Genomic DNA, 72089 nt, shown 5'->3' with positions numbered 1-72089 from the left:
ACCTTAACATGATCCATAGAACTCGAAGTTAGAGTAGAATTTTGAGTAGTATCAAGAGACACATGAATTCTACCAAGAGAAATTTATGAGATATAAGGGAGTGACTCTAAATAATTAGAATCAACAATAGCATCATAAAGATACACAATTAGATGCCTAGAAAGAGTATTCTTTCACCATTTTGAAGAAGATCACCTATGAGAGCTAATGAGACAAGAAGAGACAAGTGCTTAGTAGAAAACAAATTCCTACAATTAAAATGAATACCTTCATAAAAAATAATTTGAGTCCAAGAATGGTCATCAACTTCTTGTAGCACAACCTTTCTAGGAAAAGTCTTCAATAAATCAACTTCCACAAAAGAATGAGCATAAGATGTGTGAGTGAAATTATGGAACCACTTGTATTATTTTTAAGTCATGTATTTTTTGGAATCCAAGAACAATGAGAGGGGTATCGGGGGGGTGAATCGATGTTCTATCGGTATGATCAATTTTAACCTTATTAAAACATGCATACACCAACCGGTACATATAGAATTGAAAGAAGTAAAGTAACCAATAAGCCAGTCACATAAATGAATACCATAACAGACATAGTTATACATGGAAAACCTCAAAGAGGAAAAACCATGGTGGGATTTGTGACCCACAATAACAATCCATTGGCCATATGAAGGGATATTACAAAATATAGGGGCATGCACTTGCAGGAAGGCTTAGAGCCTAGAGCACACTGCTCAATCAAAGAAGGGGCCTCACTGACTACATATAAATCCAAACTACAATCCGGAGAAATGATTGAACTGCTAAGATAGCATCTTATATGCCAGAATATAGTTCCGGTTAAGCTCTATCTGTTCCGGTTTGAAACCCTAAAACCTTTGTTGGAATAACCCTTTACAAAATTATCCTCTCATACATAATTTATCTAATATATTTTGCATCTTCTATCCATTCATATTCACATCCCTTACATATTCTATATTACTACATTATAAAATGATCTAATCCAACTGACCTATATACCCTATACAATTTATCATGCCTTATGTCAGCTCACAAAGATAATTATAATATCAATATACATGTCGGCTAGATAACATAAATACATGAATATCAAACTCAATTGCTGATGCTAGATCCAAAAGATGTTGGACTCCAATACTGATAACCTTATTCTAAACCATGTTGGTTTGCATTGCCGGTAACCAGAGAAATTCATCCATCTCGTCGGTGTTGGTGCCGGTGCCGGTGTAGAGTCTGTGAAATGTTTGTCGGTACACAACTAAACCAAAACATAAAGCCGAAATAAGCTGCCATGTTGCCATCAATGACAACATAGTGAAACCAACCAATACAGTGTCAATTAACAACAATCTCCCCCTTTGGCATTGATGGAAACACTCATGTGAAAAATGGTCATGGTTTCGTCTGCCGGTTTCATCCTGCCTGCTCCCCCCTGAGTTGGATATCCATCAATACAAATACTCCATATCTCCATATTTCCCCCTAATGTATACAACTCCCTTTTTTTCACATCTATATCACTCCCCTTTTGACATCAATGCCATCAAAATTTCCAAAAAGTGTTAGGAACTGAAAGGGCAACTGAGGGGGCGGGGGGTGAATCAGTTGTCAATGAATTTCAACCCAATTATAACTTAATAAAACTTGATACTTTATATCGGTAAATCAAACTTATTGTTGGTTAATAGATTAATAGTTAATATCAATACCGGTAAAACTTAATGCATCAAACAGAAAGAGAAACAACATCCACAACATATAACACAAAGATTTTGACGTGGAAACCCTGTAAGTGGGAAAAACATGGTGGGAAACCTTACACACAATCAGATGATACTACTGCAGATAGTATGTGTATACAAATGGGGCGTGCACATGAAGAAAGGCCAACCGCCTAGAGCACACTACTCAAATGAGAGTCGCATTGACTATAGTAGGATGGTTAAATCCTAGAATAATGTACTGCTCAAAATAGCATCTCCAATGTTGGATTCAGTATCGGTTAAGCTTTGGTAAGAACCTTCAAACCTTTCTTGAATCTTCTCTATGGTCTGCTCATATGATCTTCAATATTCGCACATACCATGTTACAATACCATACCACAACCATATCCTATATTTCATCTCACAAATGAGATCTTACATATATACAAAACCTAAGACCAAATGTGTAGGTTGGCTCACTAAGAATATTACAATTAAAATCAATTACAAATAAGTCTTGATGTGATGCATCATGTCGGCTCAATACATTTACAACAATATTCAATCAATAAATCATCTCCATAACATGTTGTGTTGATCTAGAATAGATAACGCATACCAGTCCATAACCTAGACCAATCTGCTGGTAATAACAAATATGTTAACCCGATTAGACCAATAACCCAAACACCAAAACCAAGTATCCAAGCCATGTCTTCGACATAATCAAGTGATCTACATATGATAACAAGTCATCACCAGTGCCGGTGAGCCATATAACATGCTGGTGAACAATATACCGGTGACTGTGCATAAGTCACTGAACTTGTCGGTGAACACAATGTGTCAGTTGAATAGTAAACCAATATAACCATAGTGTGAAATCAACAATGAATATCCCAAAAATATATTACTAGAGCTTAATATATTTGAAAATATCTGGGTATGCCTTCTCCTATAGCTCTCGATAAGTATCCCAACCAGATTTGAAAGTGCCAGAAATAGATACAAGTTCATTTAGCATATGGGCAAATGACTCTTTCTCATTTAGCTCTGCACGCATGGGCTTGCCAACCAAATCTATACACTCCTTATGTACATCAAGTGAATCCAACCAGGGACTCACCAAACCTCTAAGACTTCTGGCTCTTCTTATGATTTTCTCTTTCTCTTTCTGAAGAGCAGAAATTTGAGCTTCCAATACCAAAATTTGACCATCAATGGATGTACTCAATTCATTTAATCCTTCAATAGAATTAGCTATACTCGCAATTTTCTCTTGGAATTCCTTAATCTTCTTATCTAACTTAAATGTAAGAGTATCTATGTTACAACATACTCTGTAAATATTTGTACACTGCTTCAAAGAATTATCTATCAATTTCAATTTCTCAGCCATTTCCTTTCTTTCAGACTCAATCATCTGATCAAATGTAGCTCTTTTAGCCTATGTGAACCTCTCCAGTGCTTGTCGGTTTAAAATCTGCTACAAGGATTGAAAATCCTTGGAAATGTGCTTTGTAATTATCTTAAGATTACCAGATGGCTCGCTTCATTGTCAAACTTGCAATCCGGGAATAGTCTATGCAAAACAGTGATAAACTGATCAATAATCCCTTTATCCATAGATCCCTCCTTCATTAATTTTTGTGCAGCCATCATCATGAGTTCAATAGGACTCATCTCGGTTATGTTTTTATTTACAACTTGCAAGGTGTCGATTGACAATAATGATGGACTCACTACCGGTTCCCTGCCAAATTCCTCTTTCTTATCTTCTGATGATTTATCTCTTATAGCTTCCTCGCTTGCATCGATGGCTTCACCACTTGGTGTAGTCTCAATAACTATTGGTTCCTCCCTAGGAAATATAACCTCAACCTGTACAACTATATCCAGAGGACTGCTATCCTCAACATTAGTATCCTGTACATTATCAACATTTACACTTTCTGTATTTGTCGATATCTCAACATTTGCCTGTATATTTGTATCTACTGGGGGCTTAAGTTCCACTATCTTAATGTTTTTCAAAATTGAGGGTGAAGTACCCATAATTCCCTTTCCTTTCCCTTCAACTAGGATGTCTGTAGTATCCTTCTTTGATTCTGATGAAGTAAAGAAACCTCTATTCTCTTCAAAGAACTTAACCCATGCCTTGTGGGTCTCCTTGATTATTTCATTTACCCTTCCTAGCATAAGATTGGTTATTCTATGTTTGTTGTTTAAGATTTTTCTATCTGCAATCTCAAGTGCCCTATGCTTTTCCTCTTGATCAATAGTAACACAAACATATAACAACTCTTGAATTTTAATATGCTTGTCCTCTTCCATTGCTAGCAATCTTCTAGCATCTAACATATTATACAATTCTGTTCGTATTTGGTTTTCAATTTCTATCAAAGCTTTCTTATAAATGTCCAAATATAACAAAACTTCCTCCTCTATTTCTCTTTGTTCAATATCCTCTAAATGTTCATAATAAAACTGTACATTGTTTAACATACCATCCTTAGTAATCTCATCAACTAACTCTATACAAGTTTTTGGTGGAATGATAGATACATTACCACATTCAGTTGCCAGATCAATGTCTCCCTTTTTCTTCCTTCTACTAGTACCGGATAGGGCTGAATGCATTACCTTTGGTGCTTTCTTTTGTGCCGGTAACTTGATAGTAACTTTTCTAATCAGTTACTTTTTAGCCTCTACCTTGGTTTCTTCCTCTTTTGAATACCAGGCGTGTGTCATCCTCAGATGTAGACTCTGTTGTAATAGGCTCGATGTGTACTTCTGGTTCTTTTCACTTCCTTCCTTTCTCCATGACAACACCAATCTATGCTTTGATGTCATGTGAGACTTTTTCTACAAACTTACTTGATTTTCCTTCCTGCTTCTCTCTTTTCTTCCGGTTGAACTCTGTTTCAACCTCATGTGTCTTCTGCTTTGTATTACCACAGGGATTCTCTCCTTCATCAATAGGTGCATCAATCAATATTTTTGCATAAGCATCTAAAATCTATCCATCAACTTTATAGCCCATTTCCTCAATCTAGATCTTCCGAGGTTTGACCGCTTCCATAAGTGTTTCATCTTTATTCACCATGAAGCATATGTCAGTTGAGTATTTCTCAACAATATGATTAGGAACCCTTTCTCTAGATTTCATAGCCTTCTAGAATGCCTTAAAATATCACCATACTTTGTCATCTTTTTGACTTCCCAATGTAGCAATTGACTATTTTAATTCCCTCCCTACCAGGATGTCAAGTGCCCATTGTCTTTTCCCAAAACTGGGAGTCTAATTCATGAAAAATAGCATTAAACACACAATCAAGTTTCCATACCAGAAAGTTCCTTTCTTTTCTCCTTTGATCTTACGTAGGTTTATCAATAGTTCATCTAACATCCAACCACATAGATCCAATTTCTCATTTTCTCTCATCATTTTATAAATTGCAAAAATGCCGGAGCTAGAAACATAATTTAGTCGGTTTGGCTGAGTTACCTTATACCCGATGATAATGCTACCAAATATGATGTCCATGTCAGTAATAGTGCTTATTCTCATGGATCGCCTGTCTGATGTTGCATAGGTGATTTTATTTACATAATCATTAGAAACCTTATTATCTGAACGTTGCCTAACCTATAGTAAATCGGAGAGTTCCCTGATGGATTCCTTGGTGATCTTGTATGGTCTATCCAACTAGATAAACTTTCCATGTACTTTGCTCAAAACATACCTAATGATTTCATCTTCAAATTCTGGAATGTCTAGAATGCTGGTAAACCCTAAGTCTCCAATGTACTTGTATTTTAGTTTGATCTTTCCAGAATCTCTCATTAGCTCGCTCATGTACATGCCCTTTATATTAGATGTCCCCAAATGCTCAATGTGACAGTGTATGTATACCCTAATATCTTTGACATACACAACTCCTTCCGGAATATGGGAAAATACTCCAATTGAGTCATTTAGGGTAGCCACATGAAGATATTGCTTGAAAGTCGGCCTGGGATGGTCCGTGACCTTAAAAATAGTTGTGTCTGCAAAAAATATAGGAACAAATGATGATCCTTCTTCCATGATTAAATAAAAATACCCGTGAATCACTTCCGGTGAAAATCCTTAAAGACTTCTTCCAATCACCAGTGAAATCGCTCTAGAAGATATATGATTGTACTGAATCACCCTTTATCACTTTGAATCACTCTTAATCACTTTGAATGCAAGGTGATCAAGAATGAAGTGGATTCAACCTTTTAACCTTCAAGAAAAACCCTAATCTGACATTGACATCAATGAATTCTGGTGAAAGATATCGGATCTCTGTTAAATATCTCTATGTCAGATAAGCATCTCCAATGTATGGAACATTTTACAGAACCTCTTCTCGAGGAATATGCAACATCTTCATGAATTTTTCCTACCCCTAAGGCATCTTCCTCAGTTATTGGTTGAGCTATCTACTGGCGCAGGAGCAACATCCTCTGCCGAATAAGTAACTGATGCATTCCCATCTGTAGATTGATCTTCAGTCTTCCTAACCCATCTCTGGGTATGATCTTGCTAGATTTAATTAACCTTATCTTTTCCTTTCTCATTTGATCCTCCATTGCCAACCGATGGATTTATGCTTCTACAAAATTTAGCAATATGTCCAACCTCATTACATGCATAACATGCAACATTGTTCCTTTGAATTGCTTTGCTAAACCTGGTATAATTGCTTGACTTGCACTAATTAGCCATATGTCCAAATTTTCCATATGCATAAAATCTAACATTCATTCTGCAATCTTCTATCTTATGACCATACCTATTACATTTAGAATATTTACTGGGAGCAGAATCAGGGTTCTAATTTGTTCTGTTTCTACATTGCCTATCCATGTGACCAAATTTATTGCGAACAAAACATCTACCATTAAATTTATAAGCATTAAATTTCCTTACCGATGCTTTATGGTTTTGATCTTCATTAGTAGTATTGGAACTCTATCCTTGCTCAAATCCAAGTCCATTGGAATCTCCATTCTCCCTTTGTCTCTTCAATAACTCACCTAGATGTGCTGAACTAATCTTGAATCTTTCTTTATACTCACTTGCAGTAGTTAGATCATCTCTTAGAATTATCATTTGTCTCTCAATATCTTGTTCATTACTTTGGGATTGTACTAAATTAGTTATAAACATATCATTCCCATGAACCAACCTACCACATTCTTCAAATTTGTTCTTCAAATATACAACAAGATTTTCTTCCTTTTTATTCGGGTCCTTAATCTGTTTAGAAATTCTCATGGTTATAGCTTGCATTTCATTTTTCATGACCATGTTTTCCTAACTCAGCTTATGACATTTTTCCTTAAGTGCATCTTTCTCTTCATCATCCTAATTTTGCAAAAGTTCCTTCCTTCTAGCTTGAACAGATGAAAGCCTTTCTTGTAGGACAAGAATGAATTCCTTAGCAGAATTCAATTCATCTTGTAGTTTTATGTTCTTCATCCTTTCAACATCATAATCTTTAAGTGCCATCTCAAGTTTCTTTTCCAAACCCATATCCATGGATTCCGGATTCAGGATCTCCCTTAAGTGGTTAAACTTCCTCCAAGGGACAAAGCTCTAATACCAATTGTTGGAATCCAAGAACACTGAGAGGGGGGGGGGGGGGGGGGGGGGGTGAATCAGTGTTCTACTGGTATGATCAATTTTAACCTTATTAAAACATGCATACATCAAACGGTATACTGGTATATATAGAATTGAAAGAAGTAAAGCAACCAATAAGTCAATCACATAAATGAATACCATAACACATAGAATTATATGTGGAAACCTCAAAGAGGAAAAACCACGGTGGGATTTGTGACCCACAATATCAATCCACTGGTCATATGAAGAGATATTACAAAATATAGGGGCCTGCACTTGCAGGAAGGCTTACAACCTAGAGCACACTGCTCAATCACAAAAGGAACTCACTAACTACATATAAATGTAGACTAGAATCCGAAGAAATGAGTGAGCTGCTAAGATAGCATCTTCTATGCCAAAATACAGTTTTGGTTAAGCTCTGTTTGTTCCAGTCTGAAACCCTAAAGCCTTTACAAAATTATCCTCTCATACATAATTTCTCTAATATATTTTGCATCTTCTATCCATTCATATTTGCATCCCTTACATATTCTATATTATTACATTATAAAATTATCTAATGCAACTGACCTATATACCCTCTACAATTTATCATGCCTTATGTCAGCTTACAAAGATAATTACAATATCAATATACATGTCGGCTAGATAACATAAATACATGAATATCAAAATCAATTGCCGGCTAGATCTAAAAGATGTTAGCCTCCAATACCGATAACCTTATTCTAAACCATGTCGACCTGCATTTCCGGTAACCAAAGAAGTTCATCCATCCTCCCAGTGCCGGTGTAGAGTTTGTGAAGTGCCTGCCGGTACACAACTGAACCAGAACATGAAGCCAGAATAAGCTACCATGTCGCCATCAATGAAAACATAGTGAAACCAATCAATAGAGTGTCGATTGCCAATAGAGTTCACTCAACTTCTAGTTAGACACAATCCTTTTGCCTTCTTTCTTAAATGAAGTAATAAGATCCCAAAGAGGAAACAATTGTCGAGAGAAATGTTTTAACCCCCTTTTTATACATTTTAAAGTTTTTTAAAAGTAAAACGCATTGGAAGGCCAATCAAATATTTTAGCTAGCATAATTTCTAATTAAAATTATTTTCAATAATGGATCTTCTTCCAAAATGAAAAATTTGAAGGAGCTAAAAGGTAAAATATTCACTATATTATTCAACACAACGGAGAACATTTTATAAAATTCATGACTGGACAGTTGATAGTTAGATAGTTACCAACCAACTGCAACAAATAAGTGCAATATATACTAATTACACCAACATCCCCCCACCTTATTACATTGATCTTAAAAGTATCAAATTCACTTTTCCCTAGGGAACCCCCCTTGATTACATAATATGAATACAAATTTTTAGAGGATGTTATCTTGAAGAAGCTAATTCTAAATCAAGAAGGGCTTCATAAAGTTGTCTCTTGACCCTTGGAAAGGTGTAGGTTTGAGTTGCATTTTTAAGCTCTTAGTCCCAAACTCTTGAATCACAGAGTCTTGAATTATTCAACAATGACCCCTAAGAGATATGACAAATATTTATCATTGTCTAATGACCATGAAAGAGTATAAATCTTAATCATATACTTTGAAGCTCACTCGACAAAAATCCATATTGACCTCAACACCAAATATCAAACCTATCTCCAAAATATAACCTTCACAACATATGCATTCTTCAAATCTATTGGCATCAACAAAGAAGACAAAAAAAAACAAGAAAAACTAAAACCAAAAAAGCTTCTCATGCAAAAGACATCATCTCAAATAAAGGAGATAACTTGAGATGATGAAAATCCTCCATCCTCCTATGCCATCAGCCTCCAAGATTTGAAATTTTATAGTACTACTGCACCATTGATACTAGGAGAGGAGTCATTTATAATACATTCATCATTTTTGGAATCTTAATATTCAATGCAAGCAAATTTTCCTTTGTGAGATTGTTGTTTTACTTTTCCCTTAAGCACATCAGTAGGCTAAGTTCTAGAATCCCAAGCCACATGACCCTTTTTCTTACAATAAAAACACTTGATTCTTTCTAACCTTCTATGACTTCTTGAATAAATTGATTTTTCCTAAGAATCTGATCTTTTGTAGTTGCTTTTTGAATATAGTGCTTTCTCTTGAGGATCATCTTCTGATTCTTCTTTTGATCTCTTATATTCTTCTAGAAGAGCTGAAATCATGCCTTCTAGAGTTTGTGAAGGTATTTGACTAAGTGTGAAAACAAAATTGTTGTATTTTGAAGGCAGGTTGTTTAACAATATGGCCTTAACATCATCATCATCTACAAGAGACTTAACCTTTGAAAGCTATCTAATGAGAGATACCAAATTACTTATATGGTTTGACATTGTGATCCCATCTTCCATCTTGAACCTAAACAACTGAAGTTTTAGAGAGAATTTTGCATTGACTGCTTTGGCTCCAAACAATTTATTTAAATTATCCTAGATTTCATTTGATGATTTATCTAAATCTATGCGATGCAATTCCATGTCAGAAAGAGAAAGACCAATAATATCCTTTTCTTTATCATCTCTATTATTCTAGTCTAATAGTTTGGTTGCATCTATAGGTGGTTTCTCCATTCCACTTACTACATAAATTCTTATTCATGAATTGCATTTAAATTTTCATTCTCCAAGTGTGAAAATTAAAGTTAGAATACTTGTCTAATGGAATTTTTCATTTTAACAAATTAATATCAACCTTATCACTCACTGTATTCTTGATAGAAAGAAAACATAGATCTCCTTAAAACTATAATGTCAATATGCTCTCCAAGATTCAATTTATATATATCCTCATATCAAATGCAATCCGTGCTAGAATTTTTGTATTCAAGCATCAATCATGCTTAAACTAGATGATATACCAATAAAAAATCAATAATCCAAACACTCATTGATATCATTAAATTTGAAATACTGATGAGAGTTTGAGACCTTCAACAAAAGAAGAGACACTTGACAAAGATAGTGCATGTACTTTGTTTTCACCTACTCTAGCTACTGTTGCTCCAATCTAAATACCAGTTGCACAAATCAATATTTTTAGATGGTGATTATAATAAATCTTCTCACTCTTAAAAATTATCAATAAACCTTAAAGACAAACCTTCAACAAACTTCTCCTCAAGTTGGTTTGTGCATAAAACAATATTCAACCATTGTCTTCATGTAATACCTCTACATTTTCCTTCATTGCAAAATTTTTGTCGCTTCCATCATTTAGAAATGGTTTGGAGTACTCTTTATTCAATTCCATCTCAGCATAATGCCTAAAGAAATGCAACCTTCTCACATAGCTATGTGCTATCACAAGTGCCAAATGGAATTACATTACCATTGTATTCTGCTATGATACCAAATGAAGGAGTCAAAAGGTAAAAACTTCACTATATTATTCAACACAATGGAGAATATTTTATAAAATGCATGATTGGACAGTTGATAGTTAGATAGTTATCAACCAATTGCAAAAAATAAGTGCAATGTAAAATTAATTAGGCCAACAAAATTAAGATATTTTCACTTACATATCAAGTTTTTATTTCATTTTAGAGTTTTTGGGTGAGGATTTAATCTTTCTTCTCGGATTTTTTTTATTAGAGTAAAACAAATTTTACAAGCACCTGAAACCCAGACATAAAATAATAGTCACAAGGATGAACTAGACACAAAGCCACACTGAGCCAGTTGCAATATAACAACAGAAAACTGTTGGCATTATGGATGAATTGATTATGTGTTGCATTGATGTTTTGTCATTGATTTCAACACTAGTTGTTATGGATGGTTAGCGACAGACAGGTTTTGGTTACTGATAGAAGATCTAGTGCTACTAGCAGAAGAGGCTATCTGTTGGACACTTCCGACATGTTTGGATCTATGGAATGTGATTGGTTACATGAGCATGTTTTGGTCAGTTCGTATTGACTTGATAATTGGATGCTATCATAAACTCTGGTAAACTCTTACCGACATTGGTTTAAGGCTTTACTGACAGAGATTTCACCGAAGAATCGTGATAGGATGCACAATTGGTGTTGGTGCAGCTTCTACATGGACTTCAGGATGTTGAAGACGTTCTTTGATTGTGCTTCAACTACTTGAAGACATTGCTTTGGCATGGTAGACCCAGAATAGGTGTGATACCTATCTAGGTTATGGACCGGTATCATGATAACGCGTACTCTATATGTTACTGGGATGTTTCGAGATGATCTATGGATTTATTATTGTTGTTTTGATTTTAAGCCGACATGGCATATCATTGTAATATGGATTTATGTAATGATCTTATTGTAATATCTTTTAGGTGGCCGACCTAATTGGTTTAGGTATTAGGGTTTGTATAAAATGATGTAAGATCTCATTGTAGATAATGGGGATTATGTGTCGTGGTCTTGGAATGCAATACATATGTGAAAGAGATTTGGTCAATCATAGGTGATCAAATTGGGATTAAGGAAGAGGTCAAAGGCCTCTTGTATTAAGCTTAACCGAGACTGTAATCAGGCATGGTAGATGCTATTTCTGGCAGTTCACTTTATTGGATTGTTGTCCATTTAACCTGAGGTGGTTTTAACCTCTATAGTCAGTGAGACTCTTTTTGTAATGAGCAGTATGCTCTAGGCAGTGTGCCTTCCTGCATGTGTAGGCCCTTCCTTGTATCACATACTTTCTGCAGAAGTATCATCTGAATGTGGGTAGGCTTCCCATCGTAGTTTTTCCATTTTTGGGTTTTCCACATACAAATTATGGTGTTATGTGGTATGGTTTCTTTATCCATTTAATTATTGAGTTACATTGTTTATCAGTATCTGTATCTACTGACATTTGTTTCTTCTTTACCGGTATTTGAATGTTTATGTGCTCTGGTTTAAGGTTGTATTTTGGATTAAAAGTTATAATATGTTAACAAATGATTCACCCCACCCTCTCAGTTGTTCACTGGTTATCCTAATGATTGGTATCAGGGCTTTGGTCCTCTTTTGCAAAAGCTTAACCGCTTGAGGTAGATCCTATGACAACTAACACTTTTAATCCACTGGAAACTATTTTCAGAAGAGAAATCCCTAAGCTTGATGGAACAAATTATGGCATATGAAAAATTAGAATGGAGAGCCATCTTAGATGTCTAGGCAAGGATATTTGGGAGATCACTGAGAAAGGATACACACCTTATGATCCAACATTTGGCAATCCTGCTCCTGTAGACTTGGATAAGAATATTGAAAATGATTGGAGAGCCGGAGAAGCCCTCTTGTGTGCACTTACTAATCAACAGATCATGGGATTGACTAATAAGTCATCAGCTAAGGTTGTGTGGGACAAATTGCAAACTTTGAATGAAGGTGATCCTACTGTCAAAATTGCGAAACTTGATGGTTACTGAGTAAGATATGAAAACTTGAAAATGGAAGATAATGAGAGAATTGATGTATTTATGGAAAGAGTAAATAAGATTGTTAAGGGAATTCAATATTGTGGAGGATTTCTAAGTGAAGATGAAATAGTTTCCAAAGTATTGAGAGCCCTTCCATCGGCCTAGAAGATGAAGGAAACTACAATTAATGAGTTAATAACAATGGCAAACACTTTAGTTAACAGAGACATTCTGATTGGAAAATTATCAGCTTTTTAGGTTGAAGAATTTGGATCTTCTGGAGCTGTAAAGTCTGAACCTGCTTTTCATGCATCATCATCATCATCTACAGGCAAAAGTTATTGGAAAGCCCTATATGCAAAATAATTGGAAGACATGAGGAAAGAAGATGAAAAATTTGAGCAACTTGAAGCCTTATTTACTAGAAGAGTACCTAAAGGACCATCTGGAAGTAAGTATGAAGAAAACATCTTTTAAATGTTTTTCATGTAACAAGATTGGTCATTTTTCATCTAGATGTCCTGAAAGGAATGCACGATTTGAGGAAAGAAAAGAAATATTTTAAGCCTAACTAGAACATATATAGATTCAAGAAAAGTAAACAATGCTATATAGCAGATGAGGAAGGAGTAACTGATAACTCTGGAGATGAAATGACAAAAGACTCTACTAGTGGATCCGATAATGGAAAGGAATGGGTGTTCTATGCTTTGAAGGAAGATGAACCAAAACTGGCTATCAAAAATGAAGAAAAATCCCTAGGAGCAAAAGTTGAAGATACAAATGAATGGGTAATTGATAGTGGATGCTCACATCATATGACTGGAGATAAAGGGAAATTTCTATCCTTGCAAGAATACAATGGTGGTCAAGTCAGATTTGGAGATGACAAATCATGTATGATCAAAGGTAGATGTATTATTTCTCTGGATGGTAAGTATACTACTGATAATGTCTATTATGTAGAAAGTTTAAAGAATAATCTTTTGAGTGTTGGTCAATTGGTTGATAAGGGTTTCCAAATTCAATTTAAAGATAGAAAATACAAAATCACTAACAAGACTGGTTTGGAGATTGAAACCGGTATTCAGACTAGAGGTAATATCTTTCACTTGAACACTAGTAATAAGACATGTTTGATTTCTTATATTGATGAGAGTTGGTTATGACATAAGAGGTTGTGTCATGTTAATTTTGATTGTATTGTTAAGACTAGTTCAACTAAGGCAGTTAGAGATATACCTAAGATTATGAAGCCTTATAATCTGGTATGTAAGGAATGTCAATTGGGTAAGCAAGTTAGAAGTTCTTTTAAGAGCATACATGATAAATCTAACATGATATATCTAATGATGTACTTGATTTGATTCACATTGACTTATGTGGTCCAGCAAGGACTAGAAGCTTTCAAGGTGATAGGTATTTCATGCTGATTATTGATGACTATTCGAGGATGACATGGGTGACTTTTTTAAGGGAGAAGTCTGAAGATTTTGAGAAATTCAAGATCTTTAAAGTGAAGGTTGAAATAGAAACTGGATTGAAAATCAAATGTCTAAGATTAGATCACGGAGGTGAGTTCACTTCTCATGAATTTAACACTTATTGTGAGACAAATGGAATTAGGAGACATCTATCTGCACTTAGGACTCCTCAACAGAATGAAGTAGTTGAAAGAAAGAACATAACCATTTTGGATGCAATAAGATCTATGATGATGGAATCCAAATTACCTCATATCTACTGGACATAAGCTATGAGTATGATAGTATACACATTCAACAGAGTTCACATCAACGGTGAAACCAGTAAGACCCCTTGTGGATTATGATTTGGACATACACCTACTGTTAAATATTTCATAATTTTTGTAAGTAAATGCTATATCAAAAAGATGATTCAAATGGAAAATTTCATCCTATATGTGATGAAGGGATATTTCTTGGGTATTCAATTCAAAGCAAAGCATATAGATGTTATAACAAAAGATTGCAGAAAATTGTGGAAAGTGCTAATGTGAAAGTGGATGAACAATACAAAAATTATTCTATATCATATGACAGGGAACTGACAGTGGAAATGATCATAACTGAATTGACAATGCCTCAACCGGTATAGGAAACCGAAACAGTTACACCAACACAATCATAAAATTCAACAGTGACTGATGATCAGAGCAGTGAACCTGAAGTTCAAAAGACACCAAGGTATGTAAGATTAAATCATTTTGAAGATCAAATTATTGGAGATAGGAACAAGGGAGTTATGATTAGAAGGAAACTGACAAATGAAGAGGTGTGTCTTATTTCTCAAATTGAACTGACAATTTTTATTGAAGCTTGTAAGGATAAACATTGGTTAAAGGCTATGGAAGATGAATTAGATAGATAGAGAAAAATGAGACTTGGTCTTTAGTTCCCCGGCCTAAAAATAAGAATGTTATTGGAACTAAATGGGTTTTTATGAATAAGATGAATGCGGATGGTCAAGTTGTAAGAAACAAGGCTAGATTGGTTTGTAAAGGATATTCTCAAATGGAAGGAATTGATTATGGTGAGACATTTGCACGTGTAGCTAGAATTGAAGATGTTAGACTATTTCTTGCCTATGCATCTTTTAAGAACTATAAGGTTTATCAAATGGATGTTGAATGTGCATTTTTGAATGGTGAACTTGAGGAAGAAGTTTACATTGAGAAACCTGATGGATTTTCACTGACAGATGATAAAGATATGGTTTGCAGATTGAAGAAAGCTTTATATGGATTGAAACAGGCTCCTAGAGCTTGGTATTATCTTCTGAAGCTTGGTTTTACTAAAGGCGGTGCTGATAGTAATTTATATTATAAGATCATTGATAATGATATTTAGATTATTGAAGTATTTATTGATGATATTATTTTTGGAGGAGAAGATAAATTGTGCATGGAATTTTCTAACAACATGAAGAATGAATTTGAAATGTCCATGATTGGTGCTATGAGATTTTTCCTAGGTTTGCAGATTGCTCAAACTGACAAGGGATTTTTATCTGTCAAACTCAGTATCTGAGGGAGTTGTTGAATAAGTTTGTGATGGATAGTTCCAAACTGGTAAGTACTCCTATGGTGACAAGTGAGAAATTATCTATCAAGGATACTTCTACGTTGGTAAATCCGACAAGGTATAAGTCTATGATTGGTGGTCTATTATATCTAACTCAGACTAGACCTGATATTATGAATTCAATAGGTATTGTTTCAAGATATCAAAGTAATCCTAAAGAAAATCATGAATGTGCAGTAAAGAGGATATTCCGGTATTTGCAAGGAAAAATAAAATAAGATTTATGGTATTCTAAAAATGATGATTTCACTTTATGTGCATATACTGACTTAGATTGAGCAGGAGATACTGATGACAAGAAGAACACTTCTAGTGGATCTTTCTTTCTTGGAAAGAAACTAGTTTCATGGATCAACAAAAAATGGTCATGCATTTCTTTATCTACTGCAGAAGCTGAGTATATTGCAGCAACACTAATACACTTGGACTAGATTTCTGACTGAGGTTTCCGAAGGAGAAGGTATATTGTGACCAAATTTGATTTTTTTTTTCAAAAATGCCTGAATTCATCGTAATTCCAATGACAATTTTCCATTTGGTTTCAATGAAGAAGGCATTAGCAATGAAAATTTTCTTTTTTTCAAAAAAGTGCTCGAGTTCGTCATAATTCTGATGACAACGACCATTACTTAAAAAAAGAAGAAGAGGGCAATTCATTTGTGCATTGCAATCCCGCGTAGGCATTTGTGGTGACTTCAAACCCCAACAAGATCAAACCCACATCAAAGACATTTGTGCATTGATTGCAATCCCGCACAAGAGGTAGATTATTCACCTTAATTTCATGTTGCAAAAAATATACCATTCAAGAGATTCTACAACATTTGCTTGCTTTTGTACATGCTAGTTATGCCTACATTCTTGTGGGATATTGACCGATTGTGGAAGCAACTATTGGAGTATGAGAGATTCCTTTTTTATGCAAAAGATGTTAGGAAATGAGAGATGTGGTGGTTAATTGCCCTAGTTTTTAATGCAAATTGGTCAATCTCGTATTCATATTGATTATCCAATCTCAGGCCGAATGGCTCCTAGTCAAAGGTGTGGTTCCCTGAATGCATAATACCTTGTAGGAATCCACTCCTCATAAAACCATAGAACTGTGATTGAGGAGTGAGCATTCAATTTTGTCACAACAATCCCTTCCTCCTGTATACGTGTTGATTGATCACTATTGTACGAGCTAATATATAGGGCGGTGTCTGCCTCTGGCTATTGAATTGATGGAGATCAAACCAAAGCACAAGAAAAAAATAGGAATGAATATTATTCAAGTGATTTGCAACCTTCATTTAGTGTTGTTCAGGCAAGCCTTTCTTTCTCTTTGTAGTGAAATAGTACATCTTTAAAGTCATGAACAAAATTCAACATTCATTCATCAACCACCATTTCATCAATTGGGGGCTTTTAAAGTTGTAGGAGAATAATAGGAGATCACCGACTGAAGATTGGCTTGTATCCCTCCCTTGGGGTTGGGTATGGTTTCATGTTGTTTTTATGTCTTTGCATAAGCTTCATTTTGATTCATATTCATGCTTTAGATCACTTCACATCATGAATTTGGAGCATTTACTTTGTCAATTATAAGCAATTAGGGTTTACTCTTTAGGGTTGCTCTAGACTGTTTGCTTTCATTTTAGGATCTTGCATACACATTTTCAGTATATTATCGACTATTTGTGCAAGTGGAAATCACCAACATAGGGGTTTGACTAAGCAAAACCCCATATAGCCACCCAAAAACCTATTTTGTAGATTCAGATACAGGTTTGGATCCGAGCATAGTCGAAAGTTTCAGGACTGGAGGAGTGTAGAGAGACAATTCTTGAGTGCACATTTCACTAGAAACCCCAAGGATAGGGGCATGGCACCCTAGTCCTACCTAGGGCAGGGGCGTGGCACTCTGGTCCTGCCTAGGATAGGGGTGTGGTGCCTTGGTCCTACCCTCTGATAGCAGGATTTGGCAGAACAGTGTGTTGCAGGCCTCAGAACTCACCTTGTCAGTTGTAGCTCCAGATTTGCAGAATCAAGATAGTGGCGTGGGACCTTGATCCCAAACATTTCTTCTTAGATTTCAGACATAGGTGCACCTATGATCTTCTTCTTAATCGGTACTTTTCAGTAGAGTATTAGTTGTCTTTTGATCTACATTTCCAGATTAGGGTTTGCTTGCTTTCTTGCATCCTAGGTTAGATTGCATTTTGAATCATTCCTCTCTCATTTACAACAAGGGAATAGAAAACCTAAGAGGTGATCCTCGACTCTCTCTTCCACATAAGAAGTAGCCCGAAGTGTGTCACCTCCCCAGGCTCTTTCATATTCTGTGAGTGTGTATGAGAGTGGGATTAGGGTTTCCATACTCAGTCTCACTTTTTCCCCTACACACACATATATATAAATATATACACACACACACACCTATATATGTATATATATATATATATATATATATGTATATATGTATGTATATATATACTGAAGGATACAATTATATAATAGTGTGTCGGCCAAGCCCAACACGTTATCCATAAGCTCATGTCAGCCTCCACAATACTTCTACACAATTACTTTACATACTTCTAATTACCAATGCATATATCGAGATTACTAGAAAAAGGGCAAGGATCATTCGGACCCAAGAGAACGAACCTATCATCACAAGATTAAGCTCAATATCTCCAAAATGTAGACTCCACACATACCAAGGAGCAATCACAAAACTTGAAGAGATACTTTTGATAGTCATCGAAAACACAAACTCTGGGATACATAACTGATACCGAGATCAACAAGAATTCCTAACATCAGGATACCGAGGTCAATGAGAACTCAATGGGATGTCAAAAGGTCATCATCCAAAGCTCTCCATGTTGCATAATAACTTGTAACCAAAAACCGCAATACCTGAACTACACATTCATACTGAGTGCATACAATCCTTGTATAACTATATCCATATAACATCCATAAAATCCATGACACCCGGACTGATATCCGAGCTTGCATACTGTTGTGACCTTTTCACACATCGACCCATTGCTAACGAGGACCCCTTCTTTTCCTTCTTTCCTAGTGTCGGTTAGGGTTTTGGCAGCTTAGTGGACAATTTTGTGTTTCCCGTGCTTGAGTTTTAGAGTTTTGGTCATGCCTAGTTTTGTTTAGGGTTTTGAAGTTATAGGATCTAGTGTGTGAAAATTGAGATTTTTAAATGATCCTAGTTTTGTCTCAGTGTAGAACCTTTGGAGCATTAGAGTGTTTTTGAGTGTCCTCGTCTATGATTTTAAGTCGTAAGGTGTTTTTAGACCTTTTGGAGTTGTTTTCTCATTGCTAGGAAGTTATTCAAGTTTATTTCACACTTTATCCCAATATATTTCCTTGTGTTATGCTCCAATGTTTGGTGAATTTGCTTGAGTCCAGTTGAGTTTTATTGAGTTTTGAAGTTTCGTGGTGGTTTTGAGTGGAAAATTATCATTTTTTGGATGAAAATCCATATTCTAAGTGTTAAAAGGTCAAAATTCCATACTAGAGGTGCTTTTCCCCTCATATTCTTGACTACCCATGGTTTTCCCCACTCAAAATCTAGACTAGACATGGATTTCCCTTGAAATCCATACTTGCCTCATTTTTCCACCACTGTGAATCCATAGTAGGGTCGTTTTTCTCTTGGATGAATTAAATTTTGACTAAGTGTCAGGATTTATCTTGACTACCCACGTTTTTCCATTGGGGAGTATGGATGGGATTGTGGATGACAGTTGTTTGATTCCACACGGGTTGATTTTCCACCAAGTCTTTTGTGACAAGTTTTGAGGATTTTTGTGCAGATTCTCAGTCCTAACTCAAGTTGATTTTCCACTGAGAGAGATTTATAATGTCTTGAGTCTGGATTTTCATCCATACTAGGGTTGTTTTTCCACCAGAGGGGTATTTTTGTGTGATGACGTAATTTTAAGTGAAATATTTCATTCCACACCTAGATCGATTTTTCCTAGACCCCATTTTATGCACATTTGATAATTTTCAATGTGATTTTTCCATCCCTACTGGGATCTATTTTCCCCTAAGGGGATATTTTGATGATTTTAAGTGATTTTTGTGAGGATTTTTTAATCCTTATGGGGATTGATTTTCCCCAATTGGCCATTTTTGGATTTAAATTGAAATATTTTAATAAAGTGAGCCCCATTTAATTAATTTTTAATGAAAGACAATGATTATTTAAAATAAATAAAAAACAATTAATCATTTGTAATGAGCATTTAATGTTTTCAACCTTCTAGAGGAAAATCGGTTTCACCAAGCAAGTATAAGAACAAGTGTTTTATCCCACATTGCTTGTGTGGTGAGATTTGATGATGAAAGTGAGTTCAAAAGAAGAGAGAGCCAACATTATTTTATTATCAAATTTGCTAGGTGTCTCCATACAAGGGCGATTTTCTCTCTTATTGACAATTTTTGATGAAGTGTTTTGGTGGAGTGGTTGATTGAAGACTTCCATTTTTTCCTCTATTTCTTTTCCAAGCTTGGCAATTCTCTTGATCGCTGCCATTAGAGTTTATTGACTCCATTGTTTTCAGATTTTTTTTTTGGGGAGATAGCGATTTTTTGGTGATGATGATTTTCTTTGTTGAAGTTTCCACCTTCTAAAATTTGGTGATCTTCCTTTTCACTTAGTGTTCTCAGACCTAAGTTGGCAGATTGCATACACATCGAAGATATTTTTTAGATTTGAAGGTGATGTCATAGTTGGGGGAAGTTCTATTTTGTTTGACAAGTGTTTTGTGGCATATTTTGGTGGATTCCTTTCATGCTTGATATCACCATTGCTTCCTACTTGCTGTCATTACCTCAGATCTAAGCCTAAATGCCATTATTGCAACAAGTGTGACCTCCATTGTTGGCTGATCACCAATTTTTAGACTTATACTTTATTACCCAGCCAACCACAACTTCATCGATTTACATTTGAAGATATTTTAGGGGGAATTTTGAGATCATTTCAGACCATTGGAGGGCTATCACAGGTCTGCAACTTTGTTTTGGCTGCTTGTCCTCAGAAATTTAACTTTTACTAGCCATGCCTATGTTCCCAAATTTTGATTACTTTCATCATCATGATTGATTCTCATCAAATTTGTGCATATTTTGAATGATTGCAACGTGTTTTGAGAGGTTAATTTATTAGTTGCAGGTTGTCTTTAGATTTTTTGGCAGCCATTGTTGATTGCGGAAGGTGTCCTCAAACATAATTTTGTATGAAAACACAATCTTTCACGCCTTTCCTTAGTTACTATTGATCCGGTATACTCCTTTGCACTTTTATTTGCACAAAATTTATAAGTATAAGGAGGTGTTGATTTCATGAGGGTTTTCATACCCTAACCTTGTCACATTTTGTATTTAAATTGTTGAAATCTACCTAGAGTGTGGATTATTTTCCTGATTTCTATACCCTAATTAGTCTAAATCATTAAGAAGTCAGGAATTTTATTAAGAAAATTTATATTTTCCTAAGTTCTAACTTCAAGCTTCGTACAGGTATGATGTCGAAGTCCAGACTTAAGGAAAGGAGAGAACAACAGAGGATTGTTGATACTGGATTCTACCCTGAATCCAATATGTCATCCAGATGGAAGGAGATAACAGACAAGAACATGCATTTTCTGAACTTGAAACTGATGTGACAATAGATGTTCAGAGTTGGAAGCCAAATTCCTTCCCCAACGTATGTGAACATTATGAAGAGTAGTATTTTTCAAGCCACTGGATTTCCACAGTCCATATAGTGCAGTGAGCTTATCCTGGAGTGTGCACGATGTTATGATCCTCACTCCCAAATGATCAAGACTCCTAAGGGCGTCGTCATTGCCTACCTTGCTGAGAATGCGACCGCTGAAGTGTTTGGAATTCCACGTGGAGTAGACATGAAGGATGAAACTAAAGAAGAATATGGAGATCAATATAAAAAGAAGATGGATGCGTGTAAGACAATGTTAAATAAGGAGTGGATGATCGAGCCTAGGCCTCATCACTCCAAGGCTCCCAAGACACTCATGTGCATAGACTTTAAAGAGAAATATAGTGATTTCGTATTCCTACTTAACCGAGTCATGGGGATGCCATAGGGTGCAATATATAATGGATGGATGTTCTATTTCATCCAGGATTGTCTTAGAGAAACATTGATAAATCGGTCTAGAATCATAAGTGACAATCTAGACTTTCAGCTGAGGAATGTAGAGTTGCCCAAGATGTTCACCATGACTTCCTACTTGGTATACCTGCTTGCACGGTTAGTTAAATACAAAGGATTGATATGCAGAGGTGAAGTTGGGAATGGGCAAGGACAATTTAGGAGTTATGAGTGCTATCCATAGCTGAACATGTATAGAATTGAAGATTATAAGAGAGTGAATGATGTATTCACAATATACATCATGAGAATGCTACAGGGTGGAATCTACATGAGGTTATCCAAGGAGGCAATGAAGTTGATAGAGAAATATAGATCATGGTATATTTAGTTTCCCACTTTCACGTACCTTAGGATTCATGGGTTTCAATTTGAACCCTACAAGCTTCCTAGGTATCCTTCCAACAAAATGATCTTGTTGGAAGTGGTGATAAATTCTAGAGTTTGATTCCATTCAGAAAGAGAAGCATAGGACAAGCATGACATTCCCTATTTCAGTTGGGAAGACGTTGGAGGTTTGCTAGTCTGCATTAGCCGCCAACACTGCAAGTGAGGAGCTTGCATTCTATCGATTTGCAACCTTCAAGAAAAGAGAAAGATTTGATCTAGATAAGAAAGTTGGAAGGATCAGGGGAGAGAAGTTCATCCACAAGGAAAATATAGAAGATTATTGGTCCAACCTGATGGACGAGCAAACAATGAAGAGACGAATGTAGTTTAGGATGCCAGTGGATTTCATGAGGAAGTGTGTACTTTTCCTCATTCTTGATCAAGTGTTAGATGACAAAGATCATACACATCCATAGTATGCAAATGAAATGAAGAAGGTGATCTTATTGCCTAATTGGTCAGAATTAAAAGAGATAGATTTAAAGATATTGATGATAGAGGTCTCGAGTTTCTCTCTTGCATGGGTAGATATTCAGATGAATAAGTTAGTTGATATGGGTGTTTCCTTCACTTATGTAAAGATGAAGCCAGAAGAATCCGCTTTCGAGGATGATCAGAGGACTATCAGTGATGTTAGGATTCATGCAGATGAGGAGAGTCAAGCTCCCAAGAGAAGGAAAAACACACCAAGAGGAGTCAAGGCCAGATGGAAGAGGATTGAGGAGGTCAAGAAGAAGAAACAAAAGACTATCATTCCTTCACCCCCTCTCAGAGTCTCATCAATTAAGGAAGTTGAAATGATAGAGCAGAACAAGGAGACCCAACAATATTCCAACATAGTGATATTACCAGAGAATATTCAGGATTTAGATGCCTCAGTGACATCTTCTCCATCGAATGAGAATTATGATCAAACGAGATCCCCTACTATCCTTTTGGAAGTTAGTTTGGGAATTGAGGTATATGATTTGACCAGGAGCAATCCTGATGTTGATGATGTTATCTCAACATTGAGAGGGCTTGATAGAGAGATGTGTCTTGATGACGGTATGGAGATATCCACTATTCCTGATTAGTTGAAGAAGAGTATGGAAAAGCGTAAGAAAATGATAGAGGTACAACCTATTGATAACATTTATGACTACTTAGCTAGTTGAAATAAGGAGAAATAACCTTAGAGAGAGACGAGATCTTGTCACACATAGCTAGAGATGAGATAGGAATGCAAATTGCGCAGGTGGTTGTTCCTATTGGAGGTGTGACGGTGGACATTTCTACTCCTATGGATTTCTAGATTACTTCAGTTTCCCTTGGCCATACTACAAGAGAGAAAGAATTTTAGGAGGTTGGTGATAATCTTAGGATGATCATCGCAAGGTTGGATAGAGAAATTAAAGAGAAGGAGAAGTACAAAGAAGATAATATCAAACTTAGAGAGTACATTGTAGGGATAAGGCATGAGAATACCACCCTTATTTCCCCTATTACAATTGATCATGGACTACATTTACACTATGAGGTAGCGAGAGATACACTCTTAGAGGTGGAGAAATGGATTGAAAGTGAAAGAAAGAAAGTGAATGATTTCCTTACTCACTTTGTCCAGGCATATGATATGAAAACAAGGCTCATGTTTAGAATCTAATATTTGGAGGGAGTTTGGGAAGAATTTTGACCTATCCAAGAAAGGACTATTCCACACCTCAGAGCTTTGAAGAAGATTCCCAAGTCCACATTCATCAAGGAGAATATTGTGCATAGTGGAGATAGATACAATTTCCATGGTCGGTATTGTTCATTGGCCATGAAGAAATCAACCTATGAGAATGCTCAACTGAGTTGTACAGAGATGGAAGGATTGATTCAGGATATTCAGTTGAAAATCCTTGCCTCAATTGAGGAGTTTTTGGGTGTTGATGTTAGTGATGCTAGTGGTTTACACTTAGCTGAATTAAGAGACAAGATGAAACTTATCTTTTTTTGTTAGTTGGACTCTTTGAAGAAGAGTCAAATGGATGATTTGGTCTCTTTGTTGATTCATGTTCATAGTTCACAGAAGCTCATGCCAAATTGGGAGAACACTTTGGATGCTTGCTTGGATACATTGGACATGATTGATTTACAACAAGGTACCTTACCCAGCATTTCCTTGGAGGAGTTAAATTATGTATTGGCTAGATTCTTGGAGTATGCTAGGAGAGAGAGAGAGATGCAGGGATGAATCTTCTATCTCCCTATTTGATGACTAGGTGTCTTTGTATTGGGCCATATGTTGGTGGCACCATTTTTGATGTAAACCCTAATTAGGGCAATTCAAGGGTTTTGTTGGCATGATCTTGGCCCTTGATTTAGTTTTAATCTTGGCCATCCATTTTGTATGAGACTCTATATATACCTCATTGTCTCTCATTTGTAAGAGAGAGTTTCTGTAGAATTGTTGGTATATTCTGCAGCTATTTGAATCTAAATCATTGTTCAATTTGTTGATAATTTTGCTCTTCAAATGTTTTCTTTGCATTCATGGTTCTCAATTCCTCCAAGTTAGATTAGAATTTGTTTTCATGTTTATTAGATTGAGTGAAAGCTTTGTTGAATATATTTGTGTGGAATCCTTAATCCATACCACTAGCCTCTTTCCATTGGTAAGTGCACCTTGTGTGGTCAACTGGAAATTTGGGTAAGCTTAACTTCAATTATTATGTGTCCCTTGACAAGCGTCAACTTGGATAGTGTCAATGTTTGATGGTAATAGTTTTAAAATCCACAAGTATACCTTAGATGATTGCACTAATCCTATGTCAATACCTGTTTGTGAGACCTTGCCTTGTTTGATTCCACTAAATTTGTTCACCATTTCCTACATTTCTAGGCTTAGAACAGATTTCCTGAACCCTATTCCTTTTGCCCATTTTTTTAGTAAGAATTAAGTGTAGAGCTACATTGCTAGATTCTAAGTTGTCAGCACACCTATTCCACATATTTCGTGATCAAAGAAGACAATCCGAGCATTTATATAAGTTCCCAAGTGAACACATCAATTCACATCAACCATTGAGTTACCCACTCGTCAAGACCTAACATGTAGAAAAATTTGAATCATTTTAATTGATCTTACCTTTAGCATCTAAGGTGATTTTGTTCAAGAGAGGGTAAATTACCTTGGTATTTTATTCTGAAATGTTATGTGCATAAAACACAAATCAACACATACATTTTTTGATATAGAATCGAATGATTGGTTTGACATGTAGTAACCCACCATAATTGATTCAACAAAATTGAGTATTCTTTTTTTGTTGTGTGTTTAATTTAATCATTATGTTTTATTCAATTGCATACTCTAGGCATCCATCCATTAGGATTAGGCATTCATCCATCCGGGATGAGCATCTAACCATACGGGTTAGGCAATTGTCCATACGGGACATAAGATTCCATCTATCCAATATGGGATAGGCATCTACCCATACGGGGTAGGCATCTATCCAAACGGGATAGGCATCTACCCATACGGGGTAGGCATCTAACCAAACGGGATAAGAGATGCTCTGGCTAGAGACTTAGACTCATCGGGACCATTCGGGTCCTGAGTCGCTCACTAAGTAGTACACTCTTCTAACAGAAGTGCATCGAGGTCGCCGTCCTTAGGAGTAATTAAATAATACAAGCTTGAATTCCACCTCGGAATTTGGCTTAAAGCCTCGGGAAGTCAAGCGAATCCATATGGGATTCCTTCCGAGTATGCATTGAATTTCTTTTTCTAATTTAATTATCTTATCTTTCAAATAGGATTTTTACTCAACCAAGCCTAGACCCCACCCACGAACGCCTAAGTACGAGGGACAACTCCGTCCCAAGACTGCCTACATACTCGCTTCGGCATGAGATCAAGGCATAAAGTATGTAGTTCTATTTTCTATTCTATGGTTTGATGTAAACTAATTTGTGGGTATGCAACCCTTTCTAGGGTCAATGTCCCAGATAGTTTCTCTATGGTTGCTACCCACGATGGTAGCACTTAAGCGAAGGCTCAAGATGGCCTATTGCTTGTGGCCTAAAATAACTAGATCCTAATTCTTATCATGAGCATCACCCTTGACCAAATTGCAAATCACCAATATCTCTTCAAGATAAAAAAAAAAGAAATCAATTTCACAAAAGCATTTAACATGATCATCCCTAAAAGGGGTTTACTATAGTTTATCTCAATGGATGTGAAATCATTTAAAAGTTATCTTATTAGATTATCGATCCAAGGGGGATTACCCACCCCTTGGATTTTAACTTCCAAGTGTCCCTTATTACTCCTCGACGATTTATAAGGATGATGCCATAGACGTCGTTGATGCAGCTTTATTAGGCATTAAGTGCAGTACTTCAACATGATGACATTACTCGTAAGCGTGACCCAGAGGCACCGTATATACCAAATGCTGCTAATTTTGGTTTTCCAACTTCCTTTGTTTAGTTTCTAACTTATAATAACATCATGTTGAAAAATAATTATGAATTTAGACATTACAAAGCCAAATTAATTGAAATAATTGTGGAATAAAAAGAACCATAACTAGAATCATTTATTCAAAAACTTGAGTATAATTTGCAGAATAATGAAAGTTAGGTAACTTGTATACCAACAATTAAATGTATAATTTGCATGAAGATGGAACACAAATATTTGATTCAAAGTAAAGATATATGCATGAGTGAAGGTAAGGTAAGTTGTACGCGAGAATGCCGCTTATAAAATCACTATCCCCAACATAGAATTTAGCTTATGTCATTAATTGCTAAGTGGGTCTTAAGATGACTTAATATAAATTTATTAAAACTAGTTTATAAATTTAAAAAAAAAAAGATTTCTTAAGTTTAAAATTTTCATTAAATAAAATTTATTTACATATCAAAAAAAGAATTTTTAATTAAACTAAAGTTTTAAATATATATAAAAAGGAATTTCAAAAAAAAGAGTAATCATTGTCATCGAACTAAGTTCGAATGGCATGCATGCGGGTTAATGGGAGTGGGACCCCATGGTCCCCTCCACTAACCTGTGGCCATTGCCGCAGTAGTGACCGCAGGCTAGTGGAGGGTACCGTAATGGTACCACTCCCCCTGCGGAGTACTATCTTTGTCCTCCACCTATGAATTGGCATGCACAGGCCCGTTCTCGTGCAGTGCGACATCAATCACTTCGCATTTGTTAATACAAAATGCATTAAGATTAAAATGCTAATACTAGTAATATATATATATATATATATATATATATATATATATATATATATATATATATATATATATATATATATATATATATATATGTCTAAAGTTCGCAGTTTAATTTTATTTAAAACCAGAATATGAGAGGTAAAGTATTAATGTGAACAATAAGAATTTACTTACAGTAGCAAAAACACAGAGAGTAGTAATAAAGCAGAATACAAAAATGAAACAATATGGATTTACATATTGGAGCGATCAACACAGAGAGTAGAATTTAACTAGGAAGCAATAAGGATTTACATATTGGAGCGATTAACACAGAGAGTAAAACTAAACCAGAATACAAAGATGAAGCAATATGGATTTGCATATTGGAGCAATTAACACAGAGAGTAAAACTAAACCAGAATACAAAGATGAAGCAATATGGATCTGCATATTGGAATACAGAGAGTATTTCACAGAGGGACTCATTCCTTGGTTTTCAACTGTTATTTTTCCAGAGAGGAGTAGATAACCAAACTAGAACAAATGAGAATATTGCAGAAAATTATTCACAGCGAATCCTATCCTTTCTTTCAACAATTTTTTCGCAAAAAATATATAACCAGATAATGGAAAATATGTATAGAATCAAATGAGAAACATAGAGAAATATCCACAGCGAGATCTATGAGATTCAGATTTTTATTCGAAAACTAGGGAGATGAATTAGAGGGAGAAATAAAAATTGATCTAATCTAGTTCTCAACAAGAATTGAAACAATTTGATTTAGTTGAAACAAATTGATCTAATCTAATTTGCAGCAAGTATAAGATGCATGATAAAGTAAAACTAAATTGAAAGAACCTGGATGCTTGAAATTGATGTAGAATCCCTTATGAATCCTTCAATTAGTCTCCCTTGATCCTTCAAACTTGAAAGAAGTCCTCCAAAGCAATCTTAGTTATTTTCAAAATGAAATATGACTACGAAAGAAAAAGTTACTTGAGAGAAGAATTTCTTTATGGAATAACCAACTCCCATTTTTGAAAACTTGCATATCATTTATAAGAAAAATCCCTCTATTTCAGTACGTAAATTTTTTAATTAAAAAAAAGAGATTCTTTCCCAATTTTGGACTTCATGCAAAAATTGATTAGACTTAGTGGGAGAAGTTATGTGCAAGGTGGTGGAGAATCCTCTAGAAGCTTCTTATTCTTCCTACAACATGTGCCATAATTGGGTGAGGAAAATTAAATAAATAATTAAGAAAAAAGTATATTTTCCATGTGTGTGTGTGAGTTTTATTATTTTATCCTTTTATGATATTCATTCAATCATTTAAATAGTTTATCCAAAAATATAATAGAGTTTATATTTTAAATCCAAAAGTGATAAAGGAGGGTTGTGACATCCTCCCCCCCTTAATTTGTGCATCATCCCGATGCACTTATTAAATGCATCCAAAAGAGTCTATAGTTTATGTTTAAAACAAAAAAGGAAACAACTGTGGCATCTCCTTAGTATCTTGCCACGTGGCATTCTTTTCATCATATTGGTCCCATTGCACTTTGCACTGATCAACCTCTCTATTGCGCAACTGGCACTGGCGCCTCTCCAAGATTTTGAATGGCTCTATCATTATTTCTCCCATTTCCTAGACCTGTAAAGCATCCCAATTCAAAATGTGTTTCTCATCAGGTACATACTTTTTAAGAAGAGATACATGGAAGACATCATGGATTCAACTCAATTGGGGAGGTAAGGCCAACCAGTATGCAACTGGATTAATCCTTCCCAATATTTCAAAGGGTCCAACATAACGAGGTGCAACCTTAGTCTTCTTCCCAAATCTTATAGAACTCTTGTGTGGCCTAACCCTTAGGAAGACTTTCTCTCCTACCTCAAACTCCCTTGGTGTCCTGTTTTTGTCTGCATAACTTTTCTGCCTATCTGAGGATTCCTTCAATCTTTGCCTAATTTCCTTAGTTTTCCTTTCCATTTCTTTCAACATATCTGGCCCAATAATCACTCTATCTTCAAGACTATCCCAACTCAAAGGTGTTCGACATGGTCTACCATACAAAGCTTCAAAAGGTGCCATTCCCAAAGATGTTTGATATGTATTATTGTAAGCAAATTCTACTAGAGGTAGGTATTCTTCCCATTTCCTCTGTTGGTCCATACAATACATGCAAAGCAGGTCTTCCATAATCTGATTTGTCCTTTCTGTCTGATCGTCGGTTTCAGGATGGTATGTGGTGCTAAAATTTAGTTGAGTTCCTAGAGCTGATTGAAGAGTGGTCCAAAACCTGGAAGTGAATCTAGCATCTCTATTTGATATGATTTTCTCTGGTATTCCATGCAACCTAAATATTTCCTTAACAAAGCGTCTAGCCAAGGTAGGTGCATCATCCGTCAGATTCCCTGGTATAAAGTGTGCCACCTTAGTGAGTTTGTCAATTACCACCATTATTGCATCATGCCTAGAAGGTGACATGGGTAACTCTTGTACAAAATCCATGCTAATAACTTGCCACTTGTGTTGAGCTACATCGTGCAATTGTAACAATCTAGCTGGATGTCTATGTTCTGCCTTTACTCTTTGACACTCCAAACATTTAGCTACATACTTGACAATGTCATTCTTCATCCCTTGCCAAAAGTATAACTTCTTTAGATCTGCATAAATTTTGTTAACTCCTGGGTGCCCTGAATAAGGGGCATTGTGAGCCTCTGACAGGACTACTTCCCTTAAGTCTCCTGAATTTGGGATATAGATTCTATTATTGTATCTGAGCAACCCTTCTTCATCTAATGTATACCCTTCAACCTTAGGATTGGTTGGGTTGTGTTCTAAAGTCAATTTGACTTGCTCATACCATGGGTCATGACCCTACTCATCCATTACTTGCCTTTTGAAAGAAGTTTTGAATGTTGTTATAGTCATCAAGTGTCTCCTCCTACTTAAGGCATCTACCACCCTATTTTCCTTCCCTTTAATATATTCAATTTCAAAATTGTATTCACTTAGAAACTCTAACCACCTTATTTTTTTGGCATTTAAGTGGGGTTGGGTAAAGATGTATTTTAGTCCTTGGTTATTTGACTTTAGCTCAAAGGGCTTCCCTAGTAAGAAGTGTCTCCATTTTTGTAGGGCATGCACAATTGCTGCCAACTCTAAGTCGTGGGGTGCATAATTGACTTCATGAGTCTTTAGCTTTCTGGATTCGTAGGCTACTACCCCTTCATCTTGGACAAGTACTCCTCCTAACCCTTCAATAGAAGCATTAGTTACGACTGTGAAGTGTCCATTCGGATCTGGTACCTTTAGAATGGGTGCTGAAGTTAGTTTTCCCTTCAAGATTTGGAATGCCTTATCACTTTGCTCGGTCCACACTAACCTTTTGCCCTTCCTTTGTAATGAGGTGAAGGGGTTTTCTATCTTAGAGAATCCTTCCACAAACCTCCTATAATAACCTACTAGCCCCATAAAGCTTCTTATCTCTAAAACATTCTTAGGGATTGGCCATTCTACTATTGCATTTATTTTATCTGGATCAACTGCTATTCCTTCCTTTGATATTATATGCCCAAGGTAGTGGATCTTTTCCTCAAAGAGGGCACATTTGGACAATTTCCCATATAACTTATGTTCTCTCAACCTTTGCAAAACAATTTGTAGGTGCACTAAATGTTCCTCTTCATTTCTAGAGTAAATCAATATGTCATCCAGAAATACCAAAACAAATTTATCCAAGTAGTCATGGAGTACACTATTCATTAGGTTCATAAATGCAACTGGAGCATTGGTTACACCAAAAGGAACTACCGTGAATTCATCATGCCCATATCTAGTCCTGAAAGTTGTTTTCGGAATGTCTTCCTCCTTAATTCTGAGTTGATGGTACCCTGACCGGAGGTCTATCTTTGAGAAAACTGCCGCTCCTTTCATTTGGTCAAAAAGATCCTCTATGCGAGGCAAGGGATACCTATACTATCTTGTTGCTTGGCACAACAAAAAGCAAGATTGTGTTACTTTGTCCACTATAGAATCTGAATACATTGCTGCCACTGCATGTTGTACACAACTGATATGGATGTCCCACCAAATTGTTGATATGGGTATATCAAATCTTTATTGTGACCTTGTTCAACATCCTATAGTCGATGCATAGCCTTAAGGTTCCATCCTTCTTCTTAACAAATAAGACTGGCGCTCCCCATGGTGATACACTTGGCCTTATTAATCCCTTAGCTAAGAGTTCCTCTAATTGCATTTTGAGCTCTTGAAATTCAGTTGTGTTCATACGGTAAGGTGCCTGTGATACTGGTTCAGCTCCTGGTAGTACTTCGATAGAAAAGTCAAACTTCCTCTTAGGGGGTAAAATGGGTAATTCTTCTGGAAAAACATCCTTAAATTCTTTTAAGAAGGGCATTTTCAAAGGTTGGTATATTTTCCTCCTTTCCTTCATCAATTTCAACCATATAGATTTGGCCTCCTCTTCTCCTTTCCTTCTTTAATTGCATTTCTGAGATGGTTTTTATATTAATGGGTTTAAACTTTCCTTGGATTTTGACCCTTTTCCCCCCATCATCCAAACATTCAACAACTTTGTTATAGAAATCTACATCAACTTGATGGTCTGTTAACCAACTCATTCCAATAATTATATCATATAATCCTAAGGGTGCCACATAGAGAACTACCCTTGTTTTGAACTCAGGAAATTGTACCCTTGCCCTCAGCAAACACTTAGTTACTTCCCTAGTTGCCTTATCCCCATATTGAACCATCCATGATGACTCCATTTGATTAACTTTTAATGCATATTTGTTTACTAATTCAGGTGAGATGAAACATTCAGATGATCCAGTGTCAATTAGAATTGATATTGGCTGTTCAAATAGTGTACTTGTAGTTTCCACGGGAACATTCTGGTATCTTCCTCTTCGGTTCCTAACCGCTACATGAATCCTTTGTTGGGGCCCTTGTTGGGGTTGACTGTCCTTAATTTGTCCTTGCATCCTAGGGCACTCTCTAGCAAAATGGTTTCCCCCACACATGAAGCAGCCACCTGGAGGACCCCTCCTACCTTGATTTCTAGGGGGATCATTCCTTGTTTCATTGACCCTGGGTGGATAAGTTACCCTGTTCTGCTAGTCATTCCTGCTATAGTTGCCTCTGTTATTATTTCCCCTGTTATTATCATTATTTCCATTTCTCTGATATTGATTAGGAGGTGGCCTTCTTTCAGAAGAATTATTCCTTTGACCCTTGTTGAAATTAGTGTTTCCATTGAATTCTTGCTTCCTTTTAAATGAGTGGTTCCCATTATAGTTCCACCCTGCTAGTGTTTGAATCTTCCTCTCTTGCCTTAGGAACTTTTCAAGTACTTCATTCATGTTTCTGGGTCCATGCATGTCAACCTCTACCCCTATGTTGGTATTTAGCCCCAAAATGAACTTCCTTGCTTGACCTTCTTCATCTTTCTTGTACATAGGTACATATTTAAGCAACTTGGTGAACTTATCCCAATATTGTTGAACGGATAGGGACCCTTGACATAGATTATGGAATTATGTCACCTTCTCATCGAAGAACAATTGAGGGAGCTACCTATCTCGGAAGTGGTGAACAAATTGATCCCATGTGACCGTATCCCTGCTATACCCATTATGTTCCTTGGTGTTGGTCCACCAACTGGCTGCCTCCCTTGTGAGTTGATAGGAACCCCATAAGGCCTTAGTTGTTTCACTAAATCTCTTAGCTCAAAATATTTTTCCATTTCATTTAGCCAATTCTCAGCCCCTTCACCAATCTGCCTCCCTTCGAACTTAGGAGGGGTGATTTTCTTTAAGTCCTTGGAGAGTTCCAATATGTTATTTTCCTTTCTATTACCCACCATATTCCCTTGATTTCTACCAGGGTTTCCATTTTCAGTACCACTTCTATTTTCAAAGTCGTTCTACTTTTCCCTAAGGTCCTGCATTGATTGTTCCAGAAAGTTGATTTTATCTCTTTGTTCGGTTAGAAGATCGATTATAGCTTGGACCCCATCTTCATTATTTCTTGGATTGTGTCGATGCTCTTCATGGTCTTCCTCATGGTTTTCTTCATGGTTTTCTTCATGGTTTTCCTCATGGTTTTCCTCATGGTTTTCTTCTCTTTGACTCCTAGTACATCTTCCATTACCCCTTTCTCTTCCTCTTCCTCTTCCTCTTGCCATTCTAGGGTTTTACCTAAAAGTTAAATTATGTAGTTAGTTCTTGGTTTAGGTTTTTAAAATTTAATTCCTATCATTGCAAAACATTCCCTTAGTTGAATAAATTGAAGTGAGCACAAGGCCAAGATTTGAACCTTTTCTCTGATACCACATGTAATAACCCACCATAATTGATTCAACAAAATTGAGTATTCTTTTTTTTGTGTGTGTTAAATTTAATCATTATGTTTTATTCAATTGCATACTCTGGGCATCCATCCCTTAGGATTAGGCATTCATTTATATGGGATGAGCATCTAACCATACGGGTTAGGCAATTGTCCATACGGGACATAAGATTCCATCTATCCAATACGGGATAGGCATCTACCCATATGGGGTAGGCATCTATCCAGATGGGATAGGAGATGCTCTAGCCAGAGACTTAGACTCATCGGGACTATTCAAGTCTTGAGCCACTCACTAAGTACTACACTCTTCTAACAGAAGTGCACCAAGGTCACCGTCCTTAGGAGTAATTAAATAATACAAGCTTGAATTCTGCCTCGGGAAGTCAAGCGAATCCATACGGGATTCCTTCTGACATTGTATTTCTTTTTCCAATTTAATTATCTTATCTTTCAAATAGGATTCTTACTCAACCAAGCCTAGACCCCACCCATGAATGCCTGAGTACGAGGGACAACTCTATCCCAAGACTACCTACATACCCGCTTCAGCACGGGATCAAGGTGTAAAGTATGTAGTTCTATTTTCTATTCTATGGTTTGATGTAAACTGATTTGTGGGTACGTAACCCTTTCTAGGGTCAATGTCCCAGATAGTTTCTCTGCGGTTTCTACCCACGATGGTAGCGCTTAAGCGAAGGCTCAAGATGGCCTATTGCTTGTGGCCTAAAATAACTAGATCCTAATTCTTATCATGAGCGTCACCCTTGACCAAATTGGAAATCACCAATATCTCTTCAAGACAAAAAAAAAAAAAAAAATCAATTTCATAAAAGTATTTAACTTGACCATCCCTAAACAGGGTTTACTATGGTTTATCTCAACGGATGTGAAATCATTTAAAAGTTATCTTATTAGATTATCGATCCAAGGGGGATTACCCACCGGGGATTACCCACCCCTTGGATTTTAACTTCCAAGTGTCCCTTATTACTCCCCGACGATTTATAGGGACGCTGCCACAGATGTCGTTGATGCAGCTTTATTAGGCGTTAAGTGCAGTAGTTCAACACGACGACATTACCCGTAAGCGTGACCCAGAGGCACCGTATATACCGAACACTGCTAGTTTTGGTTTTCCAACTTCCTTTGTTTAATTTCTAACTTATAATAACATCATGTTGAAAAATAATTATGAATTTAGACATTGCAAAGCCAAATTAATTGAAATAACTATGGAATAAAAAGAACCATAACTAGAATCATTTATTCAAAAACTTGAGTATAATTTGTGAAATAATGAAAGTTAGGTAACTTGTATACCAACAATTAAATGTATAATCTGTATGAAGATGGAACACCAATATTTGATTCAACGTAAAGATATATGCATGAGCGAAGGTAAGGTAAGTTGTATGCAAGAATGTCGCTTATAAAATCACTAGCCCCAACATAGAATTTAGCTTATGTCATTAATTTCTAAGTGGGTCTTAAGATGACTTAATATAAATTTATTAAAACTAGTTTATAAATTTAAAAAAAATAAAATTCTTAAGTTTAAAATTTTCATTAACTAAAATTTATTTACATATCAAAAAAAGAATTTCTAATTAAACTAAAGTTTTAAATATATATAAAAAGGAATTTAAAAAAAAAGAGTAATCATTGCCATCGAACTAAGTTCGAATGGCACGCATGCGGGTTAATGGGAGTGGGACCCCACGGTCCCCTCCATTAACTTGCGGCCACTGTCGCAGCAGTGACCGCAGGCTATTGGAGGGTACCGTAACGGTACCACTCCCCCTGCGGAGTACTATCTCCGTCCTCCACCTGCGAACCGGTACACACAAGCCCGTTCTCGTGCAGTGCGACATCAATCACTTCACATTTATTAATACAAAATGCATTAAGATTAAAATGCTAATACTATTAATATATATATATATATATATATATATATATATATATATATATATATATATATATATATATATATATATATATATATATATATATATATTATATTTTTATGTCTAAAGTTCCCAGTTTAATTTTATTTAAAACCAGAATATGAGAGGTAAAGTATTAATGTGAATAATAAGAATTTACTTACAGTAGCAAAAACACAGAGAGTAGTAATAAAGTAGAATACAAAAATGAAACAATATGGATTTACATATTGGAGTGATCAACACAGAGAGTAGAATTTAACCAGGAAGCAATAAGGATTTACATATTGGAGCGATTAACACAGAGAGTAAAACTAAACCAGAATACAAAGATGAAGCAATATGGATTTGCATATTGGAGCAATTAACACAGAGAGTAAAACTAAACCAGAATACAAAGATGAAGCAATATGGATCTGCATATTGGAATACAGAGAGTATTTCACAGAGGGACTCATTCCTTGGTTTTCAACTGTTATTTTTCCAGAGAGGAGTAGATAACCAAACTAGAACAAATGAGAATATTGCAGAAAATTATTCACAGCGAATCCTATCCTTTCTTTCAACAATTTTTTCGCAGAAAATATATAACCAGATAATGGAAAATATGTATAGAATCAAATGAGAAACATAGAGAAATATCCACAGCGAGATCTATGAGATTCAAATTTTTATTCGAAAACCAGGGAGATGAATTAGAGGGAGAAATAAAAATTGATCTAATCTAGTTCTCAACAAGAATTGAAACAATTTGATTTAGTTGAAACAAATTGATCTAATCTAATTTGCAGCAAGAATAAGATGCATGATAAAGTAAAACTAAATTGAAAGAACCTGGATGCTTGAAATTGATGTAGAATCCCCTATGAATCCTTCAATTAGTCTCCCTTGATCCTTCAAACTTGAAAGAAGTCCTCCAAAGCAATCTTAGTTATTTTCAAAATGAAATATGACTACAAAAGAAAAATTTACTTGAGAGAAGAATTTCTTTATGGAATAACCAACTCCCATTTTTGAAAACTTGCATATCATTTATAAGAAAAATTCCTCTATTCCACTACCTAAATTTTTTAATTAAAAAAAAGTTTCTTTCCCAATTTTGGACTTCATGCAAAAATTGATTAGACTTAGTGGGAGGAGTTACATGCAAGGTGGTGGAGAATCCTCTAGAAGCTTCTTATTCTTCCTACAACATGTGCCATAATTGGGTGAGGAAAATTAAATAAATAATTAAGAAAAAAGTATATTTTCCATGTGTGTGTGTGAGTTTTATTATTTTATCCTTTCATGATATTCATTCAATCATTTAAATAGTTTATCCAAAAATATAATAGAGTTTTTATTTTAAATCCAAAAGTGATAAAGGAGGGTTGTGACATGACATCAATGACAACATTATACACATGCAGAATCCTCTGCAACTAGAGGAGTTTCAAAAGTGAATGAGCAGGGAGTTGGAGACTCAGATGACGAGTCTGTTCTATTAAAGTTGGTTGTCAGTACAGATGGAATTCATAAGAATTGTGTGAAATGGCTCACCTCAGACGAGTCAGACATAATTGAGAGAATTTTGATGAAGCATCTGATTCGGAACAACATTAGTCAAGAAGATATCAATACTCTTCTTCTAGAATCATTGACTAAGATCTTGAAAGAAAGAATGGCTGAGAAGTCAATTGAAGAATGTACTATTTCTCAAAATAACTTTTCAATTTGCATAGAAGAATTAAGACATTGTATCCGCTATCTCTTGGCTGGCAGTAGTTGTGAAGAACAAAGGTAAAATTGATGCTATTGAATCTAAACTGACAAGTCTAGCTAAATCTTTTGATTTTCTGAATGATAAAGATGGTGAGAAGAGGAAAAGAGTTAATTCTCTTTAGGCTAAGCTTCTTCTATTGCAAAGACAACAAGAAGACTTTGTGAGCATATTTTGGAAAGTTAAGGAAATTGTTGAAGATAAGCAGAAAACTTTTTAGTTTTTCTTGAGGATGTAGTAGAGTATGAGCATAATCCAACTGCTCCGGATAACCTTTCAAATTTGGTTGATTTGCTGGTTGAGTGTAGAAGCCTTTTAGTAAGTATCAAATTGGGTATATATTCATGGGAAGTTCTTCCATAACTGAAGGGAAAGTACAAGCTTATATTTCCAAAGAAGAGCAGTTGAATGTTTCTTTATGTAAGATTCACATTTTTGGTTGTATATCTATTCTTTCCTTTTTCATCAGAGGCATCCTTTGTCGTTGATGTCAAAAGGGGGAGAAAGGAATATGAGTTCAAGGAATGTGGTTTTGAGGAATTGCATGAGTAAGGGGGAGTTGGCGTAGTCATGTTATGAATATGTTTTGCCATCAATGACAAAGGGAGATTGTTAGAAAGGTGGATACGATGTGAGAGGGAGAGATACATAGATATAAAGATAAATATATAGAGAGAGATGTACAAAGGGATATATAGAGGGAGTAGGAGAGATGAAGGGAGAGCAATGTATAAGAGACAGAGAGAGAGAAATAGAGACAGGGATGGAGAAACAATGATTATGTATGCAAGTGAAAGAGAAATGGAGATAGATATAGAGAGGGAGATATATATATATATATATATATATATATATATATAGAGAGAGAGAGAGAGAGAGAGAGAGAGGTAAGGAGATACATATAGGGGAGAGATATAGATGGAGATAATAATCAAATGACATGCTACCCTAAGCATACTCTAATTATTTCAATCTAATATTCTAAAAATAATATAAAGATATGATAAAAAATAAGTGCCACATAGTGGCGAGTACTTGCCATCATAGTATTGTAATAAAAATATTTGTTCTAATTTTTAATCATTATAATTTTGAATTGTAATAAAAATATTTAAATTTTTAATTATTGTAATTTTGAATCATTTTTATTTTAAAATTATATTAGAATAATAGTATTTATGTAATTTTAACTACAACTCTTATTTTAATAAATTAATATAAACTAGCAATTGCACTTTGGTGTGCAATGGGTATACCAAAGAAGTGTGGAAGGTCAATTGGGAAAAAATTGGTCCATTTTTTGGATAAATTTGTGCAGTGCATGAGGTCAATTTGTGGCCATGATGCTGTTTGTACAACAAAGGACTTAATTGAGAGAGGTAATAGCTTAAAATAAACTATGCATCCACCTACATGGATTCAATCATAATTGAAATGAAACCTTTGGATTGAGAAGATAGTCAAGTTTTATTAGCAACAGGCTCATATTATCTTTGCAGTAGGGTGAGCGTAAGACTGAGGTTGAGATAGGGCTAGAAAGAGGGATATATAGAGGGGCAAGAGTGAGAGAAAGATTAGTAAAGAGATAGATATAAAGATAGAGAAGAAGATGAAGATATCGATGGAGTCAAAGATAGAGATGGAGAATGGGGAGAGGAAGATGAAGAGAAGGAGAGAGATATGAGAGAGACAGAGAGAGAGGGGAGATGAATATATAGATATGGAAGAGAAAAATAAATAGTTAGAGATGAAGTGATATAGAGAGAGGGAGAGATATAATGGTAGAGAGAGATAGAGACAGAGGGATAGATGAAAGAAGTGATAGGGAGAGATAGATATAGAGAGGAAAAGAGATATAAATATAGAGGTCCAAAAAGCGGGAGAATGAGAGAGAGATGGATGGATAGAAGGAGGCATGTCTAGAGATTAGGGGGAAAGATGAAGATAGAGGTAGAGATGAAGATAGAGAAAAAGAGGACGGAAAGAAAGATAGAGCAAGTGAGAGGGGGAGATAAAGATAGAAAGAGAGGAGATACAGAGGGAGAGACAAGTAATAGAGAGAGAAAGGTTTAGACTTTAGAGAGAGTGAGAGAGATAAAGAGGGGGAAAATAAAGAGGTAGAGAGAGAGAGGGAGAAACATGGAGTGAATATATACATTAGAGAGAAGAAGTAGATAAATATAAAAATATGGAGTGGTGGGGAGATAGGGAGAGATAAGATAGAAAGAGGGAGAGAAGCGATATATAAGGATATAAAGAGATTTATATAGGGATAGAAAGAATCTAGAGAGTAAATATAACTTATAAAATATAGAGGGGATGAGCAAGAGGGAGAGATGGAAGGAGAGAAACAGGGGGAGAGGAAGAAATAGAGATAGAAAGATGGAAGGAGAGAAAAAGAGGGAGAGGAAGAAATAGAGATAGAAAGATGGTGAGAATTAGAGAGGGGGAGATAGAGAGATAGAAAGATAAATATATAGGAAGTGATATATGGAGAGGTAGAGAGGGATATGGAGAGAGAGAGAGATGAAGATGAGTGTATAATATCTAGAGATAATGAGATAGAATAGAGATAGGGAGGGAGAAATAGGCTTGAGTGTGTGTTTGTGTGAGTGAGAGATATAAAGATATAAAGATAAGGAGGGAGTAAGACAAAATGTGTGTGAGTAAAATATATATAGAGATAGATATAAAGAAGAAGAAAGATATACAAAAAAATAGAGAGGAGGGAGAGGGAGAGAGATGATATACAAGTAGAGATATATAAAAAGAGGGAGTGAGAAGGAGAGAGAGATGGATAGAGAGAGGTAGAGATAGAGAGCTAGATAGAGTGGGAAGGATAGAAGGGGAAAAGAGAGAGATATAGGGAGAGGTAAGGAGATATAGATAAAGGGGAGAGATGGAGATGAAGATAATAATCAAATGACATGCTACCATCAACATATCTCCCCAAGGACATATGATATCCTTAAATTATTGGCATGAAATGAGTAATCAAAAGTTAGTTGCTCTTTCTTTCTCTCTCACTCTAAACATTTAATTTAGGTGTTATGATGAAATTTATTTTATTATGTAAATTAGAATAAAATTCAAATATAATTATTCTATAATAAATTAAATTTAAATAAGACAAAATGTATAAATTCTAATATCTTTTAATTATTATTTGTAATTCCATTAAAAAACACAAATAATTAAAATGCAATTTTAACTTAATAAAAAATCAACCCTTAAAAGAAGAAGTGGAAAAATAAGAATACATAAAAAAAAATAGAATATCTAATCAAAGAAGATAATATTAATAGAAAATAGTAAGAAAATAAATTTTTTAATTCCAAATATAATTATTCTATCTTAATTAAAATTTTAATAAGACAAATTATTATAGATTAAATTATAATAATTTTTAATTATTATAAAAAACACATAAATAATTAAAATAAATTTTAAACTTAATAAAAAATTACCTCCTAATAATAATATTAAAATTTAAATATTTTATTTTTTATTATAAAAAATCTCTTTTTGAAAATTAATAAAATTTAAGTGATTAATTCTATATTCTTCGTTCTTCTTCCAAATTTTAAACCATTGTTTTCAATAAGTAGGTGGTTCACTTCATATAGGGAATGTTTCGACATAATAATTATGATATAATACAAATTTTATAGTGAAAACATATATTTTTCTTAAGAGCATAATACTAATTTAATTTAAAATTTTTATATAATTATAATTATAATAATATAATTAATCACAAGTATAATTACTAATTTATAGTATAATATTATATTATTTTTTATATTTATGTAATAATAATTATAATTAGTTTTCATAAAATAACTATAAAATTGAAAATAGACATTTTTTTAAATAACATAATGAAAAATATTTAAATTTATGACGAAAAGTTATTAAATTATTTTGTATATATTAAAATGTTTAAAAAATTTGTGATTTTCAAAAAGTATTAAAAAATAGAATAATTTAAAAATATATAATTATAAAGAATACACATAATAATTAGGTTTAATTATTTAATAAAAATATTTATATTTTTTTTTCATTTAATTTCATTTAAACTAAATAAAATCCTTATAATTGGTTTTATTATCTATATTTTGAGATAAAAAATAATTATTAAAATTTATATGTTTATTTAGAAAAAATATTTTATTTACAATATTATAAATGATAAAAAATAAAAAAAATTTTAAAATAGATATTTCATTTTTTAAAATACAAAGAAATCCAAAGAAAAACCTAAAAAATCTATCATCCCTAAAAATTTTCTCCTATAACACCAAATTTTTTAAACCAATCATAGTGTAGATAAATAATTTTTAAAATATCTTAAATTTAAAAATATAAATCTTAACTTTACAAAACCAATTTTTTTTTTTAAAGAAAAAATAATAATCACCTGTAATCCTTAAAAGAAGAAGAGGTAAAATAATTATAGTAAAGATAATTATTATTTTTTTAATATTTTTTTCTTTTTATTTTTTGAAACTTAAAAAAATAGATAAAATATCTCAATAAAAAAATTATATTAAAATATATTCCTATTACAAAAAAATAATAATAAAAGATACATTTTTCCTTTTACATACATTCTTTTTCTTAACAACAATTTTAAAATACATATTTGCATTTTTTTTAATTAAATAAAATAGTTTTTAAAAATTAATATTAATGTAAGCATACAGTTGACATTACCTCTATGGTCTTCCATACTTCTCAAGTTTGAACTATTGATTTCAAAAGTTAGGTGATTTATTTCATATATGAAATGCCTTCGACATAAAAATGAAATACAAAGTTAGTCATAGTCTTTTATACTAGCATAATAAACAAAAAGACATCAAAAGGTGGAAAGAAATCACAACATTTTAGAGTAGCTTCTTTCAAAAGAGATTAATTTATATTATCGGATAAATTATTTTTGATAATATCAAGGGGCATGTGAAAAGTTTTATCTATTGAAGGGAAAAGTTATTTTAAGAGAGGCCAAAGAATGAGAATGAGAGATTTAATTATTTGATTTCTACTCCTTTTGGAGCATGGAATTATTATTCAAATTAGAATATTTAGAAATGTTAAATTTGTTAAGGTAGTTTGAAGGGGGATGCAACTATGAACACCCACCACAAAATAAGGAAGATTTGCACTATAACCATTTTTAATTTTTGTAGTTGTCAAAAGGAGATTAGAGGTGTTCAATAAGACAAACATTGATATAGGTGGTTTATTTCATGTAAGAGATGCCTTCGACATAAAAATAAAATACAAAGTTATTCATAGTCTTTTATCCTAACATAAGAAACAAAAAGACATCAAAAGGTTGAAAGAAGTCACAATAGTTTAGGGTAGTCACTTCCAAAAGAGATTAATTTATATAATAAAAATTATAATTATAGTTTATTTTTAATAATATCAAGGGGCATGTGAAGAGTTGTGTGTATTAGAAGGAAAAACTATTTTAAAAGAGGTCAAGTAAGGAGAAGGAAACATTGAGAGTACATTTAATTATTTGATTCCTACTCCTTTCAGAGTATGGAATTATTATTCAATTGATCTAAGATGAATCACTTCTACATTTGAAATTGGTAGACAAAAATCACAAGTACTTAGAGCAATTTCACATAAAAATCACCATTGTGTGAAGTTGATAAATTTTAGTTTGAATTAAATATGATTTTAATCAATAATTGGCTATGACATTTTGAGAATGAATTTTAGGTATTTTTTGAGGTAGTCCAAAGACAATTTTTTTTTCACCAATAAATAGATCATTGCAAAATAACAATTGCTAAGGAACTAATTTGGTGTTTTAAAGCTATATTCTAAACATTATATCTATTAAACTACAATTAATCTGGTTCTTTATGCTAATTGTGTAAAATATTATAATCATGAACTAGAGTTTTTTTATATTTAAAAAAATTAATGAGATACTATAATGGTATGAGAGTTAGATCTTTCCATTAAGTGATATTTTCTCCCTATACATGTCAATTGATAGCTCGCCATTAGGTATTAGCTATGGGAACTTAGAAACAAAGAAACATAATCTCTTTCTATTTGTAATGCTAAAAGTAGATAATTAAACAATAACATCATTTTTCACATATGAATAAATTCAATTATATATAGATGCATGATATCTATTTTAATTCATATATATTTATATTTAAAAAAAAAAAAAAACCTATGGATCTATGTTCATTCACATATTCATTTCTTTTCTATAATATTTATCAAAATCTAGTTATTACAATAATTGTATGCTATGCATAAAGATGAAAATGACACACACATGATAATTTTCTCACAAACATATATATAAAGATAAATTTAAATTTAAATTAAGGTTTATAACTTGCACAAGTCATAACATTGGTACATCTTTTCATATGATAATATTCCCACCAAAATCTTCATTTCAAAGGTAAAAATTAGTGATAAATGAAAAGAAATATTTAAATATAGAAACATATAAGTACTAACAATTTTTAATGACAATTTTGAATATCTATTAAAATATTTAAATCTAATTTCAAAAAAGTTTTAAATCTCAATTTTTTAATTCTTTTATTAGCATTAATTTCAATTTGTAACTTTTAAAGAGAGTTTTAAATTACAAAAATAGACATTAACTTACACTTTATTTTTTCCAAATACTCCTAATTTTCTAATTGAACCTCATGCTTGACTATAGCAATAGTTCACAAAGAAAAGAAAATAATGCATGCCAAAAATTATGCTCTTGAAGGAAAACTTTAAAGGGAAAATAGGATTGAAAAGGTAACAATAGTTCACAAAGAAATGAAAATAATGCACGCCAAAATAGGATTGAAAAGGTAACAATAGTTCACAAAGAAAAGAAAATAATGCATGCCAAAATAGGATTGAAAAGGTAACAATAGTTCACAAAGAAAAGAAAATAATGCATGCCAAAAAATATGCTCTTGAAGGAAAACTTTAAAGGGAAAACATGATTGAAAAGGTAAGAATGGCTTCTACTTTCTCCCACACCTTTTTAATTTTTCTTGCTATTAAAATGTTCCATGGATCCTAATAGGAATAAATAATTAATGTAGATTTTACAAGTAAGAACTCTATAAGTTTAAATGATAAAAATAATTTAATTTAAGTTTGTTTCTTATATTTGAGTCTATATGAAATTAAATTCAGAAATCAAATAAATTTTATTAAATCAAGTTCAAAAAATAAGAACCAATAAAACTATTAGACTTGTCGCATACATCAACATAGATATTATGTTTTAATATAGAAAATTTAGAAAGAAAAATTGTCACACCAAATTTTAAGCTTAGTCAAAAGATTGCAATTCAATTGATTAAATACAATCAATAAGATTATAAAAAACTATCTATTAAAGTTCAAACTTTCAAAACTTCAATAAATTTTACTAAATCAAGTTTAAAAAATAAGAACCAATAAAACTATTAGACTTGTAGCATACATCAACATAGATATTATGTTTTAATATAGAAAATTTAGAAAGAAAAATTGTCACACCAAATTTTAAGCTTAGTCAAAAGATTGCAATTCAATTGATTGTATTTAATACAATCAATAAGATTATCTATTAAAGTTCAAACTTTCAAAACTTCAATAAGATCCTTGCAAACCACTTGATTGATTTAGATATATGTATTACTCAACTGTAATCCAATTATTTTATAAAAAAAATCCAAACCTAATAGATGAGTTTTACACAGGGACAGGTGTAACGTGAAATTCCTCTCCAAAAAAGACAAGCAAGACTAGTAAGGCATCAAAACTAGAATCTGTATTGTTTGGACAAACACACGTTACCTGTCAATTCTCCATCCAGAAGGACAAGGAAGGTATCTTTGCCTCCAGCATATGAATAAAAAGGTTTCACATAACTTTCTAATATTTTTATTTTAATAATTATTCGATGCTCATCCTTGGAGATTCGCCTGGAACCCATTGATAATCGAATTTAAATATAACAAATAATAATGAACTTTAGTAATATAAAAAATAAACCCACTTGCCTGCTCACCGGGAAGGTTATATAATTTTCAGTGGAGTACCTGATTATTTCTAAGACGGCAGAATGATTCGTGTGAATAGAAAGCGTACTGTATCTCCAGCCACTCCATCTGAACCCCAACAGATTAAACTGTTGCCCTTAGATTTACAAATGATGTTCGCTCAATATATTCAACAAGGCCTCCTCTACCAAATACCCGGCAGCAACTTCTCCTCTCAAGTAGACCTCCTTGCAGAAACGCTTTCTCGTATGCTCGTAAAGTTTTATCCCTTGGCCAGGCGGTTAACAACCAGTCCTGTTGATGGAGGTATTTACATCCTCTGTAACGACTCGGACGTAGATTTCATCGAAGCTATGGCAGGAGAGCTAAGCATTGCGGATCTGATTGTAGAATTTTGAACCTGACCTATCCTCTCTGAACCAACTGATTAGCAAACAATAACAGCAAAAAGAAGAAAAACACCAATATCTTTATTGAAGCTTTTAATTAAAAAATTACATAGAGGCTGTATATATAAAGAATTTGCAGTCTAGAAGAATAAATAATAACTGCAGTTCTAAATATATTCCTAGCTTTGCATGGAAAGCTACTAAGGCTCTCAAACTAAAAAAAGCAAACTACTCCCTAAATTAAGAATACAATAAGTGCATGCACAACATGCTTTATTTACTAAAAACAAACTCATGCAAAAAGCAAAACTAAAAATAGTCTTAAGGATTCATGCATGCTGGAGTATATGCTTTATTTGCATGAATAAACAAAAAAACTATTAACTAAAAATAGCTTATGCATGGTGATGAATGGATAGCTTCATGTCCAAACTGGAGTTGCATGGAGCTGCATGCTAGAGCATCATCACTTATCAACATACTCCCCCTTGATGCTGAGAGGGCTGACAATCTTATCTCGTAGTGCTATAAACTGAGCTTTCGCAACCGCTTTGGTGAATATATCTGCTAGTTGATCCTGGGTGTTGATGTGCTTCAATTCGACATCCTTTTTTGCACCAAATCTCGTATGAAGTGATATTTCAAATCAAAATGCTTTGTTCTGCTGTGATGAACTGGATTCTTAGCTAACTTGATGGCACTCACATTGTCACAATAAATTACTATAGGCTGAATTTGTTTTTCTCCAATTTCTTCCAAAACTTTTCTGAGCCAAAGGGCTTGTGTACCTGTTGAGGTAATTGCAACATACTCTGCTTCTGTAGATGAGAGGGCAACAATACTTTGTTTTTTTTAAGCTCCAGGTAATCAAACCAGAACCAAAAGAAAAACAATTTCCAGATGTAGATTTACGGTCATCCATACTACCTCCCCAATCTGAATCACTAAAGCCTACAAGATTGAACTTTTCAGAAGAGTAGTAATGAATACCAAAACTTGAATTCCCTTTCACATACCTCAAAATCCTCTTGGCTGCCTTCATATGTATTTCAGATGGATTTGTCATATACCTTGAAACAAGTGAAACTGAATAAGCAATATCTAGCCTCGTGTGGGTTAGAAACATCAAGCTCCCCACAATACTTCTGTAAGTTGTCTCATCAACTAAATCAGCACCATCATCTCTACATAACAAATCTCCATGAGCACTTGGAGTGGAGGCAGGGTTACAATCAGTCATATTAAATTTCTTCAGCATATCCTGTGCATACTTTGTTTGACAAATGAAAATCTCATCCTTACTTTGATAAACCTCCATTCCTAGAAAATATTTCATTAGACCAAGATCTTTTATCTCAAATTCTTTCATCATAGCAGCTTTGAATTCATCTTTCATCTTAGAACTACTACCCATATACAAAAGATCATCAACATACAAACTTATGATGAGAATATCAGTACCTTCTTGTTTGTAGTATAGGGTAGGATCACTCTTACTTCTCTGGAAGCCATTCTCCTGAAAGTATCCATCAATCCTGGCATACCACGCTCTTGGTGCTTGCTTGAGGCCATACAAAGCCTTCTTCAACTTGTAGACATAATTATCTTTTCCTTCCACTTCAAAACCTTGTGGCTGCTCCACATATACTTCCTCTTCTAAGTACCCATTCAAGAAGGCACTTTTCACGTCCATATTATGTATGCTCCACTTCTTCTGAGCTGCTAATGAAATCAGCATTCGTATGGTCTCTTGTCTTGCTACTGGTGCAAATGTCTCTTCATAGTCAATTCCATATTTCTGTGTGAAGCCTTTAGCAACTAATCTTGCCTTGTGTCTTTCAACACTCCCATCACTGTTAAATTTGGTCTTGTAGACCCATTTGGTGCCAATCCTTTTTTTGTCATGTGGAAGTTCTGTTAACTCCCAAGTGTCATTCCTGTGAATGGAATCCATCTCTTCTTCCATGGCTTTCACCCAAACTTCATTAGTACACGCATCTTCAAAACATGATGGTTCAAAATCAGCCTTGGCTAATAAAGCAAAATTCACTGTCTCACCTATTGGGTTTTCTTCATGTATTTGATTTCCACTCTTTTGGTAGATATCACTCAATCTCCTTACTTTCCTTGTAGAACTTGGAGAAGAAGCTGGACTTGAACTTGGTACTAAAGTACTTGATGAAGGATTGCTTGGTGGAGTTAAACCACTGGATATAGAAACATTAGATGGCTGCTCATGATCAATATCAGCAATTATATCATCATTCAAAATAGATTTTGGCTTCTCAACATGGCCTTTTTTATGACCATAAACTCCCCCTTCATCAAAAATCACATCTCTTAGACAATAAGCTTGTTAGTGAGGGGATTATACAATCTATAAGCCTTCCTTTTCTCACTATACCCAATAAAAATACATGACTCACTCTTTGCATCTAACTTCTGTCTATTCTGATCTGGTACATGCACATAAGCCAAACAACCAAAAACTTTGAAATGATTAACATTAGGCCTTTTACCATACCAAGCTTCATAAGGAGTCATCTTTTCTAGTGCACTGGTGGGGCTACGGTTGAGGATGTACACCGTTGTAGCAACTCCATCTCCCCAATAAGAATTGCTCAATCCCTTGGTTTGTAACATGCACCTTGCCATTTCAACCACAGTACGATTCTTCCTTTCAGCTACTCCATTTTGTTGAGGTGTGTATGCAGTAGTAAGTTGCCTCTTGATGCCATTAAAATCACAATAACTTTGGAAAGCCTTTGAGCAAAACTCTCCTCCACGATCAGTCCTTAAACATTTGATCTTGCACCCTTTCTCATTTTCTACAAGGGCTTTAAACTTCTTGAATGTATCAAAGGCTTCATCTTTGGCCTTCAAAAAATATACCCAACAATTTCGTGAGTAATCATCAATAAAAGTGATGAAATATGATGACTTACCCAAACTCTTAGTCTGCATAGGACCACATATATCTGAATGAACAAGCTGAAGTGGGTGATGAGCCCTCCATCCATTGCCCTTTGGAAACTTTTCTCTTGGATGCTTTCCTTTAGCACAACCTTCACAAACCTCCTTGTGTTCCTCAACCTTGGGCAAACCAGAAACTAATGCATGTGAGGTTAGAAACTTCAAACTATGAAAATTTAAATGCCCATACCTGAGATGCCATAACCAACTTGAATCCTCATAAGCCATATTTGCCAAAATGTTGTTATGTTCACCAAACCTCAAGGGGAACATCCTATTTCTTGTCATAGGAACAACAGTGATCACCCTATTATCCTTATTCTTATCATAGATAGTACAAGTCTTATTCTCAAAGACTACTTTATAATTTTTCTCACATAGCTGCCCAACACTTAACAAATTGTGCTTCAATTGTGGAGTATAATAAATATCATGAATACTCTTTATACCTTCTTTTGTTTGGACCTCCATAGCTCCTTTGGCAGCAACCTCCAATGATTTATCATCACCAAGCTGGATCTTGGATTTGAAACTTCCATCCTTTGTTGAGAACAACTTCTCATTCCCTGTCATATGGTTAGAGCATCCAGAATCTAGGTACCAAACATCTTTACTAGTATTTTCACCCTTGGCATAAGATAAAAATAAGTGATCAGGAGGATTGTCACTACTTTCTTGAGCATAGTTAGCACTTTTACCTTCTTTCAATCTGCATTCTCTTTCAAAGTGGCCATACCTATTACAATGGTAACATTGAACATTTCTCTTATCAAATCTGCCTCTACCTCTTCCTCTGAAACCACCACTTCCTCGTGAGCCACCTCTTCCTCTACCTCTTGAAGAATTTTGGCTTTGCCCTTTACCTTGGCCTTGATTGATTTTGGCACTACTGCTGCTTGCATCTTCATTTTTTGTGAATAGCAATTTAGAGGAAAATGCTTTCTCTACACCTTCAAAAGAATCTTTCAATCTTTCTTCATGAGACATCAGGGATCCAACCAGTTGATCAAACTGTAGTTTTGTCAAATCCTTGCTTTCTTCTATGATTATTGCTACATGATTCCATCTGGGTGTCAAAGATCTCAACACCTTTTTAATCAAAACTTCATTGCTTACAATTTCTCCAAGTGTAGCCATTTTATTGACTACATCTTTGACTCTGACACAATAATCACTTATACTTTCAGCTTCTTGCATCTTCAAATTCTCAAACTCTCGCTTCAATGTCTGAAGCTTGACCACTTTAACCTGATCACTACCCTAGTAAGCTTCTTGTAGAGTCTTCCAGGCATCTTTGGCAATTGTTGCTCCTGATATTCTTGGATAAGCTCTTATCAAGAGCTATCTGAATGTGAAACAAAGCTTGAGCATTCTTTTTCCTGGCTTCCTTTCTTGCTGTTCTTTCATTGGCTGTAAGGGCATTCCAATCAGTTGGCTCTTCATAACCTGATTCAATAATCTCCCACAAATCTTTTCCAATCAAAAAGGTCAGCATCTTAATGCACCAATAATCATAATCATTCTCATCAAATTCTGGAACGGGCATATGGTTAGAATTCGACATGATTAACTTTGGCGAAATTCCAACAATAAAACTTTAACCCAAAACAATTTTACCTGCTCTGATACCACTTGTAGAATTTTGAACCTGACCTATCCTCTCCGAACCAACTGATTAGCAAACAATAACAACAAAAAGAAGAAAAACACCAATATCTTTATTGAAGCTTTTAATTAAAAAATTACATAGAGGCTGTATATATAAAGAATTTGCAGTCTAGAAGAATAAATAATAACTGCAGTTCTAAATATATTCCTAGCTTTGCATGGAAAGCTACTAAGGCTCTCAAACTAAAAAAAGCAAACTACTCCCTAAATTAAGAATACAATAAGTGCATGCACAACATGCTTTATTTACTAAAAACAAACTCATGCAAAAAGCAAAACTAAAAATAGTCCTAAGGATTCATGCATGCTGGAGTACATGCTTTATTTGCATGAATAAACAAAAAAACTATTAACTAAAAATAGCTTATGCATGGTGATGAATGGATAGCTTCATGTCCAAACTGGAGTTGCATGGAGCTGCATGCTAGAGCAGCATCACTTATCAACACTGATCACACCAGACGTTATGACAGCTGTCAAAGAACTATTTGCTCTCCATGGCGCCGTCAATTTGGAAGGCCATCACCTTCCCTTGCTTGTAGTATAGGTAAATTTCGGGTTCTGTTGATAGAATATAGTTTAATAAATGTTTATGAGGTTAAAGAAAGTCTATGGGACAATAAATTTTGATGTATTTGTATTGTGGAGTGTTGATCTTCTACTGTTCAGTTGATAATGAGTCTTCTCATTCTTTTGATCTAATATTCGCTAAGTAAATCTGAAAAAAGACTGCTATTAAATCATTTATCTAGATGTTTCTGATGTTATTGTAAGATTTGCATTCTAAAATAAAGTTCTTTTTCGTTTCTATGGTTCTTCTTGTACAAATATACACTCTCTCTACGTAAATCTCTTTTGGTCTTTTCGACCTCCTTGTTTTACATCAAAGATGATGTAAGTTAGTCTTGAATTGGACAATGCGAATCTTTGACCTCCAAGAGATATTGACCTCTATAAAATCTTTTTGTTGATGGTCCATGTTGGGATTAAATTCTTGAAGATGATATTTCTTTATCTCATCTGCCTTAGTCCACATATCCTTGCAAAACTTCTCAACCACATAAGTCTTTATTTCTTTACTATTATTAGGACATGCATTCAAATAAATGTGTCATTTGCTCATCTACTTCAAGTTTATTTCATCCATATTCTTTCTTTCACTTAAGATGTTTTTAAAAATGACATTGGGCCAACTATATGTTTCCATCTGCTCTAATTTTTTGGTTATCTCAAAAGACACCACAACGACGACTTAAATAGGAATTGCACCTGTTTCAACCAGAAGAATCTCCTAGGGAATTGATGTCTTTAGTTTGAATTTTCTTGTAATCGAGTGCTTTTGAATTTTCTCTATTTGTGTCCATTTGATGTCAGAAGTACTACTAGCCCAAATTTCACACCCATGAAGTATCACCCCAATTACTAAAAGCCGAACCAAAATTTGAATAGTTTCTTAATCCCATAGTTTTTGCTTTTCTCATCTATATTTTGAAGACCTTCTCTAAAAATATATGATATAAATCGAATTATTGGGATCCTCCTCTACCCCTTTTATGGCTGTTTTTTTTGTCTAATAGCCCTATGTTCTGATCATTTATGTTCTGATGTCTCCTATATTTTAGAATTGTGACCTATTTCTATCTATTTTTTTGGTAACTGTATTATTATTTAATTGATAGTTAAGAATTTGTTTTCCACAGTCCATGAAAGAGTTTATGTAAGCTTGTAAATTAAGCTATGTACATATTTTTGTTCAACATTTCCAATCACTCTCAGTGATTCTTCAGAATAAAAATTATACAGAGTTTAATCCACAAGCTTACATATAGATATTATTTTATAAATAATAATTTAGAAACTGATTCATCAAAACAAATATTTGCAGGTAACACAGCTGAAAGACGGGGTTTCGGTGTGTTGCACGGTCAACCACGCCGTAGCCGACGGAACTTCCTTCTGGAATTTCTTTAACTCGTGGGCTGAACTCTGTAGAACAAACGAGACCAAAATCTCTGCTAATCCCACCTACAACCGCTATCTGCTAGACCGCGACGGATCTGCGGTTAGGCTAGGGCTTGACCCGAACGGCCAAATCCCACGGTTTTGCCCGCCTCTACTGCGCGTAAAAATGTTCCATTTCAGCGCCCATACGATCAAACGCTTAAAGGAACGGGCCAACCGGGATTCACCCGTCACAGTCTCTTCCTTCCAGGCGCTGTGCGGTCACTTGTGGCAGGCGGTCACACGGGCCCGGGGGCTTGGCCCGGACGAGACCGCGACATTTCAACTTTCCGTCAATTGCCGGCCCCGATTAATTCCTCCACTGCCGGAATCCTACTTTGGCAATGCTGTTCAGGCCATATTCGTGACCTCTACCGCCGGGGAGCTTAACCGTTTGCCTCTGTCTTTCCCGGCCGGTTTGCTTAACAGTTTGATTGGCGGTCAAAGGGACGGGGCTATTAGAGAATCGATTGGTAAGTGGGTTAAAGAGCCGGTTGTTTATAAGTTTGAAGAGCTTGTGAAAAACGTTTTGATGGTGGGGAGTTCTCCGCGGTTTGAGATTTATGAGAATGATTTTGGGTGGGGAGGGCCTGTGGCTCTCAGGTGTGGGACGAACAATCATTTTGATGGAATGGTGTCTGCCTTTCCTAGTCGTGAAGGTGGAGGAAGTGTGGAATTTGAGATTTGCCTTCTTCCGCCCACCATGAATGCTTTGGAAATTGACCAGGATTTCATTTGTCCCTTACATTAATGCTATCGAAACTGTTTCATCTTTACATTGATTTCAAGCATGTTACAAATGGTTTGTTTTAATTTATAGGAAAAGATCTAAGGTCCTCTGCTCTTTGTTCATTTAATCTTTCAGTTATTAATTATAATGAAACCAAAAAATAATATCTAAAAGTTTAATAATAAATTTCACATATATCAATAGCTGTTCACTTGTATTCTTAAGTAGTTAGAATTTGTACTTTAACTGCAACTTTATTGGTACCCATAACGCATTTGTGCATTAGTATTGACAATTTTTGAGGTGGTTGCAGTGCACAATTTTTGGGGTATTTTAAGTAGGTATTAGACGACACTTTGAAATGACCACTTTTTGACCCGTGTGTGCATAGCAGATCCCATAATGTGTGTTGTTACTACCCAGAAGCCAAAATGATAGCTATAAGTTGTTAAGTGGCAAACAGAGACAACAAAAATAAATTGTTGAAATCCGATGTACTGTGTAGGATATGTTGGTGCACAAAGTTAGCTATAACGACTACTGGTACACTTCCCCTAGTAGTTGATCATGTTTGAATAGTTATGATAGGATTTTTTGATTTAGTGTTCAACATTTTTAATAAGATAACATTAATAATTATGATTTTAAGGAATTGCTAGTGTTGATCATGAGTATTCATAATTGAACGAAACATATTTTTTAACTACAAAAAGCAACAAATCGTGTGATGCCACATTAGCACATTAATAAAATATGATTTTTTGCACAACTATCAGTCTAACTTTTCTGTGGTCTTTTGCAAAACCTCAATAAAAAAATATGTTGATGTTGCATTGAAACCTTAGCTATAAACAAGTGAATTGCCATATAATTTGAGAGTGATTTGAAATTATCACATAAGATTTTGAGAGGTGCAGAATTAAGATTCTCAACTACTAGGTCCTCTCCCCAATTTAAATTGATAAGTATTTGATACTATGTTTTAAATTAGTAAAATAAAATTTATACATTTTCAATCATATCATCTATTAAATTTATAATTATTTGATTTTAAGTTCTAATTTAGTAGGATGAGGTTTATATGTATTTGACATGCTTTATTTTCAATTTAATCTTTTAGTATGATAAATTTTAGATAATTCAAATAATTATAAAATATTATTTAATATTAAATTTTTTAATAATTAAACAAAATTATTATTATTATTATATTTAAAAATTATTATAGAATAAATATGTTTCTTACAAGGAAATGATGAAGCAACCATAAAAGATTAAGGATAAAAGATTAGGTTGAAAATAATAAATATAGGTTTGAATTATAGCCTTTAACTCAAATGCAATATTTAGCTTGAAATTTAGATAGAGTAATATTTTGATAATGTTGAAGATTAATTTGTTATGATGCTAAATAAATTAAGATCTATTAAACAAATAGATTTGAAACTAAAAATTCATTGTATAACTATCTAGTCCACTTCCATGAGTGTGGAATTAAATGTGGTGCATAGATTTGAATTATAATTTCTAAATTAGAACTATTATGAAGTTGATTATTCTTGTAGGTATGCCTCAAATTGCTATATTTATGTTTAAAGTTGGATGGTGTAAAGAGAAAGTATTTTGAACTTGTTGGGAAAGGATTTATTATGTACCCATAGAATTGAACTAAGCTGGAGAATGATAAATGTTTGGTTGAGAATTGGTTCTTCGGGATTAGTGATGATGGAATCAAGATATGATTGGGTCATGATATAGTTTTAAACAAGAATATCCCACTCATAGTAAACTTTCTATTTATTAGAGGATACTTTACTGAGTAGACTTTCTATTTATTAGAGGTCACTTTACTTAATTGAACCTAAGATATAAAGGGAAAATGGTAATGTGCGTGTGATTTCACCATTATATTTTTCTACCTCTTTGATGTGCATGTCAAATAGTATAAGGATACATGGTAAAGTAAAATAATTGTTTGGGGTCATCCTACAATAGTGAGTCCCAAACATGGGAAATTAGGTTTTTCACTTTAGAGGGGGCTAAGAAATATGAAGAGCATTCAAATGAGGTATCTCTATTTAAAGGCCCTTTTATAAATACCTTCAAACAAAGGCCACTTTCATTCAAATGAATTATTTTACTAATTATTAATAATAAAATAACACCTCCAAAAAGAGGTATTATATTATTGTAATAAAATTGTAATAGAAGTAATTTCACTTTCATATTTCATACGAGCATTGATTCTTTGAATGCATAGTGCAACTGGCCATTACTTACACATGTTGAAAAGATTTAAGAAATGTGATAGGTTGAGATGAGTCTGTAGGTACATATTTTTCCATGCATTGCACTACATGGTTCAAACAAATGTGTGCAAGTTCCATCCATGTCTACCATTTTTTATTGATATTTTAAAAATCCATTTATGAGAAATTTTTAGATATAAAAGTTGAATTAGAAACCCTAAAAATTCAAATTGAAACCTTAAAAAACTATATTGAAACCTTAAAATTCCAAATTGAAACACTGTACAAGTAGTTTTTTATACTAATAATGTCAAACTAAAGGGTATGTGCACCAAGGCGATGCAAAAAAAGGGGGTCAAAAGTGACCACTTTTTAAAAATCTGATATTAGCCAAACTTGAACTTGGAGGAGTAATTTGAGATTCATGCACTTAAATTTTGAAGATTCCAATAGAAAAGAATTTAAGTACTTTGAATCTAGTTTCTAAACACTAATTTTTTTCAAAAATAGATAGATGAAGAGGATCAAATGTTTTGGGCACACAAACGTGTTCTTATTTTTTCTGTAAAACATAATATAGCGCATTAGGTGTGCATGCCTTGAAATTTTTTATTTGCATTTAATATTTTGAAAACCCATTGGTAGAAATATAGTTAAGAGTGATTACTATAAGTTTTATATTTTTTTTTGTATTTTTTATTCAGTATTTGTTTTTATATAATTTTTCAAAGTGGATGCATCCTGAAAATCACACCATTGAGTGTGTGTGTCACATAACTTGCACAAAAATAGTGTAGAGTGTAATTTTTCTTGATGTGTAAATAATGAAGTGTGTAAATAATGAAGTGTAGAATAATATTAGATAGCTTTTTTCTAAATTTTTACAAGTAGATCAAAAGTTATTAAAAAAGTAAACACATGGGTCTCTAAGAAATATGGTAACATTAGTAATAAAATAAAAAATAAATAGATTAATGTAGTTCAAATTTTAAAAAAATTAAATGGTTAGAAAGCTAAGAAGATGTGTGATATTTTTGTAGTAATTTTATTAAATAAAATTATATAATAGTCCAAGGGGTTGAGCTTAGCTGGTTAAAGCATTGAGTTCTCAATGTGGAGACACAAGTTCAACTCCCATGAGGGACACCTTTGTGTAGAATTCTAAGTTGTGACTCTTGGTCTTCCATTGGTTGTATGTGTTTCATTGTTTAAAGTGGATTTCTAAGTTGTGACCCTTGGTCTTCCAATTGTTGTTTCTAGTTTTGTGCTCGAAAGGAGCTAGTATTTGTAATAAGTTTGCTCAAAAGGAGCTGGTATTTGTAATAAGTTTGTAACGTGGATGCTCCAATGAGCAAAAAATGAGCTTTGTAATTCTATGATACTTAATACAAAATAAAATAAAATTATATAATGTATAAACCTAATGACATGCAAGTTGATAAATGAGAATGAATGTCAAATGGAGGTAAATAAACAATCCAAGTTTTTAGATTCATTATCCAAACCTTTTTACAAATAAAAAAGGAAGAGAAATTTTTTCAACACAACATGCACACATTTTGTGAAGCGTAAAATGAGACCACATTTGATGTTCCACATAATATGAGATCATTTTGGTGAACATTAAATCCACAAAAATGATGAAACACAAAATATGATATTTTATAAAACAAAAATCTCTACGTCGAGGACTCTCTCTCTCTCTCTCTCTCTCTCTCTCTCTCTCTCTCTCTCTCTCTCTCTCTCTCTCTCTCTCTCTCTCTCTCTCTCTCTCTCTCTGAGTATGAATCCCTCCCTTTGAGTCCCCTCTCTCTGACTCTTACCAAACCCCTCTCTCCCTTCCTCTCTCTACCTCCCTACCTTACTAACTCTCTTTATCTCTACTACCTTCCTCTCTCCTTCCCTCTCTACTCTTTTTATCATCTCTATCTCTCCCTCCGTCTCTTCCTCTTTCTCTCTAAATCTCTCTATCTTTTTCTATCTCTCTTTATTTCTCTCCCTCCCTAAATATCACTCACTCCCTCACTCTTCTCTCTACTCATTTTCTCACCTCTGTCTATCTCTTTTTCCCTATCTCCCCTTCTTTTCCTCCTTCTCTTTCTACCATTTTTATCACTTATCTCTATCTCTACCAAAATCTCTCTATTTCCCTCCTTACCATTCTCTCCCTCCATCCTTCCATCTCTACTTTTTTTCTCACCTCTATCTCTCTCCATCTCCAGCTATCTCTCTAACTCTTTTCCTCTCTACCTCTTGAACTCTCTTTGTCTCTCTCCTTCCCTCCTAGATTCTCCACTCTTTTTATCACATATCTCTCTACCTAAATCTCCCTCTCTCCCCCCTCTCTCTCACTCTTAACAACACATCTCTAACTACCTCTACCTTATTCTCTACGTCTCTAACTCTTTTTACCTCTCTATCTTGTTAATAATTAGTCCTTATATGGGTGTAAGTTTGATTTGAATATCATGTATATAGGTTAGTTTAATGTTGTTATAATTTTTTGTACAAATTTCAATAACGATTTGAGTTATTAGAAGTTAAAACAACTAATATATATAAAGGGAGCTGTTATAGTATCTCTCCTATGATATAAGAGATCCAGTTCCTATAAATTTGCATATGTATTATTAAAGAAATATGATTGAAACATGTAATATTATTCCATGTATTCTAAATTCAAAATATTGTGTCAAGAAGATAGATGGGGTTTAAATCACTCATAGGATGACCCAAGAAAATGAAAGCTTGCGAGATGTACTTTGTAGGATAGGCATAGGTGAAATCTAGCATAGGAGTATGATTTTTTTTTTATGTGCAATAAGTATAATAGATAGGAAGTATACACTCACATCTCATTATTTTTTAATGCCTTTAGAGTGCATCCTCATAGATCTAATCAACCTCACATTAAGAGAACCAAGATTTTAGGTATATAAATGTTTCAAGGACTAAACCATTGCATCCAAAGAAGTTAGAAGCTAGAAACAATTGGGTGTTTAGAGTGTTGGATGTAAGAGAGAATCCTTTAGAAGTGAAACATGAACACATTTGTCAATCCAACCTTGGTATGGATGTTATTTTCCAAGAAAATTCTAGAATGGGGAAGACTATTGTCTTTGTGCTTTCAACAAAGCCTTTGTATTGATCCATACTCAAGAGTTGCATATTAGATATGCTATGAATTTGAAATGTTTAGTATCTATTTGTGAGAAATAAAGGTTTTAGTATTCTACGAATCTTTTCATGTGATATTTCACTAGGAATTGTTAAAAAATGAAAGCTCTCATATTATTGTTGGAATTATTTGACTACTTTTGGCACTGGAAAGGGATACAAAACTTAATATTAGAAGCACTAGAAATCTTATTCTTCATAATTGTGATAAAATACAAGATAACATTAATAAAATTTGAAAGAATCAAATATTTTTTCTTAATTAAAGGATGTGGAGAATCCATAATTATATTGATTATAAAGAGTTTAATAAATAAAAGAAAGAATCACTACATACCACCAATAATATATGTATATCTACGTTTTCATCAAGGATATGTCTCTTCATTGAAGAATCTCCAAAGATAGTCACAGTCTTAAAACAAGGTGACTTCTTTTGTAATAGCACCTTCTCTTTATAATGATGATTTTTGTTGACCCTAACCACACAATCCGACTCATATTGCACCTTTCAAGTCAACATATTATCACGCATTTTAACAATATCTTTTTGAATTAATAAACAAATTTGTAATCGCTGCCTTGATTTATTTGCTCCCTTTCAGTCTTTGACTATTCTTTCATTGAGTCGCTGCCTTATGATAATTATATTTAATTGTTAATAAAATATTAATCATTAAGCTCACATCTTGAATGATGAACCCACATCATGATTGTCTTTAGTCACATCCTATCCATCGTGGCTCTTATGAAATCACACTTATAGAACTTTTCCTTGATTCCATCTGCCACTTAATAATTAATTTCTCCTTAATGAATCGATCACCATATTATTTTATCCTTTCATTATACGTTGTTGTTAAGTTTATATTTGTTTATACATAAGAGTTGTCCTATGTAATGAATCTTTTCAAACTGGACAGCGATGAATAATTTCTGACTTGTTTTGCATTGTAATGAATAGTCGCTGACATTATTAATGAATCTCTGCCTTTGATAGAAAGCGCTCCATCTTTCTCTTAGTGTTGTTTGTATATTTGAACCAAATCGCACTCCCTTTTGAATTGCTCATCATGCCCATCTGCATCATCTTTTCTTTCTTCTTGGGTTTGTCGTTCATATGAATCTTATTGAATTGGTCACTATAATGTGAACGTTTCTTTAACTTGTACCAACAGTGAAATGTCACCACGTTGTCGGATATTGAGAAATGATACTCGAGGGCAGAAAGTTATAATCAAAGCATAAATTCATCGCATCTCTATGCCAAATATAATATAGTCATTACTTTAGTGAATGGACGGCTTCAAAACTTATTCACTTTATGCAATGAATGAACTCGATAGAAATCTTTATCGCTAGGAAAATCGACACCCACAAGTCTTCGCTCTAAACCATTCCTTAATTCTCTTCTCAATGTCTTCTTAGAATATTTACACACTAGCCAATGTATCGAAAATAACTGTTTTATTAATGTTCATCAAATTCTCCCAGTATTATTATCGTTGTGTAATCATGTATTTCATCTATTTATATTACACACTCCCGCTAGTCTCATGAATCATTCGTTCTCTTCATATCATATGTATGCCTCATGTATTCTTTTCTAACTCTTCTAAATAATACTTCGTCAATGTTTAGTGGTCTTTGTCCATCATGCTTTGTCAACTAATTCTTATTTAATATCAATGGCGAAACCGAACAAACACAACTGATTGTGTTGACATCAATGATAATATTTTCAACAGTCCCATCATGGAGGTCCCTTCCCTATTTGTTGATTGACTTGTCTTGTTTGTTCGAGAACCAGGACGTGGAGCATCTTGGTCTAGACTATGGCACCTCAAAATGTTCCGGTCCCCCTTAAATTGGCCCCAATTTGAAATGGGGCAGGATCTCTAATTTCCCAATGACATTTGGTCCTTGTGCCTATACTTGACCGTTGAGATCGGCCTAATCGGTAATTTACCCAGGGAACCCTATATAAAGGCATCTTATCAATTCATTTTCACCTAGCGACAATTGTACCTCCTCCCATGTCAAAGGATTTTGGATTTTGATGATGTCTCTTCTTGGACAATTGTACAATCTATGAAGAAGAATCTTACAAAGAAGAAGAAGATTCTTCTTCTCAGGTCATGTTGTTAGATAAATAGCCCCAAAGACCAAATTCTAACTTGGATATTTCCAAATCTATTCCAACTCTGCTATTTTTTGGTTGGTCACCCTATTTTGTTATTTCAAAACTACTTTTGATTTGGTTGTTTTGTGCTTTATAAAAGGTTTTGGGTCCTTGCAAAACCCTACTTAATTAAAAAAATCTCCTTAACTCCTATAGTGATTACAATCTAGAAATTGAGTTGATCACTTCCCCTGAAAAAGTATACACATGCTTAGTAGTTGATTGTCTTTCATCTAACTCACTAGCCATGTCAGAGTCAACAAATCCCTATAATTATACACCCTCTTCTCTAAATCTCAAAACATAACATGATGTGTCCTTCAATTATTTTAAAATCTATTTTATAATTTGTTAATAATTTATTCTTGGATTGCTCATATACCTATTGACCACTCCCATTGTAAGAGTGATGTTAGGTGTTGTGCATAAAAACGCATACATTAAACTCCCAATAGTAGAGGAGTAAGACACTCTTTCCACATTTATATTTTTTTTCATGTAATCCACATATTTAGAAAATAATTTGAAGTTATCATCTAAAAGTGTACTCACTACCTTAACATTCTTCATAGTAAATGAATTTATGTTTTAAAGTTAAAACATAAACCCACCCTCTTAAACCATCGAAAAAAATTACTATTGAATTGGTAAACATTTTGTGAGTGTTACATATTATTCTCTATAAGCATATTTATTTGAAATGCAAAATTAAGTTTCTTGACCGACATTATAAAGTAAGAATAATATCTTCGACCAGTGGCCCACATGATTATACGCTTGTGAAAGAAGAACAGTCGGCAAACAAAAACATTTCATTTAGTCTTTCATTCAATACGCTGCTGCTTTTTCAAATTCCATTTGTCTATCCTAACAACTGTGAAAAACAATACGCTCCTCACGTTATAGGGTCATATGGCTTCTGTTCCATCTACGGATTATACGATGTATCGCCGATTAAGAACAAAAATAATGTTCCTAACATAATTTTTCCTTAATTAGTTTTCAAGTAACTCTTTATCCTATTACTTTAAATGTATTTCAACAAATTCGTTTGTCCTTGGAATTTTAGGTTTATTTGTTTCCCAAGTAATTCTGTCTATTTAAACTTACTTGCTGCATGCACGATAGTGAGTTTAGCTGTAAGTCTGTTAAATCATGGAGATTGGTGACCTTGCAAGAATATCAGTATTGCTGGCTGTAGTAGTTATATTTACATTCTCCATCTTAGTGGATGTATGGAAAGCATATAGTAGGAAAGCCCATTGGGTTCCTTCTCATTACCTTGTGCTTAGTGCTTTTATTATCCAGCTGCTTAGCTTACTTTGTGGGCAGAGTACATTGTCCAAGGACGCACTGGGTAAGGCGGGCAATGTGCTAAAGCATGACTTGTGGATGATCCATAGTAGCCGAGTCATGTTGTGTGTGGTGATGGCATACTTAATGCCAAGTATGGCTGCCAGGGGCTCCATAGAGTTTTGGGGCAAATTGAGCGCTTTGGGAATTACAATCGTCCTGCAAATGAGCTCTGAATTATACAGAGTCTATCTCCATGCAAAAACTCACAATGTGATATGGTCTGGAAGGAAGGTTACGAGTGAGCATGCCTTCGTTGGATCGGCAATCATAATAACCATTTCCTTCGTACTCCTCCTCCTCCTCCTGGCCTGCGCCCACTTCGCCAGCCTAGGCATCCAGGTAAGTTATCCAATTTGAAATTTGAAGAAATCTTGGCATAGCTTCTCTTTTTGTCAATCTCTCAATAGTCTTCTTTATTTGGGCTCTTGGAATGTGTTTCATATCTATCCATTTCATTTCTTTTGTCTAGGATAGTTTTTCTATCCTTTGAAGAATTAAAAATTCGCCACAAAGAACCCATAGGCTAGGGATAAATCTCTATTATATCCTCCAAAATAGGGAGCCAATGTTTTGAGATCCATCCATTCACAAATCAGGGAGGAACAACCAGAGATCTTGAAACCTATAAAACAGAACATTCTTACTGAAGAACAGTTCATTATCCATCATATCCAGTCGTAGAATAACTAATGGGGTGAATAGAGAACAGGGGAGAAGAACTAGTTTAGATCTTGTGGGAGATGAACATCTGCTAAATGATTATGGATGGTAGCCACAACATAAGAAGATAATGTGGCTTGAAAGGTGTCAGCAGATCTGTTGCCAGGGATAGACCCATTGTCAAGCAAAGAAGATGGTAGAGAGAGGAGAGTCACCCAGTCCCTAACCTCCCTCTTGGGTGAGCACATCATCCATAGTAGGCTTCATCTCAGCCCTAGAAACAATTCAAAGGGCCATAGGGAGTGGCAAAAAGATTGGTAGAAAGCAGTGTGGTTATTTTAGTGTGGAATGAGAACTGAGCTTTTAAATGTCAGAGCAGAGCGGTTGCAAGAGGATCATGATAGATCTTTATTTAAATTATGTAATTGACATTATTCAAATGTTAAATTAAATGTTGTAAGACCATAACATGGAATTTCCTTAATGGAGGTGCTTCATGTTGCTTACGAATTTCCCCTAGTAGTTTTCTCAGACCTAATAATCACATTACTGTGTGATATTGTCTTTGTTCAATATACCAAATGGCATATTGTTTTTTATTATAATAAGATTTGCACGATGTTTTCTTTCCTAGGATCATTAAGATCTCCATGAATGCAATTGACTCGTTCACTATAGTTACAATGACTAAAATGTAGTTACAATGCCTATCAGTTACAAGTTAATCCGTACATTGCTTACTTATAGATTTTCTAATAGAAAATACCAAATACCAAACTCTGGAATTCAAAACCCAGCCCTAATGTCTCTTTGTTTAAATTTCCTTGCTAGCAGGTTATTTTTTCTCAAAAGATTCCTTTGATTCTACCGCCAGAAAGGGATGCTGACGTAAAGCAATGGAGGTGGCGTGATGTTGAAGATAAAGTGCTGAAAGCATGGATTGTTGCTCGGGCTTACACTCCTGAATTTATAATTGCAAAGTCACCGTTGAGCTCTTCTGCTGCAGTCATGCTGTGGCTTCTAATTGGGAGTTCAATGATAGGATGGTTTATGAGTGGTCCATCTCTTAAGACACATGGAACCTTTAATCTGTTGAAGTTGGCAGTGACTTTTCTACAAGTTGCGTTCATCCTCATAGGCTGGGTAATCGTGACATGGAGATCTGGAATAGCTGCAGGATATTACCTAAAATGGCATTCAGAGACCTGGCGGACCATTTGTAAAGTCGAAGATTTTTGGACAAGGCACATTAAAGATTTGATAAGGGCTAAAGAGCTGAAGCTTCTGCCTGAAGAAAGGCTTGATACAGAAGTTCACAAGCTTGTCGTCAAGCAAACAACAAAAAACCAGATCCCAAGGATGTTCTTGTATTTGATGATGATGGTACAATGGCTAACGGTATCCTTCAGCAAACTATGTTGGATCATCTCTGTTAGCTTTTTTCAAAGTAGATGCATGTCCGGTTTGTGTTGCATACTGCCCAAGCAAAGTGCAAAGGAATTCGAGAAGTTCTCAAATTATGAAAAGGTTTTGGAAGGCCTAGAGATGCTGGATGAGACTCGAGAAAGCCTGTGGATAGCTAATAAAAGGTCCATTGCAAAAGCAAAGGATCTTATCACACATGGCAATCATGATGGGGAAACTAGTTGTAAAGAGTTGGTTGCTTTGCTGGCACGTAGAAAGGAGAGAGATGGTTTAGATCTTAGCAGTTTCGATCCTAAAGAGGCTGCAGGAGGATTCAAGTACTTATGGCAGATGACTTCTATTGAGGATTGTAAGCCCTTAGAAGTTGAGAAACAGTTTGTAGAGGCCACTAAAACATCTTGGAAAATGACAGCAGTTTCCTTGATTAGTATCATTATCCATCTCTCTCCAGTCTGTAATTCATCAGAATGCTCTGACGCTTCTGGTAATACTTCTCATGATTTTCCTCCCAAAGAGGTAAAGGATTCTCTAAAGGCATACTCTCAAGCATGGGAAATACTAGATTTTGTTGATGCCCATGAAGATAACCGCATCACGTGTAAGGCCGCAGATGAACTCTTCATTACTCTGGAAACAAGTGTGGATAAAGAGGTTCTTCCCCCGAGAAGAATTTTTCATACAACATCTGAATGCTCATTTATAGCAATTGATGAGCTTGCAGAGCAAAGTAAAAGGAAAGTATATAATCCCAGGGGTTTGGATATTATATCGGCCATGGTTAATAGACTTGGACTAAAAAGTAAGGTGGAGAAGACAAAGGCTGAGGGTGGAGATTTGGAGAGCGGAGGAGCGTATGATTCCATGGACTGGAAGGAAGTTGCAGGGGGAAATGCTGTGTACAAGCTATGCAAAAGTATTGCTCGCAACTATAATGCTGATACCCGGGAATTGTTAGAGGAGTTGCAATTGGCGTTAGCAGACATTATATATGCTTCCATTGCAAAAGCCAAGCTCATCATAGTTGAAAGAACTAGTAAATGGGCGAAACAGTCTGATGAAAATAGCATAGCTAGAGCACTTTATATAACAGGAAAAGCAACGGCGCTGATGAAAGAGGTGAAACGCTTAGAGAAACGCAAGACCACAATTCCACCTCGTTATTATTAGGGTACATTGTCCAAGTTTTTTCCCTCTGTTTTGGTTTTAGTTTTGTGGGATGGGTTGTATAAGACTATGGATTAATGTCCATGTTTAGTGATCATTTATGATGATAGAAGAAAGTTTGATAAAAAAGTGTGTTAAAAATAAATGTTTATAATGATAGAAGAAAGTTGATAAGAAAAAAGTTCATAAGAAAAAAGTTGTTAATAATATATGTTTATACCCGTTCAAACTTTCCGTTCCCTTATCAATATTCTTTTCCATAAACATTTGCCATTACTATCAGTGGTTAGTTGGAGTTAGCAGCTCAGCCCATAAACCAACTATATGAAATTTAAATTTGATGTTCCCCGCCCTGCAGATGATGGGATGTGATCATTCCCAAAAATGTACATTGTTAATGAAGGGAAAAGTTTTGATTTCAAACTTGAATCTGGGAGGGATAAGTTTTTATTCCAAACTTTTGGATAAAAAAATTGTATATTTGATTGTAAAGTAAAAATAATTTAATTTAAGAAAATTTATAATATAAAATTTGTTACATAAATATTTAATGTTGATAATTTATTTAGTCTAGATATCTAAATTAGATTCAAAAAATGTATTTGATTTGGTAATAAAATAGTAAAAATTAATATATATTTTGAAAATGAAAAAGAGAATATTGAAAGAAAATATATAATAATGTATTTTTGTTGATTATTTGAAAAAATATTTGAGAGAAATTAAGTATAATAACTATGTTTTAGAAATTTTATGATTGTATTTGAATTTGGATAAAACCTACATTTGTGGTTTTGATATTCAAATCTACAATTTTAACCTGAATGTTATGATTTTAAAGTTTTTATTATGGTTTTCAAATCTTTAATTGTGAAATACCCCCATTTTTTTTTAATATTTTAAATTAATAAAATATTTAAACATCTTTGATATATCTTTCAGCCTTTTTTTAATAATAGTTCTATTTGAATGGATATTTCTCAAGAGTTTTAACATGGATACATTGATGTAAAAAAAAATAAAAAAATATAACATACATTATTGAAAATATATAATATTCACATGAATATAAAAATATATTCCAATTTTTATGGATGCAACACAAATATATTAAAATCATTTTGTGGATAGTTAAACATTCATTTTTCATATATGTTAAATCAATTCAATACAAATCATTTCAAATTATTTTGACATACATAAAAATAGAGATTCATGTAATAAGTTGAAACCACTTTTTGATCATAATACCTTTTTCTTTAAAATTATAATTTATTCATTTTGTCATAGTCTATCAAGTGATATAAGACTCAAATAAAAGCTTCAAACTCGTGAGCCTCAAAAAATGTACCTAGCTATAGTACAAGATGTTGAACTTAAATTTCACTTACTCTTTGTATCCCACTTAATTCCACAGATTCATTAAATTCTCAAATAAAATATTCACACATAGGTGAAATTGAGTCCTCATTAATGAGTTCTAGAATGACCCACTCTACTTTTATATTTCTCAAAATTTTCATCAAAATAAGCTTCTAATATCATGCATAAGTTTACCACACTTTGATAAGTAGCTCTAAGATTCTTAGCAATATAGGGCATAACAAAATAAAAATAAGTCATTTGTATAGTTAAAATTGCCTTGTGTTGGTTTTAGGTATGATAAGAATTTTATTTTGTCAAAAAAATCAATCAAATGGTGAATCTTTGTTCAAATAAAAAATCTATGCCAAATCTTATGTAGAGAGAATAATGTGTGGGTGATATGAACTAAAATTTGAGAAAATTTTATATCTCTTGTTTGTTTAGCATAACTACCTTGGAATGTATTTTCCAAATCTTTTGCTTATTATGTTTGGCCATAGGGTCTAAAATAATATTTCATGAAAAATACTAAGAATTTCTTTACATGACTACAACTTGGAATTTATCAAAACAAATACCAAGCATGTTCTTACATAACCACTCAAAATAAATTGCTAAATTCATCTGAAACTTTAATTTCAATTTTGAAATTTTGTCAGGATTAAGAATTTAATAATTTTAAAAATTTATCCTTATCATTTTATACTTTGAAATGTAACAAAATTCATCAATTTAAAGAGTACCCCTATGCTCAATAAATACTCTCATTATTAAAAGAATCTAAGATAGCCTACATATATTTATATTCATTAAGTGTAGGAATGATTCCCTTAGAGTAAGAAAATACATTGAATGGATATAATAATATTTCATCATGATAAGATAATGTAACACTAATATATAAATCCAGATGATCTACTAAAGATTCATCATTAGAAAGTGTGTCTACTTGAGGATTGTTCTGTGCTAAAGATAAATTGATTATATGTAGAACAATTGAGGGAAGTGAATGTTCCTCCATAAGTATAGATATTAGTGTTTCACTCTATGCAAAATTTTAAATGGTTTGATCACATTTGAATGAAGGTAATTCAATTCTTACATTCCATATTATTGTTTTAATTGCATACAATTTTATTTATACTTATTCATTTTTTCTTTGTATCCATATTTGTATTTAAGATTATAAATCTCAAGTGTCATATCACTTGTGTAGTAATGGAGAGAGAATTACAAAATTATCATCAACAATATGATCAAATTTTAATTTCACATGTAGCCATCTCTATTAGGTTATTTGATATCTTTATCAAGTTTTAATTTTTCTCTTTAGACTAATGTATGTGAATCCATGTGTAATGAATAAACATAAAAATATTAACATTTACTGTGTATTCTCCCGCATAAATTTCTATGTAACTAGGCAAAGTGGAAAGATAAGAACGAATTGCAAGAGAAAAATGATGATATATAGATTGGATGATTGGTTCATGCATAGGAAGAGGGTATAGGAAGTATAGAAAATGATGATTGATTTTCCCATATTATCGAAGGAGGATGTGAAAATGTTTATTGATGACAACTCTTCAATAATCAAAGCATAGCATAACAAGTTAAAGTCAAGATAAATAATACTCAGGTAATAAATCCATAGCTAAGTTCAGAGATTTTGGTCAATAAAGTTTGCACTTAACCATGACTGATTTGCATTGACTCCATGTAAGAATAATATCTGGGAATCCCATGCATAATTTCATGGGAAGGTTGCACAAAAAATCCTTATTCCTTTTGTTAGGGTAAGATTAGAAAAAAAAAAAAAGGAGCGTCCAAACAAATGGTGAGTCAAAAAGAAAACCCAAAATTCAGTTTTGTTATTTACTTGACTTGTCACATCACATTTTCTTGTTGGATGAACTTGAATTGAACACACTTATATTATTCACTTATAATCATCATATATAGTCTTATCTTTATCACCTTGGCTATGAACTATGTGTTCTCATTATTGTATATAGCTATTGCGTAGCATCTATAACTCATTATTGACATATTTTTTTCAAAATAAAGGATTCATATTATGATCTTACATTCTTACATTATATTATTTAGAGTGCTTCATTGATCTAATATTACTAAATCTTACTATAGTATATCATTTGCACTCAAGATGATACGATCACATTGTTACTATAAGATCATTCTTTGATTACAAATCTAAGCAATCTCCTTTTATTTATTTCTATTAATAGTTTGATTCTACTTTTAGTCTAATATTACTTGATCTAATCTATTACAGTCCACCTCACCAACAAGTACGTTACTTTTTTTTTGTTATTTTATACTTAATTTGTTTATTTACCTAATTAACTTTAAAAACCTTATTTTTCCTTTTTAATAGTATAATTTAGAGTACTAGGAATATAAATGAAATTTATGTGAATAAAAAAAATACACATAAGTTTACAATTGACAAATTCATACATTCCCTAAACAACCTAATTGGATAACACTTGTTCTATAAGTAAAATTTAATTGTCTCTTTACAAAACAAAATGAATATATTGAGATTTTTAGGTTCTATTTATTAATTAGAGTTATCGTGTGCTTCTTTTCTTTTCACAATGGTCACCAACAACCCTAATTATTTAGATACATAATCTTTAAACTAAATAGAAATCTCTTTCAACAATGTTTAAGGACTCATTTGTCAATATCTTACATCCTAAATAAGCTTTCAAAATATTTTCAAATAATGATCAATTCTTTTTAACATCTTCTCTTTCCCTTTCTGTCAACTTGATAATAGAATGCATAAATTACCCCTACAATCCCCGCACTCTTTATTTGCAAATGATCCTCATCTATTCACAATGTTCTCCACCTCTTCTAACTTTGACTTATCCAAGGTAAAATAAAGAGTTCCCATTCCCCTTTTGTAATAATACCCTACATGACAAAATTTCCCAAATTTAAAATTCATGATACAATATTTCTAAAATATATGAAAAATTTATATAAAAATAAACCATCAATAAATTGACTTCAGAAAACTGGTTGGGAGGAGATAGCGTGTGGAGCAGCTACACAGTAAGGAATCCTTCCACTGCATGCAGGGATAGTCACCACTTTTCCCTACCACAGCTACTATGGCTACTACTGTAGGGGTTTATAGGAGTTTGGGAGCAAAACAGCGTTAGCCAGGTCCAACCGACTCGACTTCTTCTTCTTCTTCTTCGACTTCTCCTTCGACTGATTCAACGGATCAACTGCTGCTGTTCGATCTCGAAATGAAAGGAATGCACCTACCTCTATCATTGACTGGATCATGTGGTTCATCGAATGGATCATATAGTTTATAAATGGGTCATCAGCAACTGGATTATCAACTAGCGAACTATGCCCAAGCAACCCCTCCCAGAAGCAACCATTTTCCTCCGACCAGATCTCCATCTCGATTAGCATCTGCACATGGAGGATAAGGATCTGCTGGGACAAGGACTTGAATCCTTATTATCTCTCTTCCATATACAACAATACCATATTCATATATGACGAAAATATTGTTCATTACTCACCACTGAAATCCCATGCAGAGAGACAGAATAGTGACGAAAATACAGACTTTTCTGTGAGTATAGACGGGTGAAGTGTGATCCACACACAGCCGCTGCAAGGTAATACCTTATAGCCACTCCATTCTTATCTGCATTGATATAGCCTTCTCTAGGCAGAGGCAACATTTGAAACAATGAAATGAAATCATAAGAGGGAAGGTCCATGAAATTAACCTCAACTTCTGGCATCTCTGCTGGGAGAATTACTGGTCCCTATTTCTAATTTTCAATGTTGGGCGGGAGATATTCAAAATTGAAATTCAAACTTAACCATGGCAGTCACAGTCACTGTTGAGGGTGTTGAGGGTCCGGACAGTTAAAGAAGAGCTCGTGGAAACAAAACGGGAAACGAAAGGTTAGAAAGGGCTCACATTGCCACCTAAGCGGTCAAAGCTTAGTGTGTGCTCTTTAAGCCATCACTCTTTATAGTGATCTATTATGATGATAGAAGAAAGTGAGATGAGAATTTATAAAAAAAAAAAAAATGTTTATAGTGATCTATTATGATGATAGAAGAAAGTTGGATGAGAAAAAAGTCCTAAAAATAGATGTTTATATAATAAATGTTCTGATATATTTTAAAAGATGATGGATATATCAATTATAAAGGGTGTAAATTTGATGATCATATGACTTTAGTTATACATTGTAATTTGAATTTGAGGAAGATATATTATATGAAAGGTCAATTTTTAGAGAGATTGTAACAATTTTTGTAAGAATATATAGAGGAGAGGGGTAAGTAGTTGTAAATGGATCAATTATTGAACACTCACTTGTGATTATAATATCTAGGCTTGTCATATTTTATATTATATATTGTAATTGAATAGTCCAAATGTAAAGAAAAAAATAATCAAATGGTCAAAATGGACCCATATTTGAACACATGAGAACCTATGGATGATATGCCAAGAAAAATGTAAATACATTTATTAATAGGTGAAATAGTAAAAAAAAAGATGCTCATTTAAACAAAAAATTATTTAAACATAACATAATATAATTATTTTATTTGAAACAAGATGTCATGAGATCTATAGTTATGTTATGTTTCATTTATAAAAATAAGATGCTCATTTAAACAAGTATTGTTGTCATAGAACAAAAAATATTATTCTTATGTATATAACTATTGGGGTAGCAGTGTATATGCGCTAGAGTATTTCAGATTAATTATTTGTTTTATCACAAATTTAAAAAGTGAGCACAATAAATATCTTGTATTTTTCATGAAATGTGAAAGAGCGTCAAAAGGTTTTAGCATTCAACTATTAG

The 72089-nt window shown here is 33.9% G+C and overlaps 2 protein-coding genes across 2 annotated transcripts; both read left to right on the top strand.

Annotated features, from left to right (window-relative positions):
* The first annotated feature begins 45920 nt into the window (after window positions 1-45920).
* Window positions 45921-53640, top strand: LOC131069255 (BAHD acyltransferase DCR-like). The gene is made up of 2 exons (XM_058004619.2): window positions 45921-46244; window positions 52774-53640. The coding sequence occupies exons 1-2, from the start codon at window positions 45921-45923 to the stop codon at window positions 53638-53640; spliced, it is 1191 nt and encodes a 396-aa protein (XP_057860602.2).
* An 8707-nt stretch (window positions 53641-62347) lies between these two features.
* On the top strand, window positions 62348-66261 carry LOC131069309 (uncharacterized). The gene is made up of 2 exons (XM_058004675.2): window positions 62348-62922; window positions 64078-66261. The coding sequence occupies exons 1-2, from the start codon at window positions 62383-62385 to the stop codon at window positions 65833-65835; spliced, it is 2298 nt and encodes a 765-aa protein (XP_057860658.1). The 5' UTR covers window positions 62348-62382; the 3' UTR covers window positions 65836-66261.
* The last annotated feature ends 5828 nt before the right edge of the window (window positions 66262-72089 follow it).

The sequence above is a fragment of the Cryptomeria japonica genome, chromosome 8 (assembly GCF_030272615.1).
Source record: "Cryptomeria japonica chromosome 8, Sugi_1.0, whole genome shotgun sequence".
In the NCBI taxonomy this organism is placed as follows: domain Eukaryota; kingdom Viridiplantae; phylum Streptophyta; class Pinopsida; order Cupressales; family Cupressaceae; genus Cryptomeria; species Cryptomeria japonica.
The sequence above is the reverse complement of the archived record's forward strand: the minus strand, read 5'-3'. Positions and strand labels throughout refer to the sequence as shown.

Bases quoted from the DNA above. Each gene is read 5' to 3' on its own strand.
- LOC131069255 (XM_058004619.2), top strand. From the start codon at position 45,921: ATGATTCGTGTGAATAGAAAGCGTACTGTATCTCCAGCCACTCCATCT. The intron at 46,245-52,773 runs GTAGAATTTTGA...AAATATTTGCAG, and splicing joins TAAGCATTGCGGATCTGATT to GTAACACAGCTGAAAGACGG.
- LOC131069309 (XM_058004675.2), top strand. From the start codon at position 62,383: ATGGAGATTGGTGACCTTGCAAGAATATCAGTATTGCTGGCTGTAGTA. The intron at 62,923-64,077 runs GTAAGTTATCCA...CCTTGCTAGCAG, and splicing joins TCGCCAGCCTAGGCATCCAG to GTTATTTTTTCTCAAAAGAT.